Source organism: Pseudonaja textilis, chromosome 4, assembly GCF_049901715.1.
Source record: "Pseudonaja textilis isolate UNSWEBS1 chromosome 4, rPseTex1.2, whole genome shotgun sequence".
Classification (NCBI taxonomy): Eukaryota; Metazoa; Chordata; class Lepidosauria; order Squamata; family Elapidae; genus Pseudonaja; species Pseudonaja textilis.
Genome location: NC_141993.1, coordinates 68,051,388 through 68,109,252, shown reverse-complemented (window position 1 = coordinate 68,109,252; position 57,865 = coordinate 68,051,388). Strand labels below are relative to the sequence as shown.

General features: G+C 36.0%; 2 protein-coding genes across 2 annotated transcripts; both read left to right on the top strand.

The window, feature by feature from the left end:
- The first annotated feature begins 1,087 nt into the window (after positions 1-1,087).
- Positions 1,088-13,402, top strand: CLRN1 (clarin 1). Its single transcript, XM_026701141.2, has 3 exons — positions 1,088-1,425; positions 9,620-9,799; positions 12,141-13,402. The coding sequence occupies exons 1-3, from the start codon at positions 1,152-1,154 to the stop codon at positions 12,404-12,406; spliced, it is 720 nt and encodes a 239-aa protein (XP_026556926.2). The 5' UTR covers positions 1,088-1,151; the 3' UTR covers positions 12,407-13,402.
- A 9,785-nt stretch (positions 13,403-23,187) lies between these two features.
- Positions 23,188-47,878, top strand: MINDY4B (MINDY family member 4B). The gene is made up of 12 exons (XM_026701139.2): positions 23,188-23,301; positions 23,535-23,562; positions 29,246-29,419; positions 30,915-31,034; positions 32,483-32,577; positions 36,673-36,838; positions 38,047-38,112; positions 39,792-39,862; positions 42,307-42,379; positions 42,680-42,853; positions 44,219-44,399; positions 45,860-47,878. Exons 1-12 carry the CDS (start codon positions 23,189-23,191, stop codon positions 46,000-46,002), a joined length of 1,404 nt encoding a protein of 467 aa, XP_026556924.2. The 5' UTR covers position 23,188; the 3' UTR covers positions 46,003-47,878.
- Positions 47,879-57,865: the final 9,987 nt, after the last annotated feature.

The window sequence follows — 57,865 nt, the reverse complement described above, 5'->3', positions numbered from 1 at the left end:
ATTGGTGCAAGTTCTCTTCCCACTACCCACTTCTTACAATATGTATGAGGAACAAACAAGACAGCAAATTACACATGGAAGGATAATTACATGTACATAAATTAATTAAGAATGCCATGGTTAAATTATTCCAGAAAGAGAGAATGAAAGAGAATTCATATAATATGTGGCTTGGTACTACAACGTGCTTAAACTTTAGAGATGATTTGCTCTGCTTGGAATTCAGAAAACTGTTCTACAAATGCCAGGTTTTACATAAATCCATTTCAAAGGACCATTAAAGAACAGGTATGTGCTATATACAATGTTCTACTTACTATTCTACTCTGTTTCATTTCCAGTGAGAGATTTATAATGAATAAGTAAAAAGTGTATCTAAAAGCTACAAGCTTTGAGTTCAATTAATTGATTCTACTGCACAATTGAAAATAGTTAAATCATTTATAGTGAGAAAAATGGGGTTAGGAGATAATAAACAATCCCACTTAACGGAACTAGAACATTTAGATGTACATTAATTTAACTATGAAATTGCTTAACTAGAAAAGTTGTTTGAATTAGGGTGGATGTTAACAAAGAGATCGTTTTTGTCTCTTTGCTGGTACCTAGAGATCATCTGGAATTTTGCAGATAACCCTTTTTGAAAGAAAGCACTCATCCAGTTGAACAGCTTTGTGACAAGCAGTAATATAGCCATTGCCCATTGTCCATTCATACGCCCAATCTGAGAATAAAATAGAACACTGTCAGCCTTATTTTAATAATAACATTATTAAATAGACCTCGTATCATCTGCCTGAATGACATTTTAGCACTATGCAAAGATAAAATGTTAAAATCTGAATATTTTATTGTGATCTGCCTGATTTAAATGTAAGCATCTCCCCTACCACTATCAACCCACACCCACCCCCGGGGAACACAGTGGCTAACTTAATCCAAGATCCAGGTCTCATTCTGGAATTTTCAGTTCACCCAATCAGACAAAGGCTATTAAAAAGCAAACAACCCCAAACAGGGCACTCATCAAATTACACTGAGGTTTCCATCTGTTATTTTAACCTTTGTTCTCAAGTAACATTGAGAAGGGATGCTGCAAAACCCACCTTACTAAAGTTTTCATTTGAAATTATATTTTCACGTTTTTCTGCATGCCTCATCTAGGATTATATATGCCAGCCCAACAGAAGAAAGTTGTTTTTTGCATAGCGGGTGTGTTCAGTTTTGCTTGTGCTCTGGCCATTGCAGCAGCTATAGGAACTCAGCTATGGATCCAAGGAAAAATTCTTTGCAAAACTGGAGCATTGCTTGTTAATGCTACTGGCCAGGAATTAGATAAGTTTATTGGTGAAATTCAGTATGGACTATTCTATGGGGAGAGGGTTAGACAATGTGGCCTTGGAGGGAGACCTTTTCAGTTTTCATGTAAGTAACAATGACAATCTGAATTATTTAATACTTTGTGCATGCTATCATGGTCTGACAGACAAAGTAAATGAGCTTTCTCCTATTTCTTCTGAAAGAGTTACAAATGAGAAATGCAAAATTATAGCGCTATAATATATATGTATTAATCTATCATTTTTTAAAAATTGAATTGTGTTTCCATTTATTGTCTTAGACCAATAGATGTGTAAGTATAAGGTGAGCCTCCACAAACCTAATTTGGCTTGGCATTTTAAAAAGAAATATGGATTCAGTTCCAATATATGTATTTGTAGATTTAAACACTACTTTAAATGGAGAAATAAAATGTTGCTTGTGCTGCTAACCACTGCTCTCCTTGATTGGCACAAAAGGAACTATACTTTATGATGCATCAGTTTATCTTCCACAGCAAAATATTGTTAAGGCTGCCAGTCACAAGGTTGACTTCTTTGAGCATCACACAAATCATGGTTATAAAGACAACAGCTGATAACATGTCACCTAAAATGTATTTATTTTTTTATCAGCAAGAATTGGCAGGCAATCTGCCGAGCAGTTCTGGCTGCTCCAAATAATTTGTGATGGTCTGAAATCTTTGCAGTGATGGTAACCATATTCATTCAAGTTGTTGTCAAGAATAGCCTTGTTAATTAAATTCTACAGCAAGCAGAGTTTAAACTTTTTTCCCCAAAATTTTCTCTTTATTGAAGATCTACTTTTCAAATTGCAGCCTACTATGAATTTTATGAATGCTGTTGTAAAGAATGAAACAAGAACTGGATGTTGTTTTTACTAAAATCATCTTGCTTAACATTCCATCCCCAAGAAATGCTCTACTAAGGTGCATGAGATAAATTGAAGAAAATGTATTTTACTGAGCCTTACTCTTCTGATACAATTGTATGAAAGAGGATAGCTTTAGATGAATTGGATTAGTGAGAAAAACACAAATCCACAAGTCACATTTAAAAGATTTCAATAATCCAGTTAAATATAACTACAGTTTGCTGTATTTGAATTTGAGAATTTATTTCAATAATCCAGTTAAATTTAATTACAGTTTGCTGTGTTTGTGTAATACAAACTTTGGTTTATATACAACAGAAACAATCTTCTACTCTTTTCACTGATGCCAGAATAACTTAAAATGAGGCAAACTAAGTAAGTTTGCTTTTTCAATATGCCTGGAATTTTTAAGATTAAGTGTTTGGTTATGACAGGTAAAAAGCATCCTAAGAATGCAGTGTTCATCTCTTGTAATATGAGAGCTTGGTTACTAATTTATTAAATGCAAAATGGTGACCAATCTAGTTTCAGGTTTTTGTTGAAAGAGCCACGATGACAATATAATTGTAACTTGAACATGCTTCTTAAATAGATGCTTCATTGGCAGTGCAGATAAAACCTCTTTTTTTTCACCCAGCATAAGCCAAGGGAAGATAGTATTGCTTTATTAGGACAGGGAGGGAAACAGCCTGGCTGTTACATTGCTGTTCTAGTCAAATGAGACCTTGCTAAATGGGGCAGAAGAGAAATATTCTCCATATGCAGTGCGGTATACATGCTTCAGAAATGATTAAGAAATTCAATCTTGCGCTGGTATTCATTCAAAAGCTGCTTGCAGTTTTCTGTTCAAGGCTGGCAACAGTGTCACCGCTTTTAAGGATCTCAGCCGCTCTGATAAGTGGATTCTGTAAAGCAGTAGCTATAGCAGCAATTCCTTTCAATCTCACATGGAAATTTTTAAAAAGTATTTCTCAAACTTGGTGTGAAGACTTCAACTCCCAGAATTCCCACGCCAGCAGGGGTAATTTTTAAAGTTTGAGAAATACTTCTCTAATAGAGAGCTTGCATTCGCACAAAGTTCCGATCATTTCCAACATGTACACTAATCCAAAATTTGCTTCAATAAGTGTAGTGATTTACAGAGATTAGATTACAGGTAGTCCTTGATTTATGACCACAATTGAGCCCAACAATTCTGTTGCTAAGCAAAGCATTTGTTAAGTGAATTTTGCCCAATTTTATAACTTTTTTTGCCACAGTTGTTAAATCAAGGGTCTTCAAACTTGGCAAGTTTAAGACTTGTGGACTTCAACTCCCAGAATTCCTGAGCTAACATGACTGGAGGAGGAATTCTGGGAGTTGAAGTCCACAAGTCTTAAAGCTGTCAAGTTTGAAGACCTCTGTGTTAAACGAATTACTGCAATTATTAAGTTAGTATCATAGATATTAAGGGAATCTGGCTTCCCATTCTCTTTGCTTGTAAGAACATAACAAAAAGTGATCACATGGCCCCAGGACATTGCAGCTAAACAAATAGCCAAATACTGCCACTACTAGCTGATCGTGGTTGCCCAGATTTCACTACAAATTTTCTACACCTACCAGGAGATATTAAAAATTAAGTCTGGTGTTTTCTGACTGCAAAGCAGAAGTTCCTTTATTTCGTTACAATCCTTTGATTGGAGATGCTACAGAGCAAATTCCTACTGAGGAGGCATAAGTGTTAGAAAGAGGAGACATAAGTGTTGGAAAGAGGCACAAACCTCTGAAGGACAGACTCCTGTCATTTTAAACAAGCACAACATGATTTTAATGGAATTTAGGCATTGTATTGCCAAGTGATCATTGCTCAGGCCCTTGGTGCTTTTGGATCCAGGCAATAAATTTACCAGTGGATAAGGAAATTTCAAATTTTATCATTTAACCATAACAGGCAAACTAAATAGAAACACAAACAAGCATAACATTCCAAGCAAGGTAGTTCGCCTTCAGCTGCAAGGAGGCCCATTTCAAGGAGCAGGGATACTCCAAGGCCAGGGACGCACAGCACTGAGTTTACAAACCTGTGCAGAGGCACAAAGCTTTAGTGTTATTAAATCCTGGCACCAAGACTTCATGGCCCTGCTTCCATGGTCACCAGACAGCAAGATCTGGCCTTGACCAGATAGTGTATAATTCTGGAATGGGAACGATCATTCTGATAAACAGTGCTCGCCTAAACAATCTGCAGCTGTTTGAAAATTCTCTCTTATTTATTAAGCAACAGTGAAAACAAGGAGGTTAATATAGCTCAGAATGAACTCTAAACTTTTAGAATTTCCTTAATATGAAGGAGAAATCAAAATACAGATAGGCTTCAACTATCTGGGTGGCCCTTGACTGCCTGTATCACAGTTGGGAATCAGTATTTTCATTGCTAAGCAAGGGAGTTATTAAGTGAATGCAATTTTACAACCATTGTTGTCATTGTTGTTAAGCAAATCATTGCATTAGGTAAACCATGTAATCATTAAATCATAGTCTCCCTTTGACTTTGCTCATCATAATTATTTAATGTGGTTCAAACTGACATAAGTACAATTGCCAAGCACCAAAAGTTTGATCACAAGACTGTGGAGATGTTGCAGTGGTCATAAGTGCAAGGACCAGGCATAAGTCACTTCCTTCATTGTAACTTCAAGCAGTCACTAAATGAACAATTGCAGGTTAAGGACTATTTGTATGTCAGTAAACTCCTCAAAATACAAAGGTGTTCTATATTGCAACTAGAGATACATGTTAGGAGTAAAGTCAAGTTTTAAAATGGACTAATAACAACAGATGAATAAATGTTTTAAAATGTTGTGCCTTATTTCCAAGCAACACCTAATAAACTCTGGGTGGCAAACAGTAAAACAAAACAACAGCAACAGTGCAATTAAAACAAACCACCCATGATGCAATAACATTCCTATTGAGGTTTATGCTATTTGGTCTACAACTACTCTTCAAAAAATTGCTGTTTGATGCTTTTAGAGGGACATCAGCAAATTTCTCATAGTCTATGTAAATCCACTGAAACTGGTAAGCAACCTGTGGTTCTAGGATCCAACTCAGCCTTCATATGCCGTAGGTATATTTGGCAATATGATCAAAGGCTAGAGGGATAAATGAATATCCCTTCTAAATTTGGAATTTTGATTATCTCATTTACAGGAAACTGGGTAAAGCATGCAGATTATATATGTGTGTAATGTATACAAGGCAGTGCATATATGGTTTTGCCAATACATGGAAAAAAATGTGTCTATAGTGCAATATATATAATCCTTCTTTCCTTGGGTTCCTTGTATATAACGTACATTGTTTTTATACTGAAAACAGGTGTTTCTACTGAAATCTTTGGCAGCAGAAAAGTGTAATTAATCTATGGACTGCAAAAAGCAATGATGGTATAAAATAATACTAGCATCTTTTTGCCCTTTTTATGGATTTAATTTTTTTGCACTGTAGCTTTAAGGCAGCTAAATCCTATGAAAGGTTTAGCACTCATTTTATTATCACTTGCAGAACCACTCATGCAAACTCTATTTGAGTCACAAAAAATGTCCCTGGTGATGGTACCATTTACTTCTGCTAGCTGTGTTTGCATATCAGTGCATTGAGTCCCTGTATGTCATGCTTGAGAAGAAAAATTAAATCATCTGCCCTTTTTAGGCCTATTCTCCAATTCAATGTTTTTCCTATTAACCACTATTATATATATATATTTTAATTGTAAAATGAATTTGCTCTGCCTATAAAACCCAGGCAGGCATAGAGAGAGAGCCTTCTGCTTCGTTTCCTCTGACTTTTGTCAGTTTCTGGGTCAGCAGTTCATTTTCAAAAAGGCCATCAGCATTCAGATTTATTCCTCGACTCCTCGACGTTTAAAGTGGCTTTGCTTCTAAGGCAACATTGTTGCAGGATTAAATTTTATTAAATGGCCAGCTATAAATTGTAATGATAGATTTTAAAAATGTAAATGTAGCTATGGAGAGAAATAGGTGGCTAGTGTGGCATCAAGCCTAAGTATTGCAATTGCTAAAAAAAAATTCTCACCCTAGCTATCAAAACAATCAACATTTTGTGATTTTACATGTATGTTATGCACTTTTTTTTTTTTTTTTTGCACAATATGCATTGTAGCTCAAAGCAGGTTTATTCATGACCACCACTGGTTTAATTCACCAGCATAGCCTTCCATAATCTGGAACTCTGCATAAACTACAGTAGGTTTATATGTTGTTTTAATTGTATGATAAGACTACAGATGCCACAATGTGCGGTGACCTAAATTGTAGCTTGGTATGATGGGAGAAAATCCAAAAACATTTGGCAGGCCAAATTATTGAAGTCAGTTATTGTATGCTTAACTTGAAGTTTTTAGCGAAGCCATATGTTTTGTGCATTCTGCTACATTGAGCTCATTGCTTATTTCAAGATAAAGTAGAATGTGACAGATCACTGAAATTCCCAACATTATCATAGCATAAATCTTTGGATATGCCTGTAAAGTAGGATATTTTCAAAGATATGTGCTGCATGTTAGATGTTTGATTAACTTAATGTTTGAACAATTATCCTCTATAAGTATCTTTGAAAGGAGTACAATTGCTTAAACCATGAAAGAACAATTGAAATAGATATCATGGTGTCCGACCTTTTATCTGTCATCAGCAATAGCCTCTTTACCCAGTTGCCTTATTTCCAGAGAAGTGTGCATAGGCATACTAACAATTCTAAAATCTTTTGTTTAAACAAAACTTCACCAGCTTTTTATTAAGTCGATCAAAACATTCTTCTGTTTATCCTTACTCACAATAGATAAATTTTGTGACTTTTTAAAATTTATTTCTGCTAGTACAGTACAGAACAGAATAACAGTTGGAAGGGACCTTGTAGGTCTTCTACTCCAACATGCTGCTCAAGTAGTAGACCCTGTACCATTTCAAACAAATGGCTATCCAGTCTCTTTTTAAAAGCCTCCAGTAATGGAGCACCCACAACTTTTGAAGGCAAGCCATTCCACTGATTTATTGTTATACATATATCTTGATTTTAGCTAAGCCATGCATTTTGTGCATTCTGCTACACTGAGCTCATTGCTTATTTCAAAATAAAGTAGAATGTGACAGCTCACTGAAATTCCCAACATCATCCTAGCAGAAGTGGTAGGATAGTGATATTTATTTAAAATTAACGTCTTCAGGTTAAACTAAATCTCCCAGAAACCTATAAATCAAATGGGAAAAAGAAACAGAAACAATTCTCAGAACAAGGAATTGTGTGAAAAAGGAACAATATGGTGTCACACAAATCTTTTGGGGGAAAGAGCATATTTGAAACAAGTATTTCTTCACTTAGCACCTGTCTTGCCTCTTGAAGAGCAGAAGCTTGCAGGCAAAGCTTCGATAATGATCTGACATGTTCAGGCAGGCTTGTCCGGGAAGACATTGTCCTTCTGATAACTGGATCCAAACTTACACAGATTTTAGAGATTAAGATCAGGACAGGACATTGAATTGTGCTTGTAAATGAAAAAGTAATTAATGTTTTTACACCAGTACATCCAAGCCTTCCGTTCATGGGCAACGATCTAATTTGTAATATTGAAGACTAGAGCTTCATTTCAAAAAAAGGGAATGTCCTAGAAATCTACATTTGAAGTCTAACAGCATAGTCTACTGCACCATTACTCCACCAACAAATTATAATATTAAGATGAAGTGCATGAATCTCAAGTCAGTTGACAGAATTAGAGAGTTCAAATGCAGTTGCAGATAATTTATATTATACGTGCTATATAAATTTATTTGCATTACCTACATTGGTTTTTCTCAGCATGTTTTAACCACAGCCAAGCAATTCTAAGGAATTATTAGCACCAGTTTAATCATACCCCTGTGGACTAGGAGCAGTTATCTTGTATTATACAAATCATTCTAAAATATCTGTTGTGGCTAACTCAGCAGAGGTATTTAAAAATCAGTAGAAAGATTAACCCGCAAACTTTTCTGCCGAAGTAGTTATCTACTTGTACATTGCCTTTAGAGCCATTATGTGACTATATATATTTTATATAAATAGAGCATTTCTTACTATATATTAATATACAACATGTTTAGTAATGCTGAACCAAATAAGGATATGATTCACAAACAAAAACTCACCTTCTGTGGAATGCATCCTGTGTTTAAATAATTTGGAAATTAAACTATACAGGTTTAATTTATGCTCTTACAAGCCTTCAATGAACAACCATTCAAAGTTATAAAGGCAAAGTTGTAAAAAGTGATTTATCACTGGTTTTTTTTGCGGGGGGTGGGGGGTTGCACTTAGGACTGTTGCAGCATCCCTGTGGTCATGTGATCAAAATTAAGATGCTTGGCAACTGACATGTATTTATGACGGTTGCAGTTCTGTGTCATGTGATCATCTTTTGCAACCTTCTGATATGCAAAATCAATGAAGAAGCCAGTTTCCCTTAATAACCATGTTACTAACCTAACAACTGCAGTGATTCACTTAACAACTGTGGCAAAAAAAACCAAGCATGTTAAGTGTGTTTTGCTCCATTTTACTTGTTGTTAAGTGGATCACTGTAGTTGTGAAATTAGAAACCAGGTTGTTAAGTGAATTTAACTTCCCCTTGACTTTGCTTGTCAGAAGGTCACAAAAGATGATCACATATCTCTGGGAACCATCATAAATATGAGTCAGTTGTCAAGGATCTGAATTTTGATCATGTTACCATGGAGATGCTGTAATGGTTGTAGGTATGGAAACATGGTCACGAATCACATTTTTTTTTAGTACCGTTGTAACCTCAAATGTTCACTTAATGAACTGTTGTAATTTGAGGAGTACCTGTACACTAAATAATGGGGAGTAACTTGGAGAAATAAGTACTATTGTCCATATATGTTTGGGCTGCTGGTAGTTTTTGTCTAGAAGTCTAGCTCTTCTGGTAGGCACCATGTTAGAAATGTAGGAAATATACGTGAATGCTGATTGGCAGATTGATGTACCTCAGTAGGTTTGAATATGTGAGTTTTGCCAAACTGCATTTAATTGGTAACCCTTCTTGGAAAATGTATATGTATTAAAACATAAACATTGACAACATGTCCTCTATTGTATCAGCTTTACTATCTTCATATAGTTGTCTTTTTTATCTATACTTCTATTTAATGTCAGTCCTCAATCATAAACAAGTTACAAAAACATCTTGCCTTGCTTATCAAGATTCTTTCCACGTTGATAATAATTTCCTGTTCCAGCCACAATGATTGATGAGGCAACATGCAATGTCATAGATAAATAAATGAATATTTTTCTGCATTATTTTTTTCAGATTTTATAAATAATCAGTATTTTCTGTTAGTTTTTCCAGAATTATTCAAAATTATGCCTGCAAGTATCCATGTAAGCATTATCCTCTTTTGCTTGGCATTATTCATCTTTGCACTGATTGCAACCGGCTTCTTCATGTACAATGCATTTGGCAATCCTTATGAAACCTTACATGGCCCATTAGGACTTTACCTGTGGAGCTTCATTTCAGGTAAGTCCAGTAATACTTTGGCATGTAGATATATCTCTATAAATGCATTGATCAGATTCTCATGTAAGATGATGTGGACGAATATTCAGAGTATGATCCGGGCTTTTTTTTTTTTTTTGCTGGTTATTCTTTTCTTTCTTTTTTTACATAAAAACAGATTTTTTTTCTTTTTAAACTGATGTTTTCTACTCAATATATTCATCATCATATGCATCCAATTGATATTTTGACAGTTGTTAAGTGAATCACTGCAGTTGTGATTGTTACAGACTCAACAACTCCATCTAATGTGAGAGGCCATCCTTCCCTTCCCCTCCCTTCCATTTTTTTTAAATATGGGTAATGGATTCACATAGTGGCTAGACCCTCAATATAGAACTATGCTTGGATTGAGAGATTTTAGCAACAGTCTAAGAATGACTAGTCCTGAACAGTGAACCCATCATAGCCCTGCTGGAAGTTGAAAATTTGAGTGCTGTAAACATTTAAAATAGCTATTGAAAGAACACTACTCTTTTACATGTGCTAGAGATTAAAATGTAATTTTATACCCAATAATTTTACAAAATGGACAAAATAGCTTATATAAAATTGGCAAAGTACAAAACTAGACAAAATGCAGAACTACAAAATAGCAAGCAAAATCCCTTGAATTTAAAATAAACTGTAGTTTAAAATAGCTCCGAGTCATATTAACTTCAAAACTGTATTGTTAAATAAAACCATTTTCATTATTTAAATTTTCTAGCACCTGCTGCAGAAGGCATATATTGATTAATGATTCTTGCACATTCTGCATGGAAATTATAAGGCTTTCCACTTGCACAACTATCAGCCACACTATACCTTACCATGGTCTAAATAAATCCTTCATTCCCATGTGCATGTAAATCCTTGGGTACATATGCATACAGCCAGGGATCAATCCAAGGCAAGAATAGGCATTGGGAATTTGAGTCTTCATTTATGTGTTTGTTTAAAATATTTATATAGCCACACATCTTATAATGAACTCCGGGTGGCTCCCAAACAAAACAGCATAAAAATCATTTTAAAACTATCAAACTAAAGATTGCTAAAACAGAATGCCTATTTGTTTATTTGATTTCTATATTGAGTTCTATGCAGAACAAGTCACTTTGGACAGTATGCATCATAAAAACAATTTAAAACAATACAACATTAATCCATATAGGGGCAGGAGGCTGACTCTTTAAACTGCTTAGAGAGGGCTGTAAAACACTGTGAAGCAGTATATAAGTTTAAGTGCTATTGCTATTGCTGTTCTGTACCAGTTGAAGCTTCCTAATGCTCTTCAAGGGCAGCTTCATCTAAAACTCATTGTAGTAATTCAAATGAGAGGTCACAAGGGAATGAATGACTATGAGCAAAGCTTCCTGATCCAGGAATGGATGCAACTGGCACACAACTCTATGATGGTCAAAAGCTGTCCTGGCCACATCTATCACCTGCTCTTCTAGCAAGAGCCATGAGTTCAAGAAAAATCCCAGGCTGCCCACTGATCCATCTGGGGCAGAGTCACCCATCTAGGAGCAAGAGTGGAAAAACCTTATCACTGGAAAGCCCAAATACCCAAAGGACTCATTCTTGCTTGGGTTGAGTTGAAACCTATTTCAACCCATCCAGACTCTTACAGCTTCCAGACACTGATACAGGACTATGCAATCTTTTGGACCAAGTTGCACTGTGGGAAGCTGATAGCATCATCTAGAGGGGCAATCTTTGAACAGGGATCTGGCATAAATAGCACATTACACTCCTAGTTTTTGCTTTTAGGAGAAAAGGCTATTTATGATGTCTCAGGCAACAGGGAATAGAATTAGCTCAGCAAGCACACTTGCTTTACAAGCAGTGGGAAAGAAATTACCAAACATTACCATTCAGACAGATTAATAAGTTTTATTTTTCATGCGCAAACAGATTTGGGGGAACTTTGTTTAATTTATAAAGAAGAAAAAAGATAGAGATAGCATGTTCACCCTTTAATACATGAATTGGAACACTCATTTTAATCCAAACAAATACCAAACAAAGCAAGAAGGGGGATCTGTCAGATGAAGCTGGCAGGCTACACAGACCTGGTGAAACTCAGTGGAGTATGGATTTTAAACTGATATATTTAGAGAAAAGGTGGAGAAGAAAATCAAGTTATAATTATCTATTCTTATTAATAATTGGATTCAACTGGGACCCAACCTCTTAAAGAAGAAAATAGACAGAAGAGCTAATTTATAAATGTTGAAGTATAACAACAAAGGCTGCAGAATTAGGTTGAAAAATTGACCAAATATTAATTTTGAATTTCTTTTTTTTTTTTCAGTGTCTTGTGGTTTTCTTATTTTGATACTGTTTTCTTCAGAAGTGAAAATCCACCACCTCTCTGAGAAAATAGCTAATTATAAAGAAGGAAGTTTTATTTTTAAAATTCACAGTGAGCAGTTTGCAAAATCCTTCTGGATCATCCTGGTGTGCTCATTAGTACACTTTATGAACATTCTGCTTATACGCCTGGCTGGATTTGAGTTTCCTTTTTCAAAATCAAAAAATTCTGAGGCACCGAATGGAGCAATGGATCTAATGTACTAACTAAACATACTTTAAATCTTGATTTATGCAAATAATGCATCCTGGCTTTTTTCCAAAAGATGCACATATTTAAAAGGTTGATTTTTGCTAATGTACTTTGAGGCGGAAAGATACACAGCAAACAGGATATAATAAGAGCTTTATTCAGGAATATTATTTTCATTAGTGTATCACTTTTCATCACAGCAATACAAAAAGAACATAAAACAGAACACCTGCAGCAATCCATAACAGAATCTGTTTATTTCCTATTTGCAATTCTGTTGAATAGTGTTTGTTTAGAAATACTGTCAATCCATACTTTGAAATATATTTGAAAGCTGATCAGCTATTTCAATTTTCATTCAAAGAACTAAGGGCTCAAGAATTAAAACTGAAAACATCCAGCCATCTAGCATTTTGTTGGAACACTGACGAAACCATAATTTCACCAGCAAGTCATTTAGATTAAAAAATTGATCTGCTGAAATTGTTAGAGATGAAAAATTGTGTTCAAAATCAAGAATGAATAAACTTTTCCAATAGAAACAAAAAGTGCCATTTTGAAATCAGACATAATTGGCATCCAGTATTTTCAAGTCACCTCAAAGGAATTTTTTTTCACAAAAGAGTTTACTCATAAACGAATCCCTTCTGTAGGTCTCAAGCAGCCTCTGTTCATTGAGTACATCTATTGTGTGCCATCTTGTATTATTTCTATTCTAAAGGAAAGCATTTATGTTAGAAATGAATGTTCTATAATTAATTCCTAATTGAAATACTTTTTATGAACTACCAAAGATGTTTGTACCTTCTGTTTAATGTCGTATTTGAAAGCACTGGGCCCATAGGTAGTAAACTACGCATATAATAAAGCTGTAATATTTTTCTTTCTTTATTCACTGTTATCCTTTAGTTTTGGATCTGATCTTTCTCATATGGAATTTTATGCTTCATAAATAAATCTGTTATGCCCTATAGCTTCAAATAATTGTCAGTAGGAAAAAATGCTCAAAACAGAAGAAAATAAAATATCTGTGTTGGAACTTATTCTAAACTCATCTTGTATGTTAGTATTAAGTGTAACAAGAAATTTGGGTCATTATATCTCTGACATTTTTATCTTATTATTCTTGTTATTCTGTTATTCCATATTTATTTTCATGTTTACGATTTTAGTTCCAATAGTTGGTACTATTTCCAAAATGCATACAATGACATTTTCATATGTTTGTGTATTGATTTATTTCTTCCCCCAGCATATTTCAGTAACTACATCAGAAAATCATCATGCTGTATTATCTTAAATAACTGAGCTATGTAATATAATGAGAATTAGAGACATGTCTGAAAAGTACCAGATTTGAAAGATTGTCATATAGCATATCTCAAGTGAAACAATAGTCTGGTTCCTATGGCATGCTAAATCATAATGTCAGAGGCTGCACATCACACTAAACTAAAAACTAAAAACCAACCAATCAATAAATATTGAATCACAGTCCAAGACTAAATAATAAATGTAAAAACAAATATAAGTCCTAAATATAACCAATACTGATCAAGTAAACTACTTACTTCTATTGTTGGTCACAGCAAGCCTTATTGTTTTGGAAAACAATTTAGCCATATGTTGTTTCAAGATGCTTATCTTGTAGTTGAACTACTATAGAAAATGATAAATAACAGCAACAAATTTTATTGGATAAAATAGAGATTCTGATCTGAGTGTAGGAATTCAAAAAAGATGCTGGATTACAAAAAGAATATGAAAAAAGATGCTGTGAAAGATGTAAAAATGGACTTCAAAATGCCAACGTGATATGGCAAAAGATGACAACATGATTTACAAATTATCCCAGATGATGTCTTAATAATTAAATATACTTACAAATAATACATAATACAAAGGAATGTGGAAGGCCTTCTTATCTTATATTTCTAAAAGGAAAGTATGAAACAAAGGAAACTGTTTCTGGGAGCAGATAAAGAGAAATTGATAAGAAATCAACCTGTGGGACATTACTTAATGCAAATAAGGATCAAGCTTTTTAAAGGTAAATAGAACATCTACAAAGTGAATCAATTTGATCAGAGTTAAAATGTATAAGTTGTGGTTTCTGTTATTAGTTATTAATAGGATTTTTCTTTTTACCATGATTGAATGATGAGGCTGTAAGGATCTGTTTATAAGTGGAAAGATTTTTCACTTTGTTTCTTAAAGAACAACATTGGGTTACAAAATGATTTTTTTTTTTATTAAGGTTAAAATAGGTGTGTTAATATTTATGATAGTTCTTTTGCTGGTTAGAATTGAATGGTGAGTTTTTATTTGTTTGATAACATAAGATATGGGAAGAAGAGGGATTTTTAATTGAAATATTAGAGAAGATGTTAAGTTACTGAAATGATTTGTACTTGTCTAGAGCAGGGGTCACCAACCTTTTCGGCCTCAGGGACCACCAAACTCATAATTTTAAATCCCAGGGACCATTAACTGGTTCTGTGGGCATGGCCTAATTTGTGGGTGTGCTTGGTGGACATGTGACTGGCTGGGCATGGCTTGTATGTAAATATTATAAATATTTATATAAATGTCGATTTTTTTATGAAAAAAGAGTAACTTTTACTCAAAAGCAGGCAAAGCAGGCAGATTGAGTTGCTCACAGAATCATTCAGTGATCTATCTATCTGCCATCGGCTACCTCAGTCTGTCACATAAAATTTGCTTGCTGTGAGTCTGCACTGAATAATAGAACCTTCAGTCCTAAGGGAGGTTTGGCTGTGCTTAAAAGCAGAGCCAAAGATCTAAAGCCTATCTAGAAAGCAAGAAATCCAACCATTTCTTGCTTCCTAGCTAATCTAAATCTTCCGGCATAGCAGAACAGCTGGTGGTCAGAAAAAGGAAAAATAGCAACTTAACAGGCAAGTTTGCCGGGTAAGGAGTGAGTGGGTGGGGAGGGTTCCCGCGGGCCACGTGGCCAGTGTAGCCTTGTGTTTCTGCACAACCTGGATTAATTGCTTTAGGGTGGGTGTTCTGGGGGTGAGATTTCTCTGCAGCCCACCAAAATTTTCTCACAGCCACGGCCCACTGATTGGCAACTGCTGGGAGAGAGGGGTGTGTGTGCATGTGTGTGTGTGTGTGTGTGTGTACCTTTTCTTTTTTCATTCACTTTACACTTTTTCTTTTCTTTTTATATTTTCCTTAGTTTGTATTAGTTTTTTTATCTTTGTATTTGCAAACTTCAATAAAATTATTGTAAAAATAATAAAATGTGTGGACTCCACTCATATATTCAGGTTTATGGTTCAATACAGTTGGGTTATTGGTTAAACCATTGTTAATTGGTAAAGAAACATTGGTGCATTTTGGTCAAAGATATAAATTCACTTTCTATTAAAGTAAATCAATGGTACAATTGTGTTATAAAGCTAATGAAATTCTCCTGATCATTCCTCAAGATTTTTTGGCTTATTACAGCCTTAATACCTCTCCAAAAAATATTAGCTTGCTCTTTACTCACAATAAATGCCAAAAGAATGACTCTTTATAAAAAAAAGTAGACTAATAAAAATGTTCTGTCTCCCCAGCCTGGAAATATGGAAATATCATTGTGTCAAGGTGACCTTCTTTCAGCTGCTCACTAATGCTTCAGTCCCAACATTTTGAAGAGTTTTCAATGCTCAGATGAAAGAAGATCTGAGTTTTGTTATGAATTGAGACTAAAATTGTTAGGAAGTCTAAAGGAATAACAAGCTGAGAATTCTAGAAAGTTATTAGCTGAAATAAATGGAATTCAGAATGAAAACATTTTGGGGTTGGAAGGTCGCATGACAGCTGCAGAAAACATAAGTGCTGGCTTTAAAGATGCAAATTCAATTCTGTGGTTCTGGGAAGGATTATTCTGCTCAAAATATAAAAACCTACCTTTTGCTTCAGAGGAGTATTGGGATTCTTTCTTTCTTTCTTTCTTTCTTTCTTTCTTTCTTTCTTTCTTTCTTTCTTTCTTTCTTTCTTTCTTTCTTTCTTTCTTTCTAGTTGCTTAGGATTCCTGCCAGATCATCTGTCATAATTCTTAATAAAGTTCATTCAAAAATCTCTAAAACTAGGGATACTGTCCAGGGTCCTGAACCTTTCCCATCCAATTACAAAACATATTTTTAGATTTTTTTTTCATCCCAAGTTTATTCTTTGTCTAAATAATTCAAAGAGGCAAACATACCTAACAATCCTTCCTCCTCTTGTTTTGCTCACAACAACTCTGTGAGGTAAGTTAGGCTGAGAGAGAATGACCAACAAAAAGTTATCTTTCATGCCTAAAACAGAACTAGAATACACAATATTCTGGTATCTATGCTAATGTCTTAGTCACTAGTCCAAACTGGCTGTACTGTTCCTACTTTCCTGAGCTACTGTCACAAAATCATGGAAATGAAGCTATTGTATTAGAATGAGGTAAAAAGTCCATGATTCTGCCAAATTTAGTAGATATGGGACTTTACAATGAGGGAATTAAAAGGCCCTATCTCTATTTTAAACATTCAAGTTTTGTCAACTTTCTGTGACTAAACAGTACAGAAAAATAAAATAAATGCTGTGATGAAGTTATATTTTAGACAATCTTGTCACCAATTATTGTCCCATGTCATTAGGCTTATTACCAAATTAGAAGCACTATACTGATAGCAGAACCTTAAAATAGCTGAGGGAAGTTCATTTTCTACTGAGGACTGATTTCCCAGAGGATACATTTTTTTATAATGATATCATATGTTTAAAAGGTGTAGGGCTGAAACAGGACCGAGAATAAGAAATAGTGGGAGTATCATTCTCTCCTTTTTTTTTGAAATCCATTTTATTTTCCTATTTTTTCTACTGCAGGCCAAGATAAAATATGTTGCTTTAGCAAGAAACTATAAAAAAAAATTTGAAGACTTTTTTTCAGGTGCCACAAAAAAATAGCTAAAATATCACATGTAGTTATATAGTAACAGGACTGGGGGTGATTGTAGCTATTTTCCAATCATATGTCCCTTAAATGACCATTGGTTTATCGTTGAGTGGCAGAAATCCCTACGAAATTAACTGAATTATTAATTTTCCTATAATACTTCAAGCAGTTGACACTTTATCTCTTCATGGAATTTGAAAAATCATGGCTTGCTTGCAAACAAGATTTCCTGGGAAGCAGTGAACTAAGTTTGAGACTGCTAGAATTTTGAGCTTGCTCTGACTAGAGATGATTTTATTAGAGTATGTTGTCAAACTTTTTTTTTTCATTTTACAACTGAAATTATGTTTATTTCTCCACTTCTTGGGCATGTTCTTCAAAGAAGAAGTAATTGGGAAATATAACTGATCAGTATTAGGAAACAATATTATTTACTTATTGCTATATTGCTCAATATAACTCTGAAAGGTGAGAAAAGTGTTCACATTTCCACAGAAACTAATGGGAGGGTGAAAACTCTGCATATGGCCAGACAGAACCTGAGTGAACATTAAAGACTGGTGGCATTTTATGATGAAAATGCAGACATAGCTTTTAGCAGAATGGAGATGAATAATTTTGGACCCTTCCTTGGACATCAATTGGCAAGTAGGGCAAGCAAAATCAATGGAGTAGATGAGAAAGAAGAAATAGAAGCTAAAAATGAAGAAAGTATGAGTAACTGATTGCAATGCCACAGTAAACAGCAAATAGAAATCTCCCTAACAGGAAGCAGGAAAAGGACTGTGAGTATAAAACCAATATTTATATTATAGTCCATTTAATTTAAAGGAATGATTGTGTGCTTAGATATAGATTTCCATTATAGAAGTCTTAGTAACAGATTATCAAGAGAATCAAATGGGTTTCTCTGTAAAAAAATAATTCTTATAATCCCAGAAGCCCTATTTAGCACTACTTATTATTTATGGTTCTTCTATGGTTAATTATGGACTGCACGGGCTTGACAATAACTTACGATCTCAAGAAACTTAAAAATTTAGCTATCACCCACAGGAAGTAGAAGACTCCCAGAGGCACCTTGCCAAGATTAGAACTTTATCTCAGACAAGAATGATGCCTCAGATACAACAGTTGGTTATACACTGCGGTGCAAAGAAACCAGAGACGTATGTAATTATTCCCAGTGGTTAAAACTCTAGGCTTCTTCTTCTAATCATTCTGAATTCACAGTTATTTACTGAATGTCTTGGTAGCCTTGGGCACTACTTTCACAGCAGCTCTCACTAACCACTTCAGTTCTTAGCATATCATTCAAATATAGGCTAACTGCATTTTAAAATCAACACCTAATCACAATTTCAATTTGGGATTACCCCTGCCCAGAACTGGCAATTGATTTTCTTTCTTACAGTAATTTTATTGCACATTACAATTAAAACCATAAAAACTAATTAAAAAGGAATAAAATGAAAAAAATAGGTTCAGAAAATAAAAAAGAAAAAGAAAAAAAAATAAGAAAGAATAAGAACAGAGATATATAAAGAAATTATTTTCCCCTTCATCAGAAGCATAAATAATTTTAGTAATTTATCACCTTTTCTGGGATTAAGATAATTAAATGCACTTACCCCTTTCCACATATATATGCCTATAGCATAAACAGCTGCATGTATACAATTTTCACAAATAGCATAAATGTAAAAGAGGGGGAGGGAGGGAGGGAGAGAGACAGAGAGAGAGAGACTACAGCATATTATTGCCCTGCAGTTGGGAATACATCTTGAATGGTTCTATGGAGAACAACAAGGCATTTATCTTCTTGGCTCTGCTTCTCTTATGTATCCTAGCCTGGTAGCCACTGCTGTCTTGAGGGCTTAAAATAGTCAGGCCCATGTATTTTTTTTCAGTAGCCCAGTCTTTTCTTCATGCCTTTCTGTAATTCCACCAGTTACCAACTTCTCTCTAAGTTGCCTTGATCTTAGCTTCATTTTATGGAGCGGTATGTGCTGCTGTTCTTCTTGGTTCTGTGGCTAAACATATCCAGGATTACAGTAGCTGTGGTATATACCAGTTTATTGGTTTAGTAGGGATTGTTTGCGATAGTATCTGATGGTACTTCTTTATTGTTTTGGTAACTGGTTTTATGCATTGATAGTCCCTAGCTTACCTACAATCTTATGCCTCATACCAGCTGTTTTGCTCTGTAATGGAGAGGGTAGCAGATGTTCCAACTTCAGAGGTTGGCTGCACATCCAATTGTTCTTTTTGAATATGGAATGTAATGTGTAGTAGATGTATCTCAAGTTGTGAGAGCATCTTCACTATGTTGGAGCATTGAATAACTAGCTGTTTTTCAGTTAGTGGAAGATACAGGTTTTCTGTTCTCCATGGTTGCCTCATACATTTCATATATCTTCTCTAATTAGCTCTACTATTATAATAGCATTCCACCAATTGTGGGTTCTCTCGTCCATGTATAGCTTGTTTCAGTAATCCATTCATCATCAGATTGTCCTGCTTCCTAAACATCAGATGCAAACCTGGTTAATCAGTGTGGCATCATATTATATAACTCTCTTATTTTGAGGTAGGCTGATGAAGCATTAGGGGGTTCTGCCAAAGGACTCTACAAGTAAGGTAGGTTAGATCTGAACCCGTGTCTCCCAAATTGAAAGCAGCTTTCTAATCTTATCCTATTGAGCTGCATGCAGGTGTGGGTTTCTATCGGTTCTGTCCACCTCTGTAGAACCAGTAGCTCTGAAGAGCAGCATAGAACCGATTCTATGTCTGCTGATGTTTTTGCCCACCCGGGCTTTTACCTGATCTTTATTTCCTGATTTTTCAACTTCAGCTGCCATGCGAGGCACAGCTGCAGTTAAAAAAGCAGGAAAAGAGGGCTGTTTCAAAGGCTGCTGCTGCTGATTTACAGGAGCATGCTCGCAGCATGCAGGGAAACAAATCATAAATCACCGAACCTCATAAATCACCGAACCGGCAGTTAACCCTGTTGTATCCCACCCGTGGCTGTATGTTATATATACATATGTATATAGGTATGTGCGCATGTGTGAGTTTTTACCCTAATCCTGTATCTTTCTCAATTTCAGGTCTTCTATCAGGTTCTGTGCAAGATCTTAGCTGTTTCTAACACTGCATTCTTCTGGACAGACAGCTCTGATTTTGTACATCCTCTCTTGTTCTTCCTTCAGGACCTGATATTTCTCCAGCTTCTCATACTCCTTCTTCCTAATGTTGCTATCAGTTGCCACAGCTACATCTATCACCACTGCTGTTTTTCGGTGCTTTATCTGGTTTATTGGCTGTACCTACTTGTCTGTCTGGATCTGGATCAGGAAATGCCACAGGACTTTAGCTCTCTTATTTCTCACAATCTTCTGTAGAATCTCCTACTGAGACTTAGGATAGCCTATCCATATTCTATACAGATGTTCCTATACACAATACATCTACTTGTTGTGCCATTCAGTATATAATGTTCCTGCCTCCCACTATATGAAAAGACAACCCAACACAGTAGAAATATGTAAGATACCTATAGAGAGAGAGAGTTAATGGGAAGCAATAGTGAATATCAGGTACAACACTGAGAGCAAGAGTGAGCAGCTCTACATTTGCATATCTTTTCATCTAATTTATGAAGAAAATTTGCAGTAAGTTTATATGCAAAAAAGAAACTAGGATAGTAAGAGCAATTTCTTCTCTCCAAAGTTGGACATTCCAAATTCTCCTGTATTTTTTTTTCAAACAGACAGCAACAGAAAAACAGCTCACCAAGAATTATTTGCTCTCCAATTATTGCTCAGACCTGGGTTTGTAGCATGCTTTAAAACAACTCCAGTGATGTTTCATCTAAATGTTTAGTGAAGCCCATTACCACTCTACTTATTCCGAACTTATAGGCTTTTCTCATAAAGTTTATTTCACTGCTCACCATAATAGTTCTGTTCTGTCCCATCCTATCCAGTCCTGCCCTGCCCGGTCCATAGAAACTCATTACTTGCATTAGATGAAAATAGCATTGTGGCATTGCAGTGCAAGTTCTACCCTTTTAGGCATGTGTGTAATTTAATGACATATATTCCAAACATCCCATTCCCCTGCAGATACTGATTTTTACTTTATTCTTTTCTGTATCAAAATATGTGCCATAAAGCAAACACACGTCTTGTGGATAACTCAAAGTTACAGACAAGTACACACATTTTCAAGATACCTGATGTCCTGCCCCTGCTGTACCATTGGACAGAGTGGGCATACTCCAAATCCCATCACTCAAACAATGTCACCTAATGGGGCCCAGGAAGCAGGCACCTGCCCTCTGGAATAACTTCCCCAAAGAGTTCTATATAACCGAGATCCTACCTTTAAAAAAATCCTTGTGGTTTCCTTGCAAAGTGGCTTGTTTCATGTGAATAAAGACTGCATTTGCAGCCGAAGCTTGAAAATAATACCATTACTGTTTCCCCAAACAAAGAGAAAGGTAATAAGAGTAAGTGTCCCTGGGGAGATATTTGGCAAAATTCTGTCTTAGCAAGGTTGAAGAAGTGACGCTGAAACAGAAGTTTGGGAGTTGGGTGCTGCCCTGCACTGGACAGGAATCTGCACCCACATTTTTGGGTTAGGTTACTTCATCTGGTACTGGATCACCAGGCAAATGATTAAATCATGGTGGTATCAGATCCAGGCATATTGTATTGTTTGAGGATTTATTTTACTCAGTGAAAATACAGAAAATGTTAAGACAAAAAAATTGATTAAATAGAAGATCAGATGCACCTGCTGCTTTGTTGCCTTTTTAAAATAAAGAACTAAATATGAAATATATTCACAATTTTATAATTAAACATCAGTTTCATATTAGTCATCAGTCACTTGTTTATCTAATTTTTCTGGATGACTCATCTACTAGATAAATCTAAGAACTCAGATGTCACAATACATGTCTGTTTCTAGTTTTGGACTTTAAAATGTACAGTACTATATTTTCTATCATCATCACCAACATCGCCATCACTAAAATCTTACATATGATGACCTATTTAAATGATCAAGCATTTAAATAGTTTCTTGAGACATCAAAAAAGATCTGACAGAGATGCCAGGTATCTAAAGCTAATCTAAAACAAGGGGGGGGGGGGAATTGCTAATATTTGGAAGTGGAAAGTACAGCATTATTCACATTTTAACTGTATGTGTGATGTTAACATATATGTCATGTCGAACTGTACATATCATATACTATAGCTCTTTATATGCTAGCTGCCAATAAGGGATATTCATCAAAGACCACATTATCTTCAGGTTAAATTCCTCATTTTCCAAATGTATTATCTTATAAAGAGAACTTTGTGAAATACAATTGTTACTGCTGGCTATTCATGTTAGGGCACAATTTTGGTTTCATTTTATTCTGCCAAGCATTCTGCTACCAGCAAACTGAATGAAGCATTAACCCTCATATATGTTGCTGCCTGCCCAGTGGTATGAAATTAATCTGTCAATCTTCTTCACTGGATCCAATTTCCCTGAAATGAGTGTGTAATTGCAGCCTGTTTCTATATAAATCTGTGTCTTGCATTAAACATTTATGCCATATATACAATGGGCAGAAAACACAGGACTATGTACAACTCTAATGAAAGTTTAATTGCAATGCAACAGTATTAAGTTTACAGTAAGTGTAATGAGGATACAGAAAAGGGGGCAAGGTTGTTGGGTACAAACCGAAGTTCAAACCTTTTCTGATAGGTAATCATATAAAAGTATTTTTATGTCTCAGGAAGCTTATTGCTAATGGTGAAAATACATAATTTTGTGTAGCAAACAGATGGACAAGGAAGCATCTAGAGATGTGCGCAGCTCAGTCCAAATGGAGCTGGAAGAGATATCCAGCAAAATAGCAGATCTAGACAAGTGGAGAAAGATTTTCAACGTTCATGGGTAAGGCTTTCTTCTCTAAAAATTAAACTACTTTTAAGGTCAAGGTTTTATAGAAATAAGACCCACATAATTTATGAAGACTTTTATTGTAAATGTGTTTAGGACTGGAATGTTCCCTATATACTGTACTAAGAGGTAAAGTGGTTTGATACAGAATGGTAATCTTTATGATTATGTATGCATAAGCTATTCGTTGGCTAGATGGTTATTTTCAACTGTGTTTTTCTCCATAGGTTGGAAATCAGTCACAGAACCTTTCAGGTAAGTGTCCTCCAAACTTTTCCAGTATGATGATCAGGTTGATCTTTTGATCTTACATAAAATTGAGTGTATCAGTAGATTAATCTTGCTATCAACAACTACTCATAAAAATAGCTTGTGAACCTAAGGGAGATGATGAGAGTTTTCAATAAATCAAAGAAACTATTTACACTCAAAAATGTTTTCACACAGAGATGTTTCTCAATTTCTGTAACTTTAAAGGCATTTTAGAAACCTTTGCATATTTAGATATCTTATGGATTACTACTAGTACATTTTAAGAAAAAAAATCTAATCCAGTTTTTCTGTATCAATTTCTAAAGCATTCTTAAAGTAAACTAGACATTTGGTTTTCTAAAAATATAGATATGTTTAGATAACTACACAATTCTGTCTTTCCCTTCCATTGAATCAACACATTTATGGTTCTAGTTTACAAATAAGACAGCATCTTATTCTATAATATTTGTGGTCTAAGATAAAAAGTAAGCAATGCCCAGTCTATAATCAACAACACAGCAAAGAAAAATCCATATGGACATTTTGCATTAAAAATGAAGGGAATCTCATTTTGAGAGGTTTTGATTAAAATTGTATGCATAATTGCTGATAAGAAGATCAGAAGCCACACACACAAACATAATATACATATTTGTGTTTTCTGATTTTTTATTATTTTCTCTATCTTTGCCTCTTCCTCTCTTTTCTTTTTCACATTTATTTTCACATTTGCATTTAATTTCCTCTTTCCTGTTTCACATTTACTTTACTGTATTTTTCTTTGAATGTAATTCTTATTATGTGATAAAATCTTTTAATAAAATTATTTTTTAAAAACAACACAGCAGAAAAGTAACTGTCATCATTAAAATCAACTTGAAAGTGAAGAAGTGAGTTTAATTATGAGTGGAGAGACTAAGTTGTATTTCAGAAAGTATGACTTGGTCATTTAGGTTATGCATATGCGTGAAAGTGGGAAATCATAGCTGGTGTGGTTTATATTTCAGTCCTATTGATCGTAAAAAAAAGGAAGAATTGGGTGTCTTTTGGGGGGGAAAGTGTAGCACTCTGAATAAATGTGATAAGGAAGAAATTATTTTGTTACACAATAGAAGTGGATGGGAGAGAAAAAAAATCAGAACTTGATGACTGATAAATATCTGCTTTGTTGTCTGATGTTTTGAAATCTTGGTTTAAGTGTAGATCTGTTTATGTAAACAAATGAGAAGATTGATGACAAGTTTTGAATATGGGTCAGAATTTTGGTACTGGCAGGAAAGCATCTTGGGGAAATGATATGAAAGAAAGGGAAAGACTCTAAAATAAAAACAAAATGATTGAAGAGAAAGTATGAGGCTTGTATGAGTAGAAAACAGATGAACTGGGTATAAAGAAGGCGGATATGAAAGCTGCTTGAAAAGATGTGAAAAGAATTCTATTATAGAGTTTACAGAAGTGTGTGCAGTCAGGAAGACAAATAGGCATAACTGAAATTTAGCAGCAGGATGCTCATGATTGACACATGCCTTTGGAAGGAACACACTCAACAAAAAAGGTGTTTGTGCTCTACGGGGGGGGAGAGATGGATAGAGAGATAAGGAGGGAGGGAAAGAGAGATGATAGATAGATAGATAGATAGATAGATAGATAGATAGATAGATAGATAGATAGATGTTGGATAGATGATGAATAAGTAGATAGATAGATAGATAGATAGATAGATAGATAGATAGATAGATAGATAGATAGATAGTTGATAGATGGTAAACAGACAGACAGAAACAGACAGACAGACAGACAGATAGATTTGGGTGAGATTAAAAGAAGAGAGAGAAAAAAGTAATGCCATTATTAAAGACCCCTCTGGACAAGCAAAAAAATGTAGATGAAGTGCATCCAATGCACTTCTTTCAAAGTGGCATACAATAGTGATAATGAGATACATTATCCAAAATGCTGAAGACAAATAAGCCCTTCCTTCTACAGGAAATGGAAGGAGGGGCTTATAACCAAAGATATACTAGGTAGTGTCCATAATATGTAGGAATTTTGTTGAAAAGGCAAATTCCAGAATGAGCTGAGGCCTGTGAAAGATATAGAAAACAACAGAGTAATTTCTGACTAAGTTAGAAACAAATGGACAGCCAGAGACTATAGTTCTATTGTGAGGAGAAAGTATGAATTAGTAATAGGTAATAATCAGAAAATAGAATTTCTTAACTTCTATTTTGTGCCTGTCTTCTGTCTGAAGAAAAATAGAGCACTAGCTTTATTTTCATTCTGCATTGGATGAAGGAGAAAACTGCAGCTTAGGATACACAAGGAGAGGGCAAGAAACAACATAGCTGACTTAAATGAAAGAAATAATGAAGATGATCTTGGAATACTTTTAACTCTTATAGCGTTTGAGAACTTCCAGACAGCTTATACAAACCCCAGATGAACAAACATAGGAAAAAAGAAGATCTGAGAAAATAGAAATCTATCCGCATATTTGGATGTGGCTGGACAGGCAAGAGCTAGTAAAGGTTTAGCTTCAAATTAATCTTGCTGGATTTACTTTCAGTAGCATTACCACTTTAGTAGATCAGAAAACCATATGTGTATTATACCTGGACTTCAGCCAAACCTTCAGCTGAGTTGCTCATGCTATGCTCCTTAATACACTGGTAAAGGATGGCTAGATGATACTGCTGTTGATGGACTGGTAATTGTCTAAGATATTGTACCCAAGCATTCTTGTTAATAGTTCCATTTCAGCTAGGAGGGAGATATCAAATAGAGTGTCATAGACTGTGTAATGGATTCTAAGCTATTCAGTATCTTCATCAATGACTGAAATGAGGGCGTTTGTGCAGATAGTACAAAACTGCTGCAGCTGGATAATACTTTAACAGGAAGAGGTTTTTTTTTTAAAAAAAAGTCTAGATATTTGAGTTGTGGGCTGAAATGAATAGCATGGAATTCAAAAAAAACTGTAAAATTCTTCATCTCGGAAGGAAAAATGAAAGGCAGAAATATGTTAATAATAAATGTTCCAGAATTTATGTATTTATTAAATGTATTGACCGTCCATCTTATTACCTACATGGTGATTCTATAGAATGCAGGAGACCCACGTTGGCAATAGTGCATGTGAAAAGTATCTGGTGTCCTTATCAACCACAAGTTAAACCTTAGTTTGCAGTGTATTGCAGCTGCCAAAAGACAAGTACTCCTTTGGGGTGCATTAACAAAAACATTGGTCCTGATCATAGTAACTATTCACTCTAATTTCACCACGTCAGACCCTATTTCAAATTAATGTCAATTTCTGGGCATGATAGTTCAAAAAGGATAATGACGAATTAGATAGCAGCAACAAAAGCACTTAGACTTATATACCACTTCACACTGCTTTACAATCCTCTCTAAGTGATTTACAGAGTCAGCATATTGCCCCCAACAATCTGGGATTTTATCAACCTCAGAAGGATAGAAGGCTGAGTCAAACTTGAGCCGGTCAGGATTGAACTGAAAAACTGCTGGCAAATGGCAGTGAGCAGAAGTAGCCTGCAGTACTACATTCTAAACACTAAGCCACCATGACTCATGAATAGTGCTATTACTTTGTGTGTTTGTAAAGACAGGATCCATCCAGTGGTGGGATTCCAATTTTTTTACTGCCGGTTCTTTGGGCATGACTTGGTGGGTGTGGCAGGGGAAGGATACTGTAAAATCTCCAGTCAGAGGTGGTATTTGCTGGTTCTCCAAATCACTCAAACTTTCCGCTGCCAGTTCTCCAGTCAGAACCTGCTGAATACCACCCCTGGATCCATCCCTTTTGTTGGAAGAATGACATTATTGTTTCTTTATATAAAAAGTGGGGGGGGCGTGGTAATAAGAAGTAATAGAAAAACTATACATGGATTACTTTATTAAATATTCTTGGTCAGAAATTTTGCAGAATTCTGACTTAGTAAGTATAAGTAGTGACCAATAACAAAAGTTGGGTGAACAGTGCAGATTTACACCTAAAAGGAGGTCATAGACCAGTTTTAGTTCTTCAGCAGTTCAGTGAGAAATGTATGAATATTGTATATTTGTTGATTTAGAAAAACATGAAAAACTGAATAGCTTGAATTATGGAAATTTTTGCATGAATTAAACATTGGTTGATGAATGCAATAGGGTAATGTTTTTGAGAGTAAAACAGAATGCCTAGCAAATGGTTTTGAGCAGAATATAATTTATTATGTTACCTTGATTGTTTAATGTATTTATAGATAAATGTATTGGGACTCTATAAATGAATTATAATTCCTTAACCTATAATAACATTAAACAAACAAGTCTAATATGTTATAATGTTACAGTTGTGTTCCTGGGGACATGAATGCATGTGTACTTTGAATACAGATGATGCCATTTTGCTGGTAAAAAATTCAAATGATTTGCAAACGTTAAATGAATTGTATGATGCAATGAGGAATATGGATCTAAAACATATATCAAAACCCATGATAGTTGTTGTTTCTGGGCTTTGTATAATGTAGCTTTCTCTGAAAAGAAATAATATGATGGATATGTATGAGTATACTATATGTATAAATACACATTTCTGCACATATTAATCACTTAGAGATATCTTCAAATTTGATAGATGGACTCCTTATATGAGATCAGGATAAGTGCATGTTTTTTTAAAAAAAATCCACTAACAATATTTTGAGTCAGCCAATGTTTATGCAAGTGAACAAATATTAACAAAATGGATCTATAAACCATGCATATGGCTGTTTTAGAATAAACAGCAAAATTGAGGTCTACTTAATTCAATAATGCACCTATTACTCTTTATCCTTATAAATATATAAATATACTGCATATGACTCATAATCAGCCTTCACCGAAAATCAAATTTAAAAAAAAACTATTTAAAATAACTATTAATTTATGTGGAGACAGGATAATCTTTTAAAAAAAACTGTATAAAGAACTTATCTCTATTTCCAGGATTACTCTGACATTTATTTCTAAATAAGATCATTGTTCTTGAGTAATTTAGAATATTGTACTAAGTCAGTTCTCCTTTTTAAATGCCACCAGTCACTTGATAACTTGTGACATCTTTCATTCTATCCATTAGCTATGGATAGCAGACTAAAACTAAGCCAGCTCAAACGATGGGTAGGTTCTAAGCTGAGTTATATAGAAATATTGCAGGATGAAGTAAGCAGGAATCAAATAAGACAAGTAAGACAAATATTTATCTTTTCTTTCTTAATACAGAAAGTAAAACTGACATGTATGCTTGGGAATTCCAGAAGTTGGTTATTTTTAATTAGTTAAGTTTGCTGTAGACTATAATACATGAATCAGAATATAAATGAAACAATGTATGTAGCTCAGGAGTAATTGTGAATGTTCATTCTGAGCCTCCTAACTCCAAATATTTCAATGGAATTTGTTTCTAAGGAAATTTGCTTAAGCTAACAAAGTGCCCACATTATTATTGTACCGATTGTACTTTCTGCAAAGTTAATATTGTTTGCCTTTAAATTACTGTCATTTTTCTTAAAGATGTGCATCTGAAAGAATTAAATTTTCAACCAATGATTGAAATTAATACCAAAACCTTGTTATTACCTTACAGTTAAAATGTTCTCGTGTTTTTGTTTGTTCCTTTCTTCATCTTTTTCAGAAATACCAAGACTGTAAATCTGATAATGATAAAGAAGATGCTTCTGGAACATGTCAAAATATAAACCCTTCAGAACAGGGGAGATTTCCATTTAATACGCTATATTCAATTCCCAAAGCTGTAATCATTTCATCAGATCTAGGAGGGCATCCTGTCTCCCTGGAAATGGCTCTGGTAAGCAGATCTTATCAATTAAGCATGAGCTGAAACTTAATCTTGCCAGAATTAAGGAAACATAGAATTCGTATCCAGCCACGCTGTTAGGAGGAAGACTGCAGTATACTGCTGTTAGTAGGATTAAAATAGATGTTTATAGGGAATGATCACTTAAAATGCACAAACCTGATACCTCACTAGGCATACAGCATCATAGACATTAGAACCAGATATCACAACAAAAGATGATGTGTCACATCTGAAATTACAGGAGTTATTTTGGTGTAGAAGGGCTTTCTCTTTTTGGCACCCTCTACTACTAACTAGCATATAAACCAAGATTAATGAAATACAACTCTTTTGTTTGCCTAACAAGGTATGCTCAAACAATCAAACCATATTATGATTTAATATGATAGCCTGGTTTGCATAAAATGCTAAAACATAGTCAACTTCTATATTATAATCTAATTTAACCTAGACTAGCAAATCAAATGAACCTACAGTATTGTGGTCTCCATGATTTCACATTCCCTAGTTCCAGTGCTATTACCTGTTTGTTCCTGTTGGCTACCACAATTTCTGTTTGAAATTGTACATCCAGCACTTCTTAAACGGGCATAACTGCCTCTGTTTATTTTGTTGCTGTAGTGTTGGAGACAGGCTGACAAAATTATATTTAATTATCTGCCTTGGAAGGGATCAGTTTAAAGGTGTTTCTGTCAGCTTTGCAAGCCATATTAGCCTCAGAAGCTTCCATGCTGCTACATTCCAGTGTATGGGAATTTGGGAGGGAGGAATTTCATAGAGTGTAGGTAATTAGTCAAAACAACATTCGTATTCTCAGTCAAGGACATGTCGTCCTGCACCTGGGAAGGAAGGTCTCCAGTTGGGACAGATGGTCATATGATGGATGCAGTGGAATGGGATTTTGAAAGTTCAATTACCAAGGAAAAACCCGGAACTCTCGGATTTGGGTTTTCCCAGATGTGCCAATATGACAACTCTAATAAAATGTAACTTTGAGCAAATGCTCATCTCGGAGTTTATTAGAGTTTGTTAGTTGGAATGCTCTACAGCCAGGACTAACTTGGAGGGTTATTGCCATCCTTATTTGGCTGTCTGGGACTTAAGATGTTTAACCAACCCCCAATTTTCATTGCCAAAGATTACATAACAAAAGGTTGCAAGGATGGGGCATGCCATGCAATTCCTGTGTTTTGGCATGGTTGCTTAGAAGGACTAATATAAAATAGAGGAAATATTCTTTACTCTATGACATTTTAAAAATGGTTTTATTAATTGCTTTGTGAGCTAGTGATTTTACTTCACTTTTTTCTTCTATCTCTATATAGTTTGGCTCCAGGGATTTTTTTTAAACTTGGCTCTCTTTTTATTATGTCTTATAATGATTGTATATATGAGATTTTTAATATAACTACATCACCAAAAGATCTTTGACTGTTGGCCGACTTAACAGTGTATTAAATGAATCTATTTTTCCCATTCAAAGGAATTGCGAAGGATGTTATTTGGAAACACATTTCAAGTCTTCAACTATGAATGGAAAATATCATATTTCAGGTTTCACCCCCCTTTTACTGATTTGGCCTATGCCTTAGAGATTGATAAGGTAATGTCTGCCCAACTTTTCTTTTAATTCATAGGTATTTTATCAGGATCTCCCTTATTTACTGGAAGGTCCAACCAAAGCCACTATCCATCTACTGATACTGTCTATCTGTCTTTTCTTTTCTGGAATAATAAAAATAAAAATGGATTGCAAGCAATCGTGGTAAAGGAAGATTTATATTTTTAGACCAGCATTCTGTAATAGATACTTGCACAAAGTCTAGTACATATGGAGAATGTAAATTAGTAACAAGCTTTCTTAACTGATTATGTGATTTTTAAGTATTTTGCATTTTCTAGAGAGATAATTGGTAAATCTATCCTATATAGGTTCAAAAGTTTCCAGCTGACTCTAGCAACTTAGTGCATTGTCTGTTGGCAATTTTCATTTTTCAAACTCAAAACATATTCACAATAATGTAAGTCAGTTTGTTGTGTTGTTTAAGATGCTGGCCTAGAAACCAAGAGACTGAATTCTAGTCCTATGCTAGGCATGAAAGCTGGCTGGGTGACCTTGGACCAGTTACTTTCTCTCAGCCTATTGAGCTTGTTATTTTAGGGAAAATAAGAGGATAAAAGACTATTTGCACTTTGAGATATTTATCAAGTATAATAAAGGATAAAAAAATTAAATAATACTAATACTAATAGCACTAACAATAACAATAACAACAACAATAATAACAATAACAACAACAACAACAATAATAATAATAATAATAATAATAATAATAATAATAATAATAATAATATTCAGAGTATTGCAGCTTAAATTCAGCACCAGAAAAGTAAACACAGATGACTGAGGCTTCGTTTAACTTCTTTATAAATACAAAGTAAATTTTACAATACCAGTTGTAGATTTCTCCAATAGGGAGCAAACTCAAATAGAAGCAGACATGTTACAGGTTCACAGCAGAGCTCTAATTTCCAGCAAGCAAGTTAGTTTCTCTTTCACTTTAGATCTGAGCACAGAACAGAGATAAACCATGCCCAGATTCTCTCTTTAAATTTCAGCCCTCAATTCAGCTCTCATTGGCTGACCTTGTTACTAAGCTCTATTCCAGTTCATGAATATACTCTGACACGAGCAATAATTAAATGTGTATGCCACTCAATTTATACAGTCATGTAAATCTGGAAAACACTAAATATACTCCATTTATGATATTGTACTTCCTGGGTCTGGCCAGATCTATGCTTTCCAAGACTTCAGGTTGATATCTTCTTCCTGCCTAAGCAGACAGCAGGGAGTTAATAGATTTTTGTTTAATTTCATGACATGGAAAAATGTTTGCCCACTATTGTTCTCAATAAAGCATGGGGGTGTATGTATGCTGCTCAAAGCTCAGTCTCCTGTAAGCATTGGATAAGGTCCCAAATACATTGAATTTGTATCATAGTGTAAGCAAATCACAGAGCAATTCACTCTTGATCTTGTTTTTTTAGGGTGGAGCCCCAGCAATCCAGATGGCAGTTCAGGTTCACATCATGAAACACTTTTTGTTTGTACAAAACAAAGAAGCAAATATCTCCCTTCAAAGGTAAGGAAATGTATACATCTGGGATGGGGGGAAATTTTATTAATTAATTTCTAGATGGAGCAGGAAGAACATAGTACAGGTAGTCCTCAACGTACAATCACAGTTAGGCCTAAAATTTAAAATTAAGCGACAGCTATTAGGTGAGTTTCGCCCCATTTTACAACCTTTCTTGCCACATTTGTTAAGCAAATTGTTAAATTGCTAACACCATTGTGAAGTGAATCTAGCTTCTCCACTGATTTTGCTTGTTGCAAAAACTGATCATGTGACCCCAGGACACTGCGACCATCATAAATATGAGTCAGTTACCAAGAATTTGAATTTCAATCACATGACCATGGAGATTCTGCAGTGGTCACAATTGTGAAAAAAGGTGGTAAGTCACTTTTTTTCAGTGCGATTGTAGTTTTGAATGGTCACTAAACAAAGTGTTGTAAGTTAAGGACTGCCTGTAGTAGCATTTGCCAATCATGACTTAGAGCAGATTGAAAGCTTCAGTTGGCCTTGTTGAAGTTAGGAGGTTCCCCGTTAGGAGAATGAGCGCATACAGGGAGACGTATTTGAGAGAAGTGTTTGAATAATACACACACAGTACACAGATACACTGTACAGTAAATGTAGGTTTTTACTTCCAGAAAGGTTTTAGCAAAGTCCCAAATAAGCAATCCAAAGTCATTCACAAGTAAATCAGTCAATTTTCAATCCAGGGATAATCCAGTAACAAAGTCCAGTGTCAAAAAACAGTTCAGTATCAGACTTACATTAAATCCAGGAATATCAGTCAATTAGGAAAAATGGAGGAACGGCAATACTTTCCAACAGAAGGAAACAGAGATTCACTCTCTTCTGAAATTAAGACTAAAACTAAAACAACCCAGGTTTCTGGCTCCATCTTATGGCCATTTGAGAAACCACACCTAATTACAGTTTTGCATTTTCTTAAAGATATAGTTTTAAAATATTTATCCTGGTTTATATATTTCTAACCCAAATAGCTGTTAGGTGACTTATATTCCTAACAGGCCTTTGAGGGGTCTGCCATGGATTTCAGTCCCCATAGTCACAGGTAATATCTAAATCTGGTTTTATTTCATTTACTCTTGAATTAAATTAAAATTAAAATGTAATTATATTTCTCTCCAGTCATTCATTTATTTCAAAGAATGTGGAGGCCTTGATGACCACACCCAAGGCTTAATGGGATCCCTTGTGGCTCTAAAACTTCAGGATTTGTAGCTATTTTCATGTGAAGGGCACTGAGCTTCTTATCTCCCACTCTTCTCCCACAAGTCCAGAGAAGCAATGTAACCGCCTTCAACGTTCCTTTAATTAACCATATTAGTGGTGGGATTCAATTTTTTTTACTAACAATTCTGTGGGTGTGGCTTGGTGGGCATGGCAGGGGAAGGATATTGTAAAATTTCCATTCCCACCCCACTCCTGGTGGAAGGTTACTGCAAAATCCCATTCCCTCCCCACCCCACTAACCTGCTTTCCAGCTCTGTTCTCTTGTACAGGGCAACAAAAGAAGACCCAGTCAACCAGCTGGGATTCAGGAGGCAGAGAATAGATGGGGGCAGGGCCAGTCAGAGGTGGTATTTGCCAGTTCTCCAAACTAGTCAAAATTTCCATTACTGTTCTCCAGAACTGGTCATAACCTTGTGAATACCACCTCTAAATTATATGTAACTTCGTTTTTCAGATAGCACTCAGTCCTAAATTTGATGAGTGGATTTGCAACAGAACTCCCAAGTAGCATCATTCCAGCATCTATTCAATTCATATACATGTTCATTTGCTGCCATATCTCTGTCCAGTGGAGAGGCATTAAAGGGCAATTTCCACTGTGAGTTATGAATAGACAGGAGCTTTATAATTTGCATTAGGAAAACAATACAGAGAGTATAACACAGAAAAATAATTTAAGTAGTAATAAGCGGTGGGACTTAGTGGGATGAATCTTTATGCACCCAGCAGGGAAGCTTAATCATAGCTAGCACTCCCTGTCCATTACACTGAGCCATCTAAGTTACAACTCATTTCAACAACATCATACATAGTTGAAATGATTCTTCCCACCTTCTTCCACAAATGCCCGCAGCAACAGCCATCCCCCTACAAAAATCTCAAGGAAATGGTCCCCCTCACTCCATTCTGTATCACTCCAAGCTCCAATCTGCTTCTCATCCTCCCAGTATCAAACCTCAAGTTTCCTCCAGCCTATTCTCTTAGCAGTTTCTTCACAAATGAAATCTGCCAGCCATTCTCTCTGTCTCTGTGCATTATCTGGCCTGCTAGGTCACCTCCAAGCTGCCTCCTCTCTGTTTCCAGAAAGAGGAATCCCAGCTGTCAAAATGCTGTATATTTTCATTTATTATCTATCTACCTATCTCTATCTATCTATCTATCTATCTATCTATCTATCTATCTATCTATCTATCTATCTATCTATCACATTTATATGCTGTCCATCTTGCCTAGATGTGACTCTAGGTGGCTTACAATCAATAAAAACAACACTGAAACATTAAAATAAATATTAAGACAAAAACTGACTTAAAATGGTCAAAGATGGGAAGGGAGCAAGATGCACATTTGGAGGAAATGGGGTCTTATCTTAGTCCACTAACCATTTCCAGAATATCATGTTCCCATTGGGGCCCCAAGCCAGTTGATAGAGCCAGATTTTCAATCCCATTTGGAAGGCCAGAAGGGCGGATGCAAATCTCACTTTGGGAGGGCATGGTTCCAGAAGGTAGAAGCCACAGCAGAAACGTTTCTGCTCCTGGATCCTGGCAGCCAGAATTCCTTGACCATTGAGATCTGCTGGCGCAAGGTCCTCAGATAATCTGAATGCATATGAATCTGCACAGGGGTTGCTGGGCAACATTCTGCAAATGCAGGAAGGGTGGAGAAATCATCGTGTTCTGTTGCTCTTATCATCATCAGCTCTCACTCACATTGGTTGGGTTCACCCCGATTTCCTCCTTTTAGTTCTTGCTTATTCTCGAGTAGTATTTTTCTCCCCACTGATGTTGATCCTTGGTCACTTCAGGCTGCCTCTGTCTAGGTTAACTTCTTCTTTTAGCTAACCATCCCTCTAGGCTAGTGTTTCTCAGTCTTGACAATATTACATATTGGACTTCAACTTCGGAAGTTTCCCAGCCAGCATGTTGATAGGAGAATTGTGGGAACTGAAGTTCACATATCTTAAGTTGCTATGGTTGGGAAAACTGCTCTAGGCTAAACTTCTGCTTATCAACTTTATCCTTTCTTTGTCTATTTGTGTCTCTGCTTATATTCATAGCTTGTTATCTCCTTTTTTTGTCTCTGAGGTCCATTTCTGGCCACTTTGTACTCTTGGGGAAAAATCCCTTTCTTCAAGACGTGTTTCATTTCTGATTTTCTTACCAACCCCAAGCTCTCTAAGAATAGCCACTTTTTCATTTTGCTTAATTTCTTTTCACCTTAGCATCTCCAAAGACCTTATTTCCCCTACTTTTGACTTCCTCTGCTAAATATGTGAAAGTAGATGCCCAGCATTCAACTCCTCACTTCTCAATATTATTGCAATCAACAGGGTTGCACCTCATTTACTGGGCTTACTTGCATTTAACATTAATCCTGGTAAGTTTCATCACCCAGTTTAAGAAAACAAGGTTTGAATCTACCTTGTTGAGCATAGACCAGGGGTGTCAAACTCACATTGTCATGGCAGCGTCACGTGACATATCAGGATTTTTTTCCCCTTCGCTAAACTCAGTGTGGGCGTGGCCAGTGTATGATGCATCCGGCCCACAGGCCAGAAATTTGACAATCCTGGCATAAACTATAGTTTCTTACTCCATGATATATGACATATCAGCAGTTAATAAAAGGAACCATTTTGGAAACCTTTTCTCAGCCACTTTGGAAAAGCCATGGTGAGGGACCAAGCCTTGCATATTTTATTCTAACATCATGCTAAATCATGGTTTTGTTTTGTTTGTTTTTACACGTCCAATGCCTTTTGAAAATAAAAATCAAAGAAATGGTTCAGAACCTACTGATTTACTTTCATGGTTCCCTATGACCTCTTTCTGCTTGGCTTTCCAGTATATCTGAAATAAGCCTCAAAGAACAAGAAAAAATTCTTGCAACAGCACTAGCTGATATTCTGTGGACAGCAGGCGAAAGTCAGAGAGCAACTATCTGCCTTATCACAGATGATACTTATTTTACTGCAAATATAGACTATGAAGTGGATCACTTTACTGAACAAGTAAGATAAATTATTTTAAAGATCTGTAAGAGAAAAATGTTTTAGTTGAGTTTAGACCCAACATAAGAAAAACTCAAAGGTACACAAGCTAAAATAAATACTTAGAATGAATGCCATCCATTTAAAGCCGGAATTTTAAGAATTTGAGTAAAAGTACAGGTGGCCCTTGACTTATTATCATTTGTTTAGCAACCATACAAACTTAAAATGGCACTGAAAAAGGTGATGTACCATTGGCCATTTCACTTATGACTGTTGCAGCATGCCCACAATTGCATGATCAAAATTTGGGCACTTGGCAACCAGCGTGTATTTACAATGGTTGCAACATCCCATTTGCAATCTTTGCAGCCAATTTCCAACAAGCAAAGTCAATAGAGAAACCTGAATTCACTTAATAACCACATGATTCATTTAACAACTGCAGTAATTTGCTTAACACTATGGCAAAAATGTCCTCACTTAATAACTACTTTACTCAGTAATAGAAATTCTTGTCCCAAATGGGCTATATATATGTAGTCCAAACATATATACATACACTTATACATGTGTATGTATGTATGTATGTATATGTATATATACACACCTATATACATACATACTACATGTTAAGAACTATCTAAAATATTGACAGGTTATTTGGGGAAGATTTAGAGTGCAGTACTGCAGGCTACTTCTGCTGACTGCCAGCTGCCTGAAGTTCAACAGTTCGACTCTCACCAGACTCAAGGTTGACTCAGCCTTCCATCCTTCTGGGAAGGGTAAAATAAGGACCCAAATTGTTGGGGGCAATATGCTGACTCTGTAAACCACTTAGAGAGCACTATAAGTGGTATATAAGCACTATAAGTGGTATATACGACTAAGTGCTATTGCTATTACTACATGATAAAATAGGAAACCATATGTGGATGCAAATATTCAAACAGCCCATTAGATGCCAGGAAAGAGTTAACTTTTATGTATTACTTTGCCACTCTTTAGGGGACATGCACATTTTTCTAACCCAGTAAAATCTGGCAGATTTTACTAAGGTGAACACTAGGATATGCGACATACATAAGTCAAATCAGCATAAACAATGCTTGTCTGTGATAATGCTGAATGAGGTAATTACTATATCTCACAATGTTTTTCAATATTTTGTTCTTACTGGAATCCAACCAATTTATGGGTATACTGTAGTTCTTAATATTTCTTTGCAGGTTCAACTGTTTGACTTTTTTGAGAAAGAAACAATGCTGCAGTTTATCTTGGATCACATACACTGCGTAAGTAAAAGGTGTACAATTCATTTACAAAATTGAATCTGTTCCAATCAGTGCTGTGTATTTTTCTCTTAAACAATTACTATCTGTTTACTAGAGTTTATTCTTAAATCATCATACACAGGATTGCTGTCTGGTTCATATGCAGAAGTGTTAATTAATTCAATTTTATTCTTATTCAGCTGCTAAACTTTTCATACATTTTGAATAATCATATTTTCCTTTGTATGAAGAAGTTTTCTTCATCTTGTCATCCAAAATCTGGCTGTTTATCCAGCTCTTGGGTTAGAGGGTATAGTGGCTCCTGTCTACTTGATCAGGGGTTGCCAACCTTTTGGACCTCAGGGACCACCAAACTCATAATTTTAAGTCCCGCAGATCGCTAATATAAATTTTGACTGATGGTGGCTTGCTGACATTGGTGGGAGAGAGAGAGAGAGAGAGAGAGAGAGAAAGAGGGAGGGAGAGGGAGAGGGAGAGGGAGAGGAGAGGAGGAGGGAGGGAGGGAGGGAGAGAGAGAGAGAGAGAGAGAGAGAGATTTTCTCTTTCTCTCTCCCCCCCACAAACACAGGTCCCTCACACACACACATACACAACAAGGCAGCCACATTCCTAATCTGCTTTTCAGCTCCGTTTTCAGGGGGAGAGAGGGAAGAGAGAATGAGAGAGAGAGAGAGAGAGAGAGAGAGAGAGAGAGAGATGGTATTCTGTGATCCCAAATAAAGAACAATAAATTGGTAGGAAAACGAAGTGGGGGATTTTCCTGCAGTCTGTCTGCAGAGATCCTGGAAAAAAATTTTTTAAAAAGTCTGCAGGAAAATTCCTCACCCCGCTTTCCTACTGATCAATTGTTCTTTATTTGGGATTGCAGGATACCGTTTTCAGCTCCATTTTGGGGTGGGGGGAGAGACTTTTGGCTTCATGCAAGGAAAGCAGCAGAAGCAGCAGAAGTCTTTCTTTCTCTCCCCCAAACTCAGCCCACAATGAGTCTTTGCTGGTGTAGCCTCTTGGAGCAGGATGCCTTGCAGGGTCCCAAAGACTAATTTCTGGTGGAGTTTGGGGGAGAGAAAGACTTTTGCTGCTTTCCTTTTATGCAGCCAAAAACAGAAAAAGAAAGAAGCAAAAAGAAGCAGCCTGATGGCTATACGAGGCACATGGGGTGAGTGGGGCAAGTTCCCCCTCCACCTTTTTCCCCCTCCCCTCACTACCCCGTGTTGTTCGCAATGCAAGTGACGCAAACCTTGTGTTCCTGTGGACCATGTGGGTGGTGCAGCCTTGTGTTTCTGCGCAGCCTGGATTAATTGCTTTGGGGGATGCCCTGGGGATGACATTTCTCTGTGGACCACCAAAATTTTCTCACAGACCACTGGTGGGCGACCACTGTACTTGATTGTTCTTCTAGCATTTGGGTTCTTTTAATTGCATTTTAAAATTATTGTTTTCTGTGTACAACCCAGAGCAATTGTAGAATTGGTCAGCCATATAAATTTTTAAATAAATAAATCTGTGCTGGTGAAGAATTTTACAAGTTGTAATCCCAATATATCTGGAAAATACCAGGTTAGGAAAGGCTGATTTTGGATAATATTTTAATTAAAAACAAGAAACAACACCTAATTACAATTGTCAGAAAAGTTGGGCAAATGTTAAAATCATTGTTTTTTTTAATCTATTTTAATCAGCTGAAGTCTGAGGGAAGTCATGGAGTGATCTTATTTCTATATAGTTTACTTTTCTCCAGGACATTTGAAAGGTAAAATGCTTTCTTCCCCTTTTTTAAATACTTAGATTTAAATTAAGCAATTATTTACCAATCAACGTGTATACCTTAAGATTCTGCAAATGTTACTTATATTCATTAATAAAGAAAGTTTTAGAAAATAAGTTGGTCCATATATTATCAAATGTAAGAAGAAATTACATGAAATGATGCAAAATTAATTGGCCATTTTGCAAAGTTATCATGTTTTGGTCAAAAAGATTGCTAGGACGCCATGGGCTAAGTTGAGTTGCTCAGAAGACATTAGCAATATTATTTTATTTAGGCGTATTGAAGCAAGCCCTACCCACTTCCCCAAATGTCTTTTGTGAAATAGCTGGTCTCTTTCCTACCCGCTGTAGCCTCTCAAAATGGTTCTTGCCATCCTACCCTATTTTTGTGTTTTGTTAGGCAGGTAAGCACATTTCTTTTTTTAAAAAAAAATGCATTCATTGGACTAACATGCTTATTTTCTAAGGTTGCCTGTCAGGCTTAGAGACATATTCTGGTAAACAAAAGTTAAACTGGAGGTTGCCACTTTCAGCATTCCAGCATTTCTTTTTTTATTATTAAAAATGCCATAATTAAACTAAAGGGTAGCAGTGAGATATCTGCAGGCACATTAGTGCTCAGGCATATCTGCCTGTTATGGTTAGCCAGCAGCAGGTGCAGATGGCTAAGGAGAGCGATGACTTTGATGAGAGGCCAGGACCATCAGGGGGTGGACTGCTGCCTTCAGAGATTGTGGGGGCTGGCAGCAGTGACGAGGAGGTTCCTGAGGAGCCTGTGCCAAGTGCACGTGCACGAAGGATTGCTTGGAGGAAAGAACAATTACAGAAGCACAAGCGATTCAGGAGTAAGGCTGCAAGGTAATGGCCCCTCCCTCAAGAGGATAAAAGCCAGGTTTGGAAAAGTGTTCTTTGCAGACAGCAAAAAAGCTCTAAAACTCAACTGGTGGACATCTTAGTTCATGTTTGGAGAATTTTGTAAATTAGTTCTTATCTCTAGGTTTTTGGCAGCCTTGACAAACAACTTGGCAAGGCACTTTCTTGTCGGAGCTAATTAGTGGAAAGCAGCCTTCAGAACAGAATTCGTTATTAAACCTTAAAAGGTGGGGGCTGCTGCCTTTTTCTGTGTTTGCTCTTTGGGAACCTGGTTGGGTCAGAACACTGCCTAGGGTTGTACAATGATTCAACTTCATAGAAGGGAATATTTGAACTAATAAAGGAGAATATTTGTAGCTCCGTTTTGACATAAGGAGTCCTTGGTGCTTTCTGAGCTTGCTTGTTTTTTTGCAGGTGTTTCGTTACCCAAACTAGGTAAGATCATCAGTGCTAGTCCCTGGTAGGGATACAATTGGACAGAGGGATATGCCAGATTTGTGTTATTTAGGAGCATCCCTAGAAGCATAATCACTAGCACTGATGATATTACCTGGTTTTGATAATGAAACTTCTGCAAGAAAACAAGCAAGCCCAGGGAGCACCAAGGACCCCAGAATACTTGCAGCTCAGTACTGAACTATGGAGTCCTTGCTGCTTTCTGAGCTTGCAAACGTTTTCTTGCATACATTTCATTACCCAGTCACGTACCCAATACCAATTGGCTAATGGAATGTCTGCAAGGAAACAACCAGGCTCAGACAGCATCAAGGACTCCACTTCAGTTCCACAGAGAATCTTTTCAATATAGGTGGTTATAAACATAGCCCTTGTTTGCAAACAGTCCCATTTTTTTTCCTTTGGGAAAAATAACCTTTGATGTATGGAATCGCTGAATGTTTTTTCCGCTGGTTGCAATGTCACAATAAAAACAACAGAATTATAACTACATACTGTGCAAATTGCAAAGCCAGAACCAAAGTAGGAAAGAAAAAGAGGATCAAGAGAGGCAGGTGATTTTACAGAAAGGCTCTTCAAAAACAACCTTTCAGTTAAATGATCCTTAATTTTCCAGTGTCGTGTTTGTTATATCTTTGCTTATTATTTCCATACCCTGCCTCTCTCTTCAAAGGGAGGTTTATTTGATTCTCTTCCTTCCTATTTTATCCATTCCATAACTCTGCTATATAAATTAAACTTGACTGTTATATAAAGAAAAAGGCTGGGCATGATCTTAATAATATAAAATGAAATGAAATGTGCTGTGTGATAACAAATAACCTATTCGCACACAATAACTTTCAAGACTGGATCTGGTCTCCCAGATAGGTCTGATGCTTTAGTTAATATCATACTGATTAATATCATACCGATTAATATCGTACTGCAATGATGTTATCCTTGTGGTGTACATTGTTTATTCTCCATCCTATAAGCTTTGCCATAGGATTGCTGAAACAGGATTTTGTGTAGATGGCAAACTATAAATGAAGTGAAGTGAATTAAGAGTTAAGTGAAACCAATTCTGTAGCATCTTCTTTGTGTTTGGCTGAACAGGCTTCAGAAAGATCTGGACTTCACCACAACTCACTTGTTACAATGTAGACAAGGAGACATTAGCTGCAGACAAGTAAGTCTCCAATTGTGAAATGTATAGTCTTTGACTACTTTTCATAAATATATAAAAATGAAAAAATAATATTCCACTATACTTTAATGTTTCCAGTTACTGGGCAGGGTTGGATTTCAGGGTTTATAGTCAAGACAAAAGACTTCCTGATGTTTTCCCAACAGCTACAGCTGGCAAGGTGGTTTGCCTAGCAGACCCCAGGCAAATGAGCAGCAACTTACTGGGCTTTTGTCTTTATAGTCAGATATCCTGATTCTTTATACTCCTTGGAAGCGTAATGTTGGTCCTTTCTCCCTTTAGGCAATTCTGAATCTCATTTTAACGGGCAGGGCAAGTCCACATGTATTCAATGGATGCCAAAAGCTTGACACTGAAGGCAGTGTGGAAAAAGTACTGCATGGAATTCTCTCCCGCAGTGATGTTGGCTACTTACGATGGAGCAAGGAAGAAGCAGAACAGTACAGATCTCTACAGGTGTGGTGGGGGGAAAGCATTCAGGTGATAAGTATTTGATGGTGTTTTGCTCCCTTGATCAGCCAGTCCAGTCCCCATAAGAAAATAGCTTTGAGACATCATGAGCCAGCAAGGGTGAGAACAATAAGAAACAACAGGCAGCATATAGAAGAATATAAAAAACGTCTTTCTTGGTGAAATAAAAGATTGCTCTTGTTTAGCATTTGTTCTAACAGGGGCCAAGCAGGGGTTAACAAGAAGCTCATAAGGAGATGTAAGTCCTGTATAACCCTTTCTCCCAATAACCAATAGTTATACTGGACATTATATGTGCAAGCAAGATTTTCAGCTTCTGAGTGGAGACATTTGCATGCAGTCTACACCAGGCCTCCCATGGTCTTTCCACCCCTCTGAGGCACCCTGCATGCCTTATTCTACTGCCTCTCCACTCATGGGGTGAAAATCCTGAATAGCTTTCAGCTCCCTCTCATCTCTGGAGGCTGGCTGAAAGAGCTCCCTGACAAAAAACAAGCTAGCACAGGGCTGAAATCCTTCAACAGAAGGTTCTTTTGCTCTGAGGGCTGGCTGAAAGTGCTCCTTGCCAAAATCCAAGCAGACTCAGAGCTGAAATCCTTCAGCAAGGAGCTTTCTAAGTCAGAGACAAAAAGGATTCCTTTCGGCAGGCAGCTGGTTTCCCCATTGTCTTGCTGGGGATGCTGGCAGAGAAATCTACAAATGGCAATCACATGATCACGAGGCACTTGCCAACCAGATGTAAGTGTGAACAGTAAGTGTGATGTAAGTGTAAACTGTGATCATGTGACCATAAGTTGAGGGCACATCCTCTCTTTATCTGGAGAGGTTCCAAGTAACCAGTCTTCTCACCTGTTCATTGGTCTTTGCTGCAGTCATTCGCTCCACTTTAGCAGATCTGTCTTAAGTTTGTCATAATTCTCCAGAAGTCATATTTCATGTATTTGTATAAATCTCTGTTTAATATTTGCTACAACTCATGGAAGATAATGTTATAATTCATGTGTTTTTCTTTTTCATCATTCAGCTTCACTGGATAATTCAGGCCATTTCTTGGACTGCCGTAACTTTGACAGTCCACTTGACAGCATTTTAGAAGAATTAAAGATCTTAGGGAATGATAGCTTACTATCCCAGACATGGCTAATTAGACAACCCTCAGAAGAATCCAGAATTGTTCCCAGGGTGATTGAAATAAAGAACTATCACCACTTTTCACAGACAACGAATCTCATTTTGCTTTTATGCCAGTTTAACCTTTTTAGAGTGAAGTGTTTGCATTTTAAATTTAGAAAAAAGCATGCAAATGCATTTTATTTCACTTGATGCATAACTACAATTTTTATACTACAGGTTGGAAGCATGTTGAAGACACCAAAATTGCCAATTTGGCTGTGCAACCTAAATGAAACATACAGCATTCTCTTCAGCTTAAACAGGTTGTTATTGTCTGATTGGAAAATGGAACACCTCTTTGATTTATATTTTTATAAAGGCAAGCCCTCCCAAAAGAAAACTCTTCATCTAACAATAGGTAGGCGTTTATATTTGTTACAGAAGTATTAAAGGAAGATGCTTATTTCTTTTTCTTTTTCCCACAAGTAATGTTTAAATCTATTTTCCTGTTTTTTCTGATCATTGTAAATCAAATTTTAAAAGCGATATTGATTTAAAGCCCCTTCTAATTGTTAACTGTAAAGTGATGAACCCCAGATTAAAAAGTATTTCTAAAAATTCTTAGAAAATCACCCAAACTATAAACAAATTTTTTAAAAAATCTAGCACCTCCCTCCCTCTTAAAAGATCCTGAGAATGAACTTGAAAAAAATACAGTTTCTGGGAAAAATCCAAAAGCATTGCCAGTAAAGGTAAGGAAAATTGTTTCAAGCCATATAATCCATTAAAAGACCAGAACTTATTCTTCACCTAAAGATCATATATATCATAAAACTGCTCTCTATTGTATACAAGAAGTGACGTGTTGAAGTGCTGTAATAAAAAAGTGAAGGTTTGAGAATCATAGTATGGAATACTATGTTAGAATGGGAAGCTACTCTGCAAGAAGGACCTTTTTAAATGAAATGGGACAATTCACTGTAACCAAATTGCCATAGCCAATTCACCATGGAACAATTTGCCATGACCAATTCACCACAGGACAATTCAACAGTTGGATTTAATTGTTTAAAATAATTACAAACAAGTACTTTATTTTTTGTCATTCACATTTCATTTAGTCCCTCTTTTTTTTAAATGATTCTATTCTACAATTTCTTCAATATTAGTGTAACTCTTGTTCCACAGCTAATTGTCCCGTGATAAGTTAGCCTTGGCAAGTTGGTAGCGGTGAGTTGACCATGGTGAGTTCACCATGGCAAGTTGACCATGGGGAATAGTCCTAGATCCCTTTTTAAATATTTGGAAGGTCTCCATTCAGTGGATAAATAGATGGATAAATAGGTGAATGTGTGAAGAAATTGAAACTATCTAATTATGTAGAATGATAAATGCAATTGCATTTTCATATTTCAAAATATTCTGTGATTCATAGAGTTGGAAGAGATCATTTAGGCTATTGAGTCCAACACTCTGATCAGTGCAATAATCCAAATATATCCCATGAAGAGAACCCAGTATATCTTTGGATAATTGGTTTCACTGCTGGGAATGTTATCTTTCTAACATTTAACTGATATCTACCTTCCTATGTCTTCTATTTCGTGTACTCTGGAAGTATACAGAACTGTATTAACTATAGGCAATGGTCCTAATCTGAAACGTAGCTCTGTGAACATAGGGCTCAATCATTTTCTTTTGTATCGTTTCTTTCGCAAAAGTTACATTTTGTGAGCTTTATTCAGAGAAACATTTCAAAAAGTCCCTGAGACTTATATGCATTTCTAATTTCAATATATGCTGAATTAATGCTAAATTGAACTCAAGGTCTGTTTTGCATGAAACAGAGTACATACATGTTTGCTGTTCTCTTCTCAGATACACATTCTCATCACTGGGAAGAAAACCATTGTGTGGATGACAGGGATCCCAACAAAAGAGTGCCATCTCTGGAAATGGCCATTCGAACTAAATGGGAAGGAGCCACCATCAGCTGGAATGGGACAACTCCTTTCTTCTGATCCAAGTGACTGGAGGAGATAATCTTCTTTAAAGGTGCTGCCCACATGAAGCAAGACAGCATATTGCTAATTTAAAAAGTGGCTACTGCTAATTATGGGGAGGGGGGGATTAGCATCTTGCATAATTCACTCAATTGCTGATCAAGATACAATGGATTGTAGCAAGATGAGTATTTGTCTGTACAATTAAAACCTAACATAAAAAGCTTTGAAAATAAATAAAACAATAACCATAAAATGTTCAGTACATTGGACATATAATTTATTCTTATGAATCAGAAAGAACAAGAGTATGCAAAGCTCAGAAGCAATGAATCTACAAACTCCTTTGATGTACAGCCTGCATGTCCCTGCTATTTGCTTTTCTTCTTCCTTTCTCACTCATATTAAACAACAAAATCTGTGATGGCAGAGAGAACAAGGGTATTTAACTGAGAATATTCTCACAGTCTTCTGAAATAATCCAGAAGATGGCGCTCAGAACTACAAATGAACCTTTCAAGTCAATGACATTCATTGCAGTATCAGTGTTTAATCTCCTCAATCCACAGAAAGGAAGAAGTACCAGTGTTGTTTGTGAAACTTTCACAACAATGGAAAAGTAAATTGAGCTCCCAGTTGTGGAGTTCTTTAAAAATGCTCTGTACCAACCAACATATTACAAATGTATGCAACCTGGAAAATTCTAATTTACCTTGAAGTATGAACTTTGTGCACCAACTAATCATGACCCACCCAAAAGCATTTGTGAACAAATATTGTGCCATGTTGTATCACAAGTTAGTACTGTGGTAGTAACAGTCTTGCTAGTAGGTTTCTGATAAAAAGTTAGGTAATACGCCATCCCCAAAATACCTTTTGTCACTCTAGTGTCCTCAAGATGTGTTAGATTTTAAATCTCAGAATCCTTCATCTACAGAGAACATGTAGATTATGGTTTGTTTGAAAAGACAACCAACACATCTGGAAGAGACCAATTTGGGGAAAGCTACAATTTTTTTTAGCACATCTACAATTCTCTCAATAAATGAATGAGCATTCAAAATTGATGGATTCTCGACCCTTCTGTTTTCTCCAACTCAATGTTTTCCATCCTACCAACATTTTTACATTTAAAACCAATAGTAGGTTTTTATGTAGTTCATAGACCTTATATGCAATATTTTTCTTAGGGCAATAGAAACATTGAAATCATATCTATTTTCCCATCAAAAATGCAACATAACACCGGGGGAAGGTTCCTCTTAAATTATCTTTGCATAATGAAGACTTTTGGAAACTCAAAAGCTTTAACTTTTAGCTTAAAGCTTTTAGCTAAAGCTTTTGAGTTTCCAGAAGTCTTTATTATGCAAACTTAGTTTGAACAAAAGAAAAAAAAACCTCTGCATCATTTTGCATTTTGGAAAGAAAAATAGAGATCCTCCAGACAGGCAAATGGTATAGTTATCAGATGCAGAGTAGTATTCAACGTTTTCTGGAAATAAAAGTGAGATGTGTCTAAATTTCACATCTTAATTCCTCCTTTAAATAGCAACCTGTTTCCAGTCATTGGGGAAAACAAGAGAAATCAGCTCAGCAATCTTCCCATTTAACAAGGATTGAAAATACCTTTTATCTGACAATTGTTCTCTACACAGCTGACTAATTCAGTGTATATTTGTTTCCCCAAAATAATTCAGATGCCTTGGCATCACGTCCTCATCCATGTTGGGATATAAAAGTGTGCTGTTACTGTTGGACTGCACTATACTTGTGTAGGTCTGACAACATTTTGGATATTTTGAATGTTGGCTTATTATTTGCTCCCAAATTTTATCAGAGTTGATGTGTTATATGATATCCTATAGACATATAAACAATATAACTGAACAAATAAGCCCAAGTCTCGTTCTTGTTTCATGTTATTACTTTAAAAAGCATCCAGCATGGGATGGACCTCTTCACTTCAGAAACTGCTTGCTTCACTTTTAGTTGCAATAACTGCAGCCAAATGTTTTTTGTAATTGGCAGTTAATCTCTCTTTACTAGGTAGAAATTTCAGCTCACTCCCCCCTTGGCAACTGCTTCAACGTAGTACTGTTTGAGAATGGATGTCCTTGTTTCAGGTCTTTTTTTAATACCTTTCTACAGTTTTGTGTTTAGATCGGGCCAATCTAAAACATTTAATGTACTCTTCTCCAGTCTTTTGCAGACTTGTTTGTGTGTTGCAGATCTTATTGCATGACCCATTTTCATGACTCGCATTTCAGCCTTCAACACCTGATGAGCCGGTATTACAATATTCTGCTGTAGAACTCTCAGATACAAAGCAAAATTCATATTGCGAGTATTTTATCCACTTTTATTGTACAGAACTATCCTGGGAAAAATCCAGAGAACCACTAGATCAGGCTTGTCCAACCCGTGGCCCACGGGCCGCATGCGGCCCAGGTCGCCTCGTAATGCGGCCCAGTGCCCACCCCAACCTTTGTGCCAGAGCCAGCGAGGAGGAGGAGGAGAGGCAGGCGCGAGGCGGGGTGAGGCGAGTGCCAGGCCAAGCAGCAACAGAAAAGGCGGGTGCCATCAGAGGCCACCTCCTGCTGTTGCTGCCGCCGCTTCTGCTCCTGCCGCCGCTGCTGCCCCCCGCTGCCAATTCTGCCCCCGCCGCCGCCGCCCCCGCCACCACTTCTGGCCCCGCTGCCACTTCTGCCCCTGCCACTGCTGCCCCCGCCACTGCTTCTGGCCCTGCCGCCACTTCTGCCCCCGCCGCCGCCACTTCTGCCCCCGCCGCCGCCGCTTCTTCCCCTGCCGCTGCCATGGCTTCTTCCCCCACTGCCCCCGCCACCGCTGCTGCTTCTGCCTTCCAGTCCTGCTTCATCCAGCTGGGCCATTTGCAGGAGAGGTTTGCGTGAGGCGGGTGAGCTTTCTCCCCTCCACCCGCAAAATTTGCCCAGAAAATAAACCGTGATTTAAAAAAACGTGATAAAAAAACTGTGATAAAAAATAAATAATTTTTAATAAATAATTAATAATAAATAATAAAAACATCTCACTAACTTCATTTCCAAATAAATTTAATATGTTAACTATGTTTTCTATGGTTTTTTTGGATGATCAGGTATCGTTACTGTTATTTTATTTTATGTGCGGCCCAAACCAAATTTTCTTTTTTTTTTTCATATAAATTTTATTGAATTTACAATTAAAAAAATAACATAACAACATTACATAAGAAACAGAGAGAGAAAAAGAAGAAAGAAAGAAGAGAAAGAGAGAGAAAAAAAGAAAAAAAAAACGCCGGGTCTTGCGACAAAAAGGAGAAGAAGAAGTATAAAAGAGAGAAAAACAAAAACAAAAAAACAAAGAGACGGAAGAAAAAGAAAATACGTTAAAACCAGACAAATATTCTTTTTGACAGTCTACAAGATCCAATTCTCCTACCTTACTTTAAATATACACATCTTATCGCTTATTTATGGATATTTATGCTTATTTATGCTCATTAAACAGTTTATCTCTGATATAACCAATTATACCATGCATTCCAATTATTATCAAATGCTGAAGACTCTTTATTTTTAAGAGCTATGGTTAAATTGTCCATTTCTGCGCAGTCACATATTTTCTGAATGACCAATTGATCTGTAGGTAAACGGGATGATTTCCAGCACTGGGCAAATGCTAATCTGGCCGCAGTTAGAATATGAATTATTATGTATTTCGTCTTTTTAGGAAAATGTTTATCAGAGATCCCTAGTAGGAAGAACTCTGGTTTGTATTCAATTTGATCTTTGGTTATCTCCTCCAGCCATTTTCTAATTTTTTGCCAGTATTTCTGGGCTTCTTTACAGGTCCACCACATATGAAAGTAGGTTCCTCTATGTTTTTACATTTCCAACATTTTGGACTAGAGTTTAGGTTCATTTTCGCTAACCTCGAAGGGGGTAAGTGCCATCTATATAACATTTTATACATATTTTCTTTGTACGCCGCAGATTTCGTAATCTTAATGATTCTATTCCAGATCTTTTCCCATTCTGTTAATGTAATGCTTCTTCCAATATTCCTACTCCACATTATCATGTTCCCTTTCACTATCTCTTGCTCTAATTCTACCTCCAATAAATATTTATAAAATTTAGAAATATTCTTTTTATTTGATCCTAATAAGATTTTATCTAAGTGTTGTAATTTGCTATAAATTCCAAACTCTTTGATATCTTGTTTGTATCTACTATGGATTTGTATATATAACCACTGATCAATTTTAAATCCCTGTTCCTGTAAGTCCTGTCGAGTTCTTAGTTTCCCTAAAGGATCTAATAAATCTTTATATTTAGTCATTTTTGTTATATCCAAATTGTTGGGATGAACCATTGCCTCCATTGTTGAAAGCCAAATCGAATTTTTAAATAATGTTTTTTACATATTTTTTTCCAATTAGTTAATAGTGAATCTCTAATAAGATGTCTATGAAAGTACGCCTGTTTAGTTTCCCCACATCCCATAGAAATGCGTGCCATCCTCTCTGAAGGTCGTGCCCTTCCAAGGCTAGAGTTCTTTTATTCCGTAAATTGACCCAGTCTTTTAACCATAGTAAGTTGGCTGCCCAATAATATAATTCCCAGTTTGGAAGCGCTAGCCCACCTCTACTTTTTTGCATCTTGTAAGGCCTTAATACTGATTCTAGCTTTTTTCCTTGCCCAAATAAATTTAAGAGTTACCTTATTTATATCATCAAAAAAATTTTTGGTAATTTTATTGGGATTGTCTGGAATAAGTAAAGGAGTTTTGGTAAAATGTTCATTTTGATTGTGGCAATCCTGCCCAGTAAAGAAAGCTGCAACTTATTCCAGGATTCTAGATCTTTCTTAATTTGCTGTAACAGTTTATCATAATTATTCTCTTTGAGTGATTTACTATGTGGTGTTAACCATATGCCTAAATATTTGACCTTTTTTGTTACCTGTATCCCCATGGTTTTTTCTAATTCTTTCCTCTGGTTCTCTGTTAGATTTTTAGTCAGTAATTTCGTCTTATTTCTGTTGATCTTTAGTCCTGCTACTGAACCATATTGTTCTAGTTCTTTTATTAGATTATGTCCTTTCTCCATGGGATCCTCTAGGAAGAAAACCATATCGCTTGTTAGCACAAGCTACGCCAGGCGTAACAACTGTCCAAGAGAAATTCATATCCGCTTCTCTAGGAGATGTCTGAGGGATTTAATTTTGAAAATGTCTAGGGAGGAAACAATATCATATAAGGGCAGAGAAATTAGGATTTTAAAACAAATTCCAAAGAGAGTGAGGATGATAAGACAAGATTATAAATTTTTAGCTAATGATTTAAATAAAGAAGGAATCCATTTTAAATGGTTAATCCCGGAAGGGATGTTAATTACATGGAAAGAGAGGAAAATCAAAATAGAATCGATAGAACAGGCCCAAGTTTTTCATCAACAGCTCACAGATAAGAAGAGTCAACCCACCAAAGAAGAACCTAAAACAAGACCACAGGAGGTCCGATATTATCACAGAACCCAAAAGGGAACGACTTTCTCCAATTTCAAGAAGTGATAATCCACAACATGGGAGAGAAGAGCAAATCCCACAACAACAACAACAAGAGAACCGAATCATTACTAGGCAAAAATCTAAGCAGAAGTAGATAAATGGTGGAGGGGAAGAAGTTGCTCTCATCAATATAAACGGATTAAATTCATTATTAAAAAGAAAAAGGATATTCTCAAAACTTATTCAACATAACGCAGATATAATATGTCTTCAAGAGACACATATTTCGAAGAATGATGAAAGATATCTAATTTGTCCAAAATTAGGTAAACTTTTACAGCACCGGCCGACCAACACAAGAAAAAAGGAATTGCAATTTATGTAAAACAAGATGTAAAGGCAGAACTAATCTGGTCGGATCCCCGAAGGAAGAACTCTGGTTATACAAGTTTGGATAAACCACATCACATTTTTACTTGTAGCAATCTATGCCCCAAATGATGACCAGGGAAATTTTTTAAACACCTTCACCAAAAATAGTAGGCTTTGAAAAAGAAACATTTGCTTGATTGGCGATTTTAACTCCATTGCAGACTACCAGAAAGACCATAGTAATATGGGGAAAAACAAGAAGGGAAAAGGAACTCTCTGCAGCATGTAAGGAAATGTTGAGAGAGTTAAATTTAAAAGATCTATGGAGGGAACGGAATCTTGAAGGAAAACAATTTACATATTATTCTAACCCACATAAGATTTGGACCAGAATAGATATGGCTTGGATGGATTTGGACTTGGCTAATGAAATAAAAGAAATCAAAATTCTACCGAATGAATGGGCTGATCATAACCCAATACAGCTAATTTGGAGGGATAGGAGACGAATAAAAAAAAAGATGGACACTAAATAACCAAATTGTAAACGAAGAAGAGTATATTAATAAACTGAAAGAGGAGCTAAATTATTTTTTAAAAGATAATAATAATGAAACAACTTCAAAACAGAACATTTGGGATACTATGAAAGCAATTATAAGAGGCACAACAATTTCCTATAATGCTATGAGAAACAAGAGAATTTATGCCCAACAAAACGCGTTACACAACAACAAATCCAAGACTTAGAAACACAATTACAAAAAACCCTAAGACCCAAGGACTACAAAATCAGTTAATACTAGCCAAACATAAGCTGAATTTAATTGAACAAGATAAATTAGAAGTTAGCTTGAGAAGGTCCAAACAAAATTATTTTGAACACGCCAATAAACCAGGAAGATGGCTATCTTATAAACTTAAAAAGAAAAAGAAAAGAGATTGATACACCAATTAATAGATGAGAAAGGCATCCCACAACATGAGATTGAGAAGAAAAAGGATATTATATTAAACTATTTCCAAAGATTATATAAAAAGAAGAAATCAATGAGGATAAAATAAGAACTTATCTGGAGAATACGAATGATAAAACAATAGGGGAAGGAGACAAAGAATTACTAAATAAGGATATTACATGGTCTGAGTTAAAATCTGCAATGGAAAATCAATGTAATAATAAATCCCCTGGTCCAGATGGGATTCCAGTAGAATTATATAAAGCCACATTAGATTTAGTAGGGCCTCTGATGCTGGAAGTGTTTAATGAAGTACTTTCGGCTGCCAAAATGCCAGACTCATGGAGGGAGGCGTTGATTGCGTTAATTCCGAAGGAGGATGTGGATGCCAGATATATCAACAATTATAGACCAAATTTTCATCTTCTAATGTGGCCCAGGGAAGGTGAAAGGTTGGACACCCCTGCACTAGATAGCAATAGAAATAGCACTAAGATTTATATACCATTTCATAGTGTTTTACAGCATTCTTTAAGGCAGGGCTGTCAAACTCAGGTTATCATGGTGGAGTCCCATGATGTATCAGGACTTTTAAATCTGGTTCCTAAATCTGGTTCCTCATTTTACTGAATCTGGTTCCTCATTTTACTGACCTCAGAAGAATGGAAATCGAGTCAATCTTGAGCCGGTGAAAATTGAAGTCCTGGCAGTGAGCTGAATTAGCTTGTAATACTGCATTCTAACCAGTGCACCAGCAGAAATTTCTAAGTCTTTGCTGTAATCCTGTGCTCATTTGGATTTTTGCTGCCCAGATCATAGTCATAACCAAGGGAACCTAAAAAAATTGAGTTTGTGAAAGGAAATGTTGTAAGTTCTGTACTGCCTTAGGAATCCATTGCCCTTTAGGCAGGGAAGAGGACTGACAGATTTTTTTTTCCACCATGAGAAATCGCTTGAAGAATTCCTATATTGTAGATTTATTGAGCAGGCTATACTGATCCATGCCTTATCTTTTCATCACTTTTTGGAGAGGGTGTCAAGTTTCTTGTACCTGCAACTTCATGGGCCGTTGGTTTTCCTACTTAGGAATTCTGAGGGTTAACTCCAGACCATCTGAAGAACATCAAACTCAGCACTTTTCTAGTGCCCCAGTCAAAGGGATCTTCCTTATCCATTGTGTAATCCTTTCAACTGACCTGTAATTTTCTAAGTGTAAAACATGTACCCAACTGGGCTATTCTCAAGTTTGCTCAATACAGAAAAAGACTGTTACTATGGTGATTTGGAATGGAGTCAAAACTTCAGGTAGCAAAATATATATATCCACCCCATCTTTCAAGGTATGCATTAAAGTATTGCTCATTATAAAGGGCCTGTAAGTGGAATGTTGTATTTATGATACAGTTGTAAGGAATGTGTTCAAGTAATATTACTTTCTGAGACAAACTTTTTACATATACTTTAAAAAGTAGCAGTTGACCAACATTATTACTTTTTGTCTCTAAATGTATCCCAAGGTACTATTCTAAAATGGACTTGAAATTGTCCAACATTATTTTTTGCCTATGTTTAAACTCCCAAGTAGAATTCTAAAATTCATTCTTTATTTCCAGGGTTCAGAGGAGAAAGAAAAAATAAACAGAAGCAGATGCACATTTTGGCAAGTTATTGCTTTTTCATCAGGGGATGCTGTATCTGGGAATATAATGAATTACAAAAACCATCTTCTTTTCTGTTTGTTATCTTAAGGTTCCATAAGAATGACAAGCTGTTATATTTATTTTAAAATCTGTCTGTTCTGCAAAACACTCAAAACATCTGAAGTTGATTTCTTCTCTTATAATGGTTAACTGAAGATTTACATTGGTATTATGCTAATGCTGGTCCAGGCAGTTGCTGGATAGGGCAAGACATTCTGGAAATGAGCTATCATCATACTGGATGCTCCAAATATCATTATTTTAAAGAATGTGTAAGCTCAAATTTGTGTTTGTGTAGATGGATGTGAAACACGTGTCCCGTGTATGTCCTTTTGTGGACACATACTTCTGTATATGCTAGATTAATAATTTCATTCTGACCTGGTTTGCATGACACTGTAAGCCATGGTTTGTTCAACCAGGATCAATTGCATAAGACATTAATCAGTTGTGATTTGCAGAACATGCTATGCATAACCTAGTATTTACAAATCAGAGTGGCTTGATTCAGGCAACATGCAAACCACATTTACACAAATTGTATTAACATGATTGGAAAACCATTTGCCAGTTTAATTTAGTACAGTGATATGTATGATATCAAATTTGTCAGATATAAGTGAGCTATGTGGTACCTTAAAGACTAATGATTTTATTGTATGCATGGATCTGCAGACTAATGCCACAAAGCCAGATTAAATTGCCTTTTTTTGAAAAGTAGTCATTTTGTGGGAACACCCACAACATATTTTCAAATTTTCAATTGAAGCATAACAACAGGGACAATGGAGTTAGAGAATCACTTGAGATCATTAGGAGACAGTCTGGTGGCAGGGAACACTACTTCCAATGAATGCTTCTTTGCTAACTTTGTATTTAAGAAATGTAAGTTAATAGCATCACATCTGTTGTAATCATTTCCTTATTCTGTCAAGATTACACTGTGAGTCTTACTTATGTAACCAAGAAAGCATCACCCACATACAGAAGGATTATCTGGAGGTTTTCAGAAATATGATATGAAAAATATACACAGGAACAAAACACCACACTAAGGATAAGAATCTTATTGGTGTGGGAAAGGAGCTATTACAATTCTGACAGTAATCTCCAGTTTGCAACAATGTATTGTGCATTAGCTAGAAATTTCTGATTCTGATGTAATATTTGAAATTGAGCATGGGAACGTATTTTAAATAATCCAAAAAGAAAAAAGAAATGCCATCACTGAGCATAACAAAAAAAAAATCCATAGAATGTTTTTTGTAAATAATCTTGAGGCAGAGAGAATGAAACACGCAACTTTCAGAAGTAAAACCCTATTATAAGAGTGTGTAATGAAAATGATTTCTCTGTTTTATGTGACTCTACGGGTTACAGCAACATATGAGAAAGTTGTGGTAATGACCAATTGATGCCATTTAACTTAAATTGACAGTGCCAAAAAGAAGGAAAAAATGTTCAACAGAATATCACATGTCACTGGCAGATACGTGCAGGGCACACGTCCCTAAAGTGTAGTACAAATCCATTGTAGTAAACAGATGCTATGGAATCTGCTTCTAATGCAATAAAAGGTACAATTTTCAACTATGATAACCCTGATTTCTCAACCACAGTTACATCTATCATCATAACTAAATGCTCTTAAATGGTTCCTCTCAAGAGTATGGAGGAAATAACTTCATTTTTCAAACTGTTTTGACTGTTTTCGAGAATTATTACTTTCTTTGTGACTTGCTACTGATTGCAATGTCTTAAATCCTGTTTGGCATGTGATCCATTAGAATGTTATTCTTTATAAATAAGGAAGAATATTTCTCACTTCCGAAATCCATTGAAATGACTCCCAGTGTAATGCTACTTGGATATGTTCAAACACCCACACGTCGAGACTTTTCTGTCATTCAGATCAATGAATCCCGATGTAGCAGAAGACAAAATTACAAAGGAAGTAAGATGGTTCAAGTTTAGCTGATGATCATACATTTGTGCTGCCTCACTTTCAGAATTATAAAAAGGGCTTGGAAGACATTAGGCTATTCTGTACCATTATCTTAAACTCATCCTGCTCTAGTGACCCCATATGATCTGTTTGAAAAAAAATTCTGATGTTTAAGCACTGGGACTGGAAAGGTGTTTACTTCAGACTGTGATCTAGCATGGATCTCATTGCTGCAATGGTCCTCTGGGATACCATCACATTGCATGGCCTATGGACACACATTCATATTTGTAAGTCCACAATGTCCTACTCTACTCTCCAAATGGTGGAAATCACAATTCTTGGAATTTGGTGATTACTTATACATTATTATATTGCAAGGAAATTCTACCTCATCCAGACAATAATGTGCTCTGCATTTGCCTAGTACTAAAATAAGTAACAGTCATAAAAATCAATTGCACTACTACTGTGATGAAAGAAATGGTACTAGAAAACTGCAATATAGCATTGTAAAAAAAAGGGAACAAAAGGGATTGGTTATCAAGGGGCAAAAAACATCATAGAAACTTTTATCAAAACCAGCTGCAGTCTTATTATATGAATTAAGAAAAGGGCTTGTGCTTTGGAATCAAAACCAGGACTGCATCCTCTTTGGAGCTGATTGGTAGACTTGCTAAAAGGATAAAGCCATGGTTCATCATGTTATCTTTTGCCCAGTGCTTCTTATGTGTTTTAATTAATGGGGGGAGTGATATTGTTTAGGTCCACATGCACCCCTGTATTCCAGGGCACAGCAATAACCAGACCATAGGTCAGTGATGGCACAGGAGGGAATACTTCTATTGCAAGCAAAGCAACCAATTGGATGGAGAGGGTGCTTCAAAGCAATTGAAGTTCATTACATATACCAAACAGGTTGAGCCAGGACAAGAAGCAATGAATGGAGATTAATCCAGGAGAGAAGCAAGCTAGAACTAAGAAGAAATTAGAACAATTAATCGGTGAAATGACTTGCTTCCAGAAATCATACTGCTTCAACACTGGGGGGTTTTAACAAGAGATTGGACACATATTTGTCTGAAATGGTATAGGGTTTCCTGCTTGAGCAAGGGGTTGGACTAGAAGACCTTCAAGGTTCCTTCCAACTCTTTTAAACAAACTTGACTTGACTTAATAACTGTTCTGTTAAAGATGGGTGTCACTATTCCTGACATAAGGCTAGAAAACATAGAAAGATGTTATAGTAGCTTCTCACAAGAGCTTAATTGACAACATCATGCATTCCAGCCTTCCACAAATGGTAGATGGCATGTACTCATACTGAAGATAACATAAACAAATGATTTGCTCATGGTCTTCCATTTGCAATACATGAATGTCCTGAAACTTTAT

Bases quoted from the DNA above. Each gene is read 5' to 3' on its own strand.
- CLRN1 (XM_026701141.2), top strand. From the start codon at position 1,152: ATGCCTCATCTAGGATTATATATGCCAGCCCAACAGAAGAAAGTTGTT. The intron at 1,426-9,619 runs GTAAGTAACAAT...ATTTTCTGTTAG, and splicing joins GAGACCTTTTCAGTTTTCAT to TTTTTCCAGAATTATTCAAA. The intron at 9,800-12,140 runs GTAAGTCCAGTA...TTTTTTTTTCAG, and splicing joins CCTGTGGAGCTTCATTTCAG to TGTCTTGTGGTTTTCTTATT.
- MINDY4B (XM_026701139.2), top strand. From the start codon at position 23,189: ATGGACAAGGAAGCATCTAGAGATGTGCGCAGCTCAGTCCAAATGGAG. The intron at 29,420-30,914 runs GTAAGCAGATCT...TCCCATTCAAAG, and splicing joins TCTCCCTGGAAATGGCTCTG to GAATTGCGAAGGATGTTATT. The intron at 31,035-32,482 runs GTAATGTCTGCC...TTGTTTTTTTAG, and splicing joins ATGCCTTAGAGATTGATAAG to GGTGGAGCCCCAGCAATCCA.